This window comes from Nomascus leucogenys, chromosome 16 (assembly GCF_006542625.1).
Source record: "Nomascus leucogenys isolate Asia chromosome 16, Asia_NLE_v1, whole genome shotgun sequence".
NCBI lineage: Eukaryota > Metazoa > Chordata > Mammalia > Primates > Hylobatidae > Nomascus > Nomascus leucogenys.
In genome coordinates, this window is record NC_044396.1 from 22,100,005 (window position 1) to 22,172,093 (window position 72,089).

Here is a 72,089-nt window from a genome sequence, read left to right on the forward strand (position 1 = left end):
ATTGTATCACTGAAGAGATCCATGTCTGTCACAGGAAGAATTAAGTGTATATTTTATACTATTGGCATCCAATTTCCAAAAGAGAAATAATTCCCACTTCCCAACCGCATGCAATACTTTATTGTAGAAAGAGTAGAGCTAAAAGTGATTTCATCATACTTTGTATGAAGGCTTATGTATGACCAAGAAAATGATTTTTCTTCAGTTGTATTTAAGGTCCGCCAGTTATACGTGACACAGGAGGTGAACATCACATGAAGTGGGACTGACTCAGAATAGTAAAATATATGGCATCTAGGTTTGGGGATGTGATTCTTGATGTAAAACTTAAAAGGAGACTTTAAGACTGCATGTGGCTTTATTGATAACAAGAATTGAAAGGAGGAAGGGAAGGAGGGAGGGAGCAAAGGAAATAACCAACAGTTACTGATGAGTCATGTGCCCCAGCACTATGCTAAGTACTTAAAAATGCATTATTCTTTTCAGTCCTCACAAAGTTACTATCTACATTTTTCAAGATGGTAAAATTGAGGCTCAGGGAGGTTAATTCCCTAAGACAACATAGGTGAATTAAAGAGCCAATGCATGGTCTAACTAAATTCTTGTTCTAGCAATTAAATATAACACCATAACACACTAGCAAAAACTTTGTCAATCATCTATGACATATTATGTTATTTCTTGTTCAAGTTTATTTTGAAAAAGAAAAATAATGGCTGGAATTCTTAGAATGCTATTCAACAATATTCCATTCAACCTTAGATGTAATTGCTTGTCATGTGCTGTTCGTGGGAACATGTCACATAAGGGAAGAGATCCTTGTGGAATACTGGAAATCTCCAGCGCAGAGCCCAGCACCTAATAGGTAGTGGGGATGGGAGGAAGGATCTCGGTAAATATTCATGGAAATAATGTGGTCTCTGATTATGCATATGTAGACCCTTTGGATTATTTAAAGGAAATAATAAGTCAGGCCACCTTAAGAGATGGGAGGCTAAGAATTTACATAAACAGACCAGACGGAAACAAAGAGCTGTCAGAGAGACCCAGACAGCTCTGAGGACTAGCTTCTTCATCCTCCCCTCTGAGTTTTGGGGTTTTTGTCTTGAAGGCTCCCTGTGCTGTGTTGTTTTCCCTTCTTTGTTAGACAATCCTCTTTGTAGCCTTCAGGCTGTTTGTAAAGGAAGACCACTTGATAGGCTCACCTATTCATTGTTGTCTCTTCTGGGGAGGGATCTTGATTTCAAGTCACTTCTTGGTCCAAATTTGAGTTAGGTCTCTTCCACAATCCAATAAGCAAGTGGTCAATGGTGCTCAGAGAATAGCAGACCACTGCTTTCCTGAAATTATTAAGAAACAACTTTAGTTGGAAGGGGGCCTGGCAAGGTGATTATGACCAATTGTGGAGGCTAATGCCACTCCATCTTGGATGCTAATCTGCTGTGTTGGCTTCTGATCAACCTCTGTTCCTGGAGGGCCTCTAAGATTTCCAGTTTATCCGTTGCTTCTCATGTAAGCAGAAGTATTTACTGTAAATCCTATCCTTAGGTCAAACAACCTATCATACTTCAGTTATCATACTTCAGATGTCCTACACACCCTTTTGGAATTATCCTTTCCCTGTGGTATATAAGCGCTGGGTTGGTGGGGTAATAGCATGAGGTTCCACCATCTTGTCCCAACACCTCCTGTGATACAGACCAGACATAGCTTCTGATCATAAGTTCCTATTAACTGTTTCTTTCTAAGAAACTGATCTGTCACTCCTCCTTTGGCCTCTCAGCTTCCTCGAATTTTGGGGTTGGTTTGCATAGACCTGCCCAACATGGAACACCACACCATTAGTTTCTATGATCTCTAACCTAATGATCTGATTTAATTTGCATCAACAGCAAGGAGTTTGCCTAACTCTCTGCCCAAAGCCTTTTCAATAGAAGTCTAACTCATTTTTTTCCAGTCTTTGAAGAACAATGGAAAATTATATGAAGTGTTGCTTCAGAATTCTTTAAAAAAAAAAACATAATATTTGAACTCCAGATGTGCCAGAGTAGTAGTTACTGAAGAAAAAAGCTTGAGAGTGAATTGTTTCTCTTATAGAATCGATGAGTTGACACAAAACTCAATTCATGCTTACTTTATACAAAAAGTACTTTTGTCACCTAACAAGACTGTGACAGCTTTATTTTACTAAAGATTAAAGAAATTTGATGCACTGATAACAATGTCATGTTCTGACACGTATGGAAATAGCTTTGCGGCCAGGCGCTGGGGTTCACGCCTGCAATCCCAGCACTTTGGGAGACCGAAGTGGGTGAATCACCTGAGGTCAGGAGTTTGAGACCAGCTTGGCCAACATGGTGAAACCCCGTCTCTACTAAAAATACAAAAATTAGCTGGGTGTGGTGGCAGGCACCTGTAATCCCAGCTACTTGGGAGGCGGAGATAGGAGAGTTGCTTGAACCCAGAAGGTGGAGGTTGCAGTGAGCAAAGATGGCGCCACTGCACTCCAGCCTGGGTGACAAGAGTGAAACTCCTCTCAAAAAAAAAAAAAAAAGAGAAGTAACTTTGCTCTCATTGTAAAAGAACAAGTCTTATAACTATAACTTTATATACATAACAAACTTTATATACTATAACAAACATACAGGTAAAACACAGGACATGAACAAGACACACATTGCTTCCTGAAAAATGAGGTTTGTAACAACATACATTTGAAGACATCAGGGACATGAGTGTAGCTTGATAAGTGTTTAATATTTCTAACCTGGCACCTCCACAAATATTCTGTAAAAAATTTCGCCAATCGTGAAAGATTTGCATATAATATAAACACTTGGTACATTAAAATGTGCTTTTTTCTCCTTTTAAAATTTATATTGATCTGTCACAGTAATTAAAACATGCCATATATATTTTATGAAGTTTTTTTAACAGGAAGCAACAATAAAATAAAGTGTAGGCCCAATTAAGACACGTTTAGGAATTAGTGAAGAATAAAGTTTTCCTTTGTCATGTAACACAAATTTTTGGGCAGAAAGATATTTTGAATGGTGTTAAGGGTTGAATTGTGTCTCTCCCCCTCAAAATAATATAATGTTAGAGTCCTACTCATTGCCGATGGAATTAGTTAAGATGAGCTCATCTTAACTAATGGAGTAGAGTGGGCATTCCGTGGTATAATCCAATATGACTGGTGTCTATAAAAAGAGGAAATTTGGACACAGATACACAGGGAGCATGCCCTGTGGAAACTGGTGGTATGCTGCCACAAATCAAGTAACTGCCAGAAACTAGGAGACAAGTCTCGAACAGAGCCTTCTCTAGCACTTTCACAGGCATGGCCAACACCTTCATCTTGGTCCCAGGGTCCAGAGTTGCAAGACAATAAACTATTGCTTAAGCCACTCAGTTTGTGGTACATGGTTACAGACACTCTAGCAAACTAATACATGGTCAACCACAGTTGGTAAGTGGATATAAGAATCCCCTCTCACTCAGTGAATCCATAAGAAGGTTAAGCTTATATGCTGAGGAGAAGCAGAGTTAGACAATAGCCCAAGTGCCTGTTAGAATGAATTAGTGTATATAAGAGCTGAAAATCTACCTGCCTTTGAAAAAGATACAGGAACACTGACCTCATTGAGATTCCAGTCTGTAAAAATGCATAAACTGGGGTGATATGTGATTGAAACCAGATTGCACCATGAAAGGGAAAGCACCAACAGGGAAGATGATGCCTGGACCCCAAGCTGTCCTCAGTGTGAAGGCCAAATGGGGCCCGTGCTGTGGGAGCCCTCTAGAAACAATGACGTGTGTGTGTGTGTGTGTGTGTGTGTGCATGTGTGTGTGAAAGAATTGTGCCTGCCAGCATTCAGGAGCAAAGACAGTTCTAAGCCAATACATTATAATATAGATAATACAGCAAGAGACAAGAAGGGATTCTACTCACCTCTTTTTCTTTTTCTTTTTTTAGTTCCTTGTGTCTTAAAAAAATTTTTTTTTATTTCTGTAGATTTTTGAGAAACATGTGGTATTTAGTTACATGAGTAAGTTCTTTAGTGGTGATTTGTGAGATTTTTGTGCACGCATCACCAGAACAGTATACACTGAACCTGATTTTTAGTCTTTTATTCCTCATCCTCTTCCCACCCTTTCCCCCTGAGTCCCTAAAGTCTATTGTGTCATTTTTATGCCTTCGCATTCTTATAGCTTAGCTTCCACTTATGAGTGAAAACCATATGCTTGGTTTTCTATTCCTGAGATACTTCACTTAGAATAATAATCTCCTTTTTCCCATCCAGGTTGCTGCAAATGCCATTAATTCATTCGTTTGTATGGATGAGTAGTATTTTATCATATATATATTTATCAGATGCACACACACACACACACACACACCTCAATTTCTTTATCCAGTCGTTGATTGATGGGCATTTGGGTTGGTTCCACATTTTTGCAATTGTGAATTGTGCTCACCCCTTTTTCAAGAGCATCACAAGTTGTGTGAGTTGAAGGAGGTATGCACTAAGCCCATGAAAGTATAAGGCTCAGCTAGAAGCCCTGGCAATGGTGACAGTGCTACCAGAGATGTAAGTGGATCCCCAGCCCCAGGACAATGGCAGATCTCCCTTTCTCTCACTGGTAGCAGGAGTGATGGGAGGAGACAGAATCAGAGACCTTTCAGGGGACCATCACCTGTGGAATTTGCCCACAAGAAATGTCTGTGACTTCCTACTTTATCAGCAGGCAGTAATAGTGAATTATGCCCAATGAATGTTTCTTGAATAGATGTATATACCTCTCAGATCTGAAGAAATCTCTGGAGAGAAAGAATCTTTCGCAGATCACATTTTCTTGTGAGTCTATCAGGTAGGATCAGAGCATCAAAAATGTAAAACTCAATGTAAATATTTTCTGATTTGTATGCAAATTTAGATATAGCAATCTCAGTAGTCTACATGTAAAGTCAATTTCTTGTCTTCTATACAAATATAAAATTAATGATTTCAAGGACAATGGCATTTTTAGAAAACATATATTATGTTCTCATGGCTATAGCCACCATTTTGTAGTTACTCAGTAAATTTACCTGAGAGGTAGGTAAATGATAACTAAGCAAGACATTGAATTGCTTGCTACTGGCACAGTAGAAAAGGCTATGAAAATGCTTGGGAGTGTCCCAAGAAAAGTGCTTTTTGAACTCTACAGGATCAGCTGAAAAAATAAATGGTGGAGCCTATCAGCCCCTGACAGCACTGTCTACCAAGGAAGGAGTCAGATACTTGTGTCTTCACAAACTCATTCTAAGGACTGTCATTCCACAGGGACCATTACCTGCTAAATGACTTCCATTCTGGGGTGGGTGTTCCTTGAGAAATACCCAGAAGAATCAGGCATTCCACTAGGCTTGCAGCATGACCAAAGTTTGTTCTGAAGTAAAAGAAAAATTCAACGTGGTTGTTGGAGGCAGCCATATAGTCACTTATTTGGTTACACATTTCCAGAAGCCTGGAAAAAAACCCCAACTGCCACATCGTGAAGTGAATTTCTGCATGGTTGATTCAATGAACTTTTAATAACCTCAGATAGCATTTACTGGTGTTAAGAGTTTTACCTAAATTATCTTTTTTAAATCCTCAAGGCCGGGCGCGGTGGCTCACGCTTGTAATCCCAGCACTTTGGGAGGCCGAGGCGGGCGGATCACGAGGTCAGGAGATCGAGACCACGGTGAAACCCCGTCTCTACTAAAAATACAAAAAAAAATTAGCCGGGCGTGGTGGCGGGCTCCTGTAGTCCCAGCTACTCGGAGAGGCTGAGGCAGGAGAATGGCGTGAACCCGGGAGGCGGAGCTTGCAGTGAGCCGAGATTGCGCCACTGCACTCCAGCCTGGGTGACAGGGAGAGACTCCATCTTAAAAAAAATAAATAAATAAAATAAAATAAAAATCCTCAAAACAACCCTTAAGAAATAGGTACCTTTATCATTCCCATTGAATGGATGAGGAAACTGGAGCCCAGGAAAGTGATAGTTAAGCCAGTGTTTAATCGTCAGCAGTCTGGCTGACCTCACATCTTACTGTATCTGAGTCAGCCAGAAAGAGGCTGGTGTGATCTTTAAGTAAGACTGTTGTTTGATTGGAAAATATATCTTATTTTGAGTATATTTATAAGAGTAACCATTTATTGAGCACTTACTATGAGCCAGACTATACTGGTGCCCTTTGTGCATAATTCCATTTACTTCTCACATCGACTCTCTGAAATGTATCACTCTCCTCATTTTATACATGAAGGAGCAGATCTGAGTCATTGAGTCATTAAGTAACATAGGTCACATAGTCAAAATACAGGCCTCTCAGTCGGATTCTAAAGACTACATTTCCCACTCCAACTTCCTTCTTTTACTAAAAAAGTTCTCATTTAATCAGTTTCTGATATGTTACCTGTTATCCCTGATTAATAATAATGCTGCATATGAAATATTTTTCCTCAAATATGATATTTGTCTTTTCATATTACATTAGACTAAGATAAGCTGAGAAATTGCTCTCAGTTCATTTCTCCACAGTGGTCAGTAAGTAAAACAAGTTAAAATGCCAATCTGAAATAGATTAATTATCTCCCTTTCAAAAAATAGAAATTAAAGCAAAAATGAGAGAAGGGGGAGAGGGACTCCTGGCAATAGGGAGTTTGTGTCCAGTACCACCTTGCCCAGGAGCAGTGGAATAGTTCTCCAGGTTCCGCTGGGGGAAATCAAGTGTGGCTTACTTGATTCATACAAATTTTTAAAATCTAGTCTGTAATGTGTTTGGGAAGGCAATGCAATAGGAGTTAATTGGATTTTGTTTTCTGATTACATAAAAGCTTTCTACACTTTGAAATAAGTGGAGAACATACTAGATATTTATCCATCTACAATTCACTCGTTCCTATACTCAGCAATATTTCACAGAATGATCAGGAAAGGCATGCATTCTTGAGGCATTATTCAAGAGGGCAGCATAATCTTCTATACCTAGGTAAAAGAGAGGAAAGATGACACATGAAGTCACTCATAGCTGTTTACAAGCAGGAGCCTGGTTTGAGTTAGACAGATACTGAAGGCCCTTCATTTTTAGTCACTTTTGGAGCCTTACTAATCATAGTTGGGATTTTTTGAGTGCTTTTAAAGCATGACAGTTTGTCTCTTACCTGGATTAGTTCACAAAAATCTTATGTGTTAGGTAGTATTATAATCCTCATTTACAGATGAGAAAAAAAAGAGGTTTAAAGAGATTAAATAACTGGCCCCAATTCATACAGCTAAGAGACAAAAAGCCAGGCATTACACCTAGACAATCTAATTCCAGAACTCACTGTGGTCAACCACAGCATTTGTCACCATTAAATCCAGGTCATCTCGATGCTACATCTTATTTAAGGTCTTATCCATCTTTTAAAGTTAGATTTGTATATATCAGTTTGTTTTGTGCAAAATATGACTGCTTTCAATTGGCAGGGAACAAATGAATAATAAAATAGTTGATAATATAAAGTAAATTACTTTATATGGCTTTATATGACTCTCTCCAGTCTCCCCGTGCACATTTGACTTTTTCAAAATTTGTGATAAAATATATTTAACAAACAATTTACCGTATTAACCATTTTTAAACTTACAGTTTGGTGGTATTAAGTACATTCACATTGTTGTACAACCATCACCAACATCCATCTCCAACTTCTCATTACACTTGGATTTAAAACACATTTATCTATTCATTCAGCAGTGCTATTGAAGTCCAACTGAACTTCTGCTCTGAGCCAGGTGCTGGACAAAGTCTGGCCCAATTCACTTTCTCAAATTCCCCTTACAGGGCTGGTTGGCCCCTCCTGATGAGCCTTAATCCTTATAGTTTAGTCACCAAAACCAGTAGCAAATTGAAAGGGTGGGAATGAGGGGATGGTTTGATACAGTTAAAGAACAGGCCCTGGGCCATCAAGTGTCATCCTTCATGTGGTGCCGTAGAGAGGACGTGAACACTAAAGCTTGGGCTTGCATCTCCTTTTTGCCTCATTTGCTGTGGGATTTGGGCATATTTCCTATCCTCTTTGAGCCCCCAAGTCTCTGTTTGTAAAATGGGAATAATGTCAGATGGGTGAAGGGGCTCACGCCTATAATCCCAGCACTTTGGGAGGCCGAGGCGGGCGGATCAGCCGAAGTCAGGATTTCGAGACCAGCCTGGCCAACATGGCAAAACCCTGTCTCTACTACAAATACAAAAAATTAGCTGGGCGTGGTGGCGCTTGCCTGTAATCCCAACTACTCGGGGGGCTGAGGCAGGAGAATCGCTTGAACCCTGGAGGCTGAGGTTGCAGTGAGCCAAGATTGTGCCATTGCACGCCAGCCTGGGCAACAGGAGCAAAATTCCATCTCAAAAAAAAAAAAAAAGGAATAATGTTTATTTTGTTGAGAATATGACAGATAATACAAAAATGATTGCTGACAAGAAAAATAAATATTTGTAATTCTCCTACCACCTTTATGGAGAGACCTTGAAACTGGAGGAAATTACCTTTGCTAGCCTTTGGCATGCTTAAGTGTGGTAAAGTAACAAGAGACAGCTATGTGTATGTGCACGTGTGTGTGTGCGTTCACATGTGCATGAGTTTCTTGGTGTACGTGTGAGAGTGTGTATGTGTGTATTGGGAGCGAAGAGGCAGGGAAAGTGTAACTAAATTGCTCTGTGTTAGAAATAGAGAAGAAAATGAGCCCCAAGGGAGGTTCCAGGGACAGAGAACTGCAGCCAGGGGAGATTCTGAGTCCTTGAAGGGGAAAGAGAGAGGATGGTGAATGGGGATTTGGGTGGCCATGAAATGCTGCACCCTGTGTGATATAAAACCTCATTTCTTTTTCATGGCAACTGTAGTCTTCATTGTTCTGCAATACTTACATTTTCTATGTTTGGGGCTAGATGGCTAGAAGGTGATGCAGGAAGAAATGAATCAGTAAATCTTGCTTCAACATTGGCTCCTGAAGGAACCAGGTGGCTCATCAAGGTAACCATGTATAAAATATCTTACATATCATAAACACCCATATTGCCAGCCTTTATCTCACTCTGTTGCCAGGCTGGAGTGCAGTGGCACTATCTCGGCTCACTGCAACCTCCAATTCCCTGGTTCAAGCGATTCTCCTGCCTCAGCCTCATGAGTAGCTGGGATTACAGGCACGCGCCACTACGCCCAGCTAGTTTTTTTGTATTTGTAGTAGAGATGGGGTTTCGCCATGTTGGCCAGGCTGGTCTCAGACTCCTGACTTCAGGTGATGCACCTGCCTTGGCCTCCCAAAGTGCTGGGATTACAGGCTTGAGGTACTGCGCCCGCCCCCCGTGCGCATTTCTATAGGCTGAAAGGCATCACTGTGCCTGCCAGAACTTTCCAAGCATGCAGACTCGAATTCTTCAGAAAGTAGAAACACAGGTGGAGTGAAAAGAGGAAATAAATGACAGTCCAGTGACTAAGCAGTAGACGGACCCCTTCCGGGAGGGCAGGTTGCCCTCTGCCAAACATGTCAGAATCATTCTTCTAAGAGAAGGTGAAAATACTTCTCTAAAAACATCAGGGACAATCTTTCTTCCAAAGACCAAAGCTATGTGGGAGAAATCTTCAGTGTCTGGGTCCTGGTTTGGAGTATGCAGGGTGCCCAGGACTGTGTTGGACTCACTCTCTCCACTTGCACCTGCAGGCCCCTGTTAGCTGAGGGTTCCTTCTCTTCCTAAACCTCTTTCCGGGCATCTCTACTTGAAAAACAGATCCTTGGTGGTGGGGGGCCATGCTGTTCTACAGAATGTAACTCCATCGGGGTGCTGTGTCCAGCCACAAGCCAATGGTTGAGATTCTCCCACAAGTCCCACAGAGGGACCATCTCTGCCCCATCTCTGTTTCCTACACAAGGAAATTGTGCACTGTTCTGTTTGTGGAACATGAACCTTTCAGTATCAGAGCCTTCAGGGTTCTTTTTTGTTTCATTCCATAAAACAAATTGTTAAAGACACCAGATGAAAAGTAGTAATGTATTTTTTGGATTAAAATGGTGGATAGGAGGCAGGACTAGCTTGCAGCTCCTGCTCAGAAGGACAGAGCAGCATGTGGAGACTCACTGTAGCAGGATGAGCCGCAGACAAAACTCCTCAGACACCAGATTAAAGAAGGAGGAGGTTTTTATTCGGCTGGGAGCCTCAGCAGACTCACATCTTAAGAGCCGAGTTCCCCCAAAAAGAAATTCTTGGCCTTTTTAAAGGCTTACAACTTTAAGGGGTCCACGCAAAAGGGTCGTGATACATCAAGCAAGCGTGGGAAACATGACTGGGGGCTACATGCAACAGCTAACAGAACAAAAAGTTTTACAATGCTTTTTTCATACAGTGTCTGGAATTTACAGATAACACAAGTAGTTTAGGTCAGGGGTTGATGTTATTATTATTACTTTTTTTAACTCCTAGGGCCAGGTGGTGGCACCCAGGTTGTCTGGCTATTTATCTTACTTTTGTTTTTTTCCAACTTTTTGCTTTTTCTCTCCTCCTATCTTGTGAACTAGGCAAGGTGGGGGAAGGAGGGCAGCAGGCATAGTAGTGGTCTCCTTCCTTAACATCATGAACTTTTGCTCCAAGAACTACCACAGGAACATACCAGGAAAGCCAAGAGAATCCACAGACCCTTTGAAGGAACTGGATCACTGCTGCAGGCTCCCTGAGATGCCAAAAAACTGTGAGTCTGCTTTCTTTCTCAACAGGGAGGCCTGTGGTCTGGAGCAAGTTCTCAGCCCTGGTCACTGGCTGCCTGAAAATAGACTCGGTGCTGCTGGGGGGTCACAGTGGGGGTGAGACTGGCCTTTAGGACTGTGGTCTGTGTGGGAGTGGAGTGAGGCCTTTGACTGACAGCTCTCCCCCACTTGCCTGGTGAATTGTATGACTCAGCAGTGGCAGCCATAATCTCTCTGGGAATATGACTCGATTGGCCTGGGAACCACACCCCCATCCCCCATAGCAGCCACAGCAAGCCCCGCCCAAGAAAAGTCTGAGCTCAGACATGCTTATCCCTGCCCCCACCTGGTGGTCTTTCTCTACCCACCCTGTTAACTGAAGACAAAGGTCATAATCTCTTGGGAGTTCTATGGCCCTGCCCATTGCCTAAGAAGCCTGAATACTTAACCACATGTCCCCAGGGCAAGTTTGCATCATCCCTATAGGATTGCAGCTGATGCACTCTTGAAAGTGCCACCTCTTGGCAGAAGGCCAACCAACATAAAACCAGTGCACTAAACAAAAACACAACCAGGGACCCTCGCAGAGCACTCCCTGCTACCTCCACTGGAACAGGTGCTGGTATCCATGGCTGCAAGACCTGAAGACAGATCACATCACAGGACTCTTCACAGACACTCCTCAGTGCCAGTCCAGAACCAGGTAGCTCTGCTGGGTGGCTAAACCCAGAAGAGCAAAAACAATCACTGCAGTTCGGCTCACAAGTAGCCCCATTCCTAGGGGAACAGGGAGAACACCACATCAAGGAAGCACCCATGGGACAAAAGAATCTGAACAGCAGCCCTTGAATCCCAGATCTTCCCTCTGATATAGTCTACCCAAATGAGAAGGAACCAGAAAAACAATTCTGGTAATAGAACAAAAGAACAAAACAAGGACATTTAACACCCCCAAAATATCATAGCAGATTGCCAGCAGTGGATCCAAATCAAGACAAAATCTCCAAATTGCCAGAAAGAGAATTCAGAAGGTTGATTATTAAGTTAATCAAGAAGGCACCAGAGAAAGGTGAAGTCCAACTTAAAGAAATCAAAAACATGATACAGGATATGAAAAGAAAATTCTTCAGTGAAATAGATAGCATAATTAAAAAACAATCACAACTTCTGGAAATAAAGGACACACTTAGAGAAATGCAAAATGCACTGAAAAGTCTCAGCAATAGAATCAAACAAGCAGAAGAAAGAACGTCAGAGCTTGAAGACAAGGCTTTCCAATAAACCCAGTCCATCAAAGACAATGAAAAAAAATTTTTTTAATGACAAAGCCTCCAAGAAGTTTGAGACTATGTTAAACATCCAAAACTAAGAATAATTGGTGTTCCCCAGGAAGAAGAGAAATCTAAAAGTTTGGAAAACATATTTGAGGGAAAAATTAAGGAAACCTTCCCCAGCCTTGCTAGAGATCTAGACATCCAAATACAAGAAGCTCAAAGAACACTTGGGAAATGTATCACAAAAAGATCATCATCTAGGCTCATAATCATCAGGTTACCTAAAGTCAAGACAAAGGAAGGAAACTTAAGAGCTGTGAGATAAAAGTATCAGGTAACCTATAAAGGAAAATGTCTCACGTGTCCGTGTGAAGAGACCACTAAACAGGTTTTGCGTGAGCAACATGACTGTTTATTTCACCTGGGTGCAGGTGGGCTGAGTCCGAAAAAGGAGTCAGCAAACGGTGGTGGATTATCATTAGTTCTTATAGGTTTTGGGATAGACTGTGGAGTTAAGAGCAATGTTTTGAAGGCCGGGGGTGAATCTCACAAAGTACATTCTCAAGGGTCGGGGGAATTACAAAGAACCTTCTTAGGGTGGGGGAGATTACAAAGTACACTGATCAGTTAGGTTGGGGCAGAAATAAATCACAATGGTGGAGTGTCATCAGTTAAGGCTGTTTTCACTTGTTTTGTGGATCTTCAGTTGCTTCAGGCCACCTGGATGTATAAGTGCAGGTCACTGGGGATATGGTGGCCTAGCTTGGGCTCAGAGACCTGACCAAAAACCTTTCAGATTAACAGCAGATCTCTCAGCAGAAACCCTACAAACTAGAAGGGATTCGGTGCTCTTTAGCCTCCTTAAACAAAACAATTATCAGTCAAGAATTTTGTATCCAGCAAAACTAATCTTCATTAATGAAGGAAAGATAGTCTTTTCCAGACAAACAAATGCTGACAGAATTTGCCACTACCAAGCCAGCACTACAAGAACTGCTAAAAGGAGCTCTAAGTCATGAAAAAAATCCTTAAAAATACACAGAAATAGGATCTCCTTAAAGCATAAATCACACAAGACCTATATATCAATAACACCATGAAAAAAAACCAATGAGGGCAATAAATAGCATGATGTCTAGAATAGTACCTCACAACTCAATCCTAACATTGAATGTAAATGTCCTAAATGCTCCACTTAAAAGATACGGAATGGTAGAATGGATGAGAAATCACCAACCAAGTTTCTCTTGTCTTCAGCAAACTTACCTAACACATAAGGAGTCACATAAACTTAAGGTAAAGGGGTAGGAAAAGATATCCCATGTAAATGAATACCAAAAGCGAGCAGGAGTAGCTATTCTTATATCAGATAAAACAAACTTTAAAGCAACAGAGATAAAAAAGACAAAGAAGGACATCATATAATGATAAAAGGACTAGTCCAACAGGAAAACATCACAATTCTAAATATATGGGCACCTAACACTGGAGCTCCAAAATTTATAAAGCAATTACTACTAGACCTAAGGAATGAGTTAGACAGCAACACAATAATAGTGGGGGACTCCACTGACAGCACTGGATAGGTCATCAAGATAGAAAGTCAACAAACAAACAGTGAACTTAAACTATATCCTATACAAAATGGACTTAACAGATATTTAAAGAACATTCTACCCAGCAACTGCAGAATATACGTTCTATCCATCAGCACATGGAACATTCTCCAAGATAGACCATATGATAGGCCACAAAACAAGTCTTAGTAAATTTAAGAAAATTGAAATTCTATCAAGTACTCTCTCAGACTGCAGTGGAATAACAATGGAAATCAACTCCAAAAACAACCATCAAAACCACGCAAATACATGGAAATTAAATAACCTGCTCCTGAATGATTGTTCAGTCAACAATGGAATCAAGAAACTAAAAAATTCTTTGAACTCAACAAAAATAGTGACACAACCTATCAAAATCTCTGGGATGCGGCCAAAACAGTGCTAAAAGGAAAGTTCATAGCATTAAATGCCCAAATCAAAAATCTCAAAGAGCACAAATAGAGAATCTAAAGTCACACGTCATGGAATTGGAGAAACAATCCAAACCCAAACCCAGCAGAGAAAAGAAATAACCAAGATCAGAGCGGAACAAAATGAAATTGAAACAAACAAACAAACAAAATAAAATAACACAAAAGATAAATGAAACAAAAAGTTGGTTCTTTGAAAAGATAAATAAAATTGATAGACCATTAGTGAGATTAACTAAGAAAAGAAGAGAGTAAATCCAAATAGGCTTAATTACAAACAAAATGGCAGATATTACAACTGATACCAAAGAAATACAAAAGATTATTATTCAAGGCTACTATGAACAACTTTGCATGCATAAACTAGAAAACCTAGAGGAGATGGATAAACAACACTCCTAGATTAAACCAGGAAGAAATGCAAACTCTGACCAGACCAATAACAAGCAGCAAGATTGTAATGGTAATAAAAAAATTGCCAACAAAAAAAAAATCCAGGACCAGATGGATTTACAGCTGAATTCTACCAGACATTCATAGAAGAATTGGTACCAATCCTATTGACACTATTCCAAAAGATAAAGAGAGAATCCTCCTTAAATCATTCTATGAAGCAAGAATCATCCTAATATCAAAACCAGGGAAGGACATAACAAAAAAAGAAAACTACAGACCAATATCCCTGATGAACATAGATACAAAAATCCTCCACAGAATACTAACAAACCAAATCCAACAGCATATCAAAAAGATAATCTACCATGATCAAGTGGGTTTCATACCAGAGATGCAGGGATGGCTTAACATACATAAGTCAATAAATGTGATACACCACATAAACAGAATTAAAAACAAAAATCAAATGATCATCTCAATAGATGCAGAAAAAGCATTTGACAAAATCCAGCATTGCTTTATTATTAAAACCCTCAGCAACATCAGAATAGAAGGGACATAAAGGTAATAAAAACCATCTATGATACACCCACAGCCAACATTATACTGAATGAGGAAAAGTTGAAAGCTTTCCCCCTGAGAACTGGAACAAGGCAAGGATGCCCACTTTCACCACTTCTGTTAAAGTTGGTACTGGAAGTCCTCACCAGAGCAATCAGACAAGAGAAAGAAATAAAGTGCATCCTAATCAGTGAAGGGGAAGTCAAACTGTCACTGTTTGCTGATGATATGATCGTATACCTAAAGAACCCTAAAGACACCTCCAAAAAGCTGCTAGAACTGATAAAAGAATTCAGGAAAGTTTCAGAATGCAAGATTAATGTACACAAATCAGTAACTCTGCTATATACCAACAGCGACAAAGCTGAGAATCTAATTGAGATTTCTTAACCCCTTCACAATAGCTGCAAAACAAACAAATAAAAAAACAAAAAAAAAACCTTAGGAATATACCTAACCAAGGACATGAAAGACCTCTACAAAGAAAACTACAAAACACTGCTGAAAGAAATCATAGATGACACAAACAAATGGAAATACATCCCATGCTCATGGATGGGTAGAATCAATAGCGTGAAAATGACCATACTGCCAAAGCAATCTACAAATTCAATGCAATTCCCGTCAAAATACCAGCATCACTCTTCACAAAACTAGAAAAAAAAAAAAGACCTAAAATTCATATGGAACCAAAAAGGAGCCCACATAGCCAAAGCAAGACTAAGCAAAAAGAATAAATCTGGAGGCATCACATTACCTGACTTCAAACTATGCTATAAGGCCATAGTCACCAAAATAGCTAGGTACTGATATAAAAATAGGCCCACAGACCAATGGAAGTGGATAGAGAACCTAGAAATAAAGCCAAATACTTACAGCCAACTGATCTTTGACAAAGCAAACAAAAACATAAAGTGGGGAAATGACACCCTATTCAACAAATGGTGCTGGGATAATTGGCAAGCTACATGTAAAACAATGAAAGGGGAACCTCATCTCTCACCCTATAAAAAATCAACTTGATGGATCAAATACTTAATCTAATACCTGAAACCATAAAGATTCTAGAAGATAACATGAAAAACCCTGCTAGACATTGGCTTAGGCAAAGACTTCATGACCAAGAACCCAAAAGCAAATGCCACAAAAACAAAGATAAATAGGTAGGACTCAAGTAAATTAAAAAGCTTCTGCACAGCAAAAGAAATAATCAGCAGAGTTAACAGACAACCCACAGAGTAGGAGAAAATCTTCAGAATCTGTACAACTGACAAAGGACTAATATCCAGAGTCTACAAAGAACTCAGACAAATCAACAAGAAAAAACCAAATAATCCCATCAAAAAGTGGGCTAAGGACATGAATAGACAATTCTCAAAAGAGGAGTTACAAATGGCCAGTAAGCATATGGAAAAATGCTCAGCATCACTAATTATCAAGGAATACAAATCAAAACCACAATGTAATACTGTCTCACTCCTGCAAGAATGGCCATAATCAAAAGATCAAAAAATAATAGATGTTGGCATGGCTGCAGTGAAAAGAGGACACTTTTATCCTGTTGGTGGGAATGTAAAGTAGTACAATTACTATGGATAACAGTGTGGAGATTCCTTAAAGAACTAAAAGTAGATCTACCGTTTGATCTTGCAATCACACTACTAAGTATCTACCCAGAGAAAAGTTATTACATGAAAAAGATATTTGCACATGCATGTTTATAGCAGCACAATTTGCAATTGCAAAAATATGAAACCAGCCCAAATGCCCATCAATCAACAAGTGGATAAAGAAAATGTGATATATATTCCATGGTATGTGTGTCACAGAGGTTTGTATGGGTATGTGTGTCACAGAGGTATGTATGGGTGTATATATATATGTGAGCTGCAGCAAATAAAGCGGTATATATATATATATATATACACATACATATATATATACATACATACCTCTGTGACACACATACCATGGAAGACTACTCAGCCAAAAAAACGAATGAAATAATGGCATTAGCAGCAAACTGGATGGAATTGGAGACTATTATTCTGAGTGAAGTAACTCAGAAATGGAAAACCAAACATCATATGTTCTCACTCATATGTAGGAGCTAAGCTATGGGGACACAAAGGCATAAGAATGATACAGTGAACTTTGTAGACTCAGGGAAAAGGGCGGGGCAGTGGTGAGGGATAAAATACTAAACATTGGGTACAGTGTACACTGCTCAAGTGATAGATGCACCAAAATCTCAGAAATCACCACTAAAGAACTTATTCATGTCACTACCTGTTCCCCAAAAATCTATTGAAATTAAAAATTGACTTCAAACTATACTGCAAGGCTACAGTAACCAAAGCAGCATGGTACTGGTACCACAACAGAGACATAGATCAATGGAACAGAACAGAGCCCTCAGAAATAATGCCGCATATCTACAACTATCTGATCTTTGACAAACCTGACAAAAACAAGCAATGTGGAAAGGATTCCCTGTTTAATAAATGGTGCTGGGAAAACTGGCTAGCCATATGTAGAAAGCTGAAACTGGATCCCTTCCTTACACCTTATACAAAAACTAATTCAAGGTGGATTAAAGACTTACATGTTAGACCTAAAACCATAAAAACCCTAGAAGAAAGCCTAGGCAATACCATTCAGGACATAGGCATGGGCAAGGACTTCATGTCTAAAACACCAAAAGCAATGGCAACAAAAGCCAAAATTGACAAATGGGATCTAATTAAACTAAAGAGCTTCTGCACAGCAAAAGAAACTACCATCAGAGTGAACAGGCAACCTACAGAATGGGAGAAAATTTTTGCAATCTACTCATCTGACAAAGGGCTAATATCCAGAATCTACAATGAACTTAAACAAATTTACAAGAAAAAAACAAACAACCCCATCAAAAAGTGAGCGAAGGATATGAACAGACACTTCTCAAAAGAAGACATTTATGCAGCCAAAAAACACATGAAAAAATGTTCATCATCACTGGCCATCAGAGAAATGCAAATCAAAACCACAATGAGATACCGTCTCACACCAGTTAGAATGGCCATCATTAAAAAGTCAGGAAACAACAGGTGCTGGAGAGGATGTGGAGAAACAGGAACACTTTTATACTGTTGGTGGGACTGTAAACTAGTTCAACCATTGTGGAAGTCAGTGTGGCCATTCCTCAGGGATCTAGAACTAGAAATACCATTTGACCCAGCCATCCCATTACTGGGTATATACCCAAAGGACTATAAATCATGCTGCTATAAAGACACATGCACACGTATGTTTATTGCGGCACTATTCACAATAGCAAAGAGTTGGAACCAACCCAAATGTCCAACAACGATAGACTGGATTAAGAAAATGTGGCACATATACACCATGGAACACTATGCAGCCATAAAAAATGATGAGTTCATGTCCTTTGTAGGGACATGGATGAAACTGGAAAACATCATTCTCAGCAAACTATCGCAAGGACAAAGAACCAAACACCGCATGTTCTCACTCATAGGTGGGAATTGAACAATGAGAGCACATGGACACAGGAAGGGGAACATCACACACTGGGGCCTGTCGTGGGGTGGGGGTAGGGGGGAGGTATAGCATTAGGAGATATACCTAATGCTAAATGATGAGTTAATGGGTGCAGTACACCAACATGGCACATGTATACATATGTAACAAACCTGCATGTTGTGCACATGTACCCTAAAACTTAAAGTATAATAAAAAAAAAATAACCCAGAATAGAATTCTGAATTTTATTAGAGAATATATCTAAAATACAATATTTATTAAGTTATGATATATTGTCTGAATGGAAATATACTCTGTATCACAACTCTAATTATAATAACTTTTACAGATAATACTTCATTTACATCTCTGTAATTCAAAAGTCACTAAATTACAACAGAATGCATATTTAAGATAACTTCGCTATAAATATATAATAATTTTTAAAGTTTTTCTTTAATATAACATCTTGAAATCATGAACATTTATTTTTTTCTGGTTTACATTACATAGAATCATGACTGCTTTACCTGATTTGCCTTAACTAGCTCAATTTATCATGTGCTATGTACTTGCACTCAACCATTCTACTTTCCTATGTTTTAAAAGCAGCATTTTAGTGAACAATTGTGAGTGCTCATCACCCTACACGCTGTGAACAAAGTCAAGATACTTTATTCTTATTTCTTATCCTATATTCTGTGTTACAGAAAAACTACTATCATAAACAAAGCACCAACCAGTCACAGCAGTTGTGTCAAGCATGACCATTGGTCTAGTCTTCACATTTTATTAGTAAGCCTATCAAGTAAGAGATGAAGGGTCTAGAAAACCAGACACAAAGCAACCAGGGTCCAAATCATCAAGATAGATCTGTGCTTAGCTAAAGGGAAACACCCAAAGATTCATTATTTGGATACAGGCTATGGAACCATCTTATTTGAAAGAAGCTTTGATTTGCCTGTTCTTCAGTGGCTGAGCCGGGCGCCAGTTGTCCACCATCAGTTCTTCGGGTTCACCCTCCCCATTGAAGTTAAGTTTACGGAATTTCAACATCTAAAAGACACAATAAAACATAGATAATTAATGTTTCACAATAGTATTCAGTTATATGCTTGTGTTATGTCTTTAAATACATTCCCCGGCCAGGCGCAGTGGTTCGTGCCTGTAATCCCAGCACTTTGTAAGGCTGAGGCAGGTGGATCACTTGAGGTCAGCAATTCGAGACCAGCCTGGCCAACATGGCGAAACCCTGTCTCTACAAAAAAAAAAAAAAAAAAAAAAATACAAAAAAATTAGGCAGGCGTGGTGGAGCACCTGTAATCTCAGCTACTCAGGAGGCTAAGGCACGAGAATCATTTAAACCCTGGAGGCAGAGATTGCAATGAGCTGAGATTGCGCCACTGCACTCCAGCCTAGGTGACAGAGTGACGTTCTGCCTCAAAAAACAGAAACAAAAACAAATAAAAATTACATTCCCCAACATTCAGTGCTGTGCATCAATGGCCAAAATTCAATTTGATTCCTAATAAATACATAATCACATACAGATTATGTATGTATGCTTTCATATAACAAACCAATTTATACAAAATACACAAATTCATTGGGGTCATTTTTAAAGGAAATTTTCAGTGACCTTCTAATTTTAAAATCTATCATCAAAAGTCTATAAACTCATACCTTTAGATGCAAAATAATAACAATTTTAGTTCCAAATTAAAGCTTTGTTTTCTGCCCCAGGGAAGACAAACTACCACATCTATACAATTAGACCAAGTGATCAGCACCTGTAAGCTCTATGGGCTGAGTGACAAGCTGGCATCTCCAAATACACAAAAACACGGAAATGAATTTGCCCAGGCTGATTTGCCTTAACAAGCTCAATTTATCTCGTGCTATGGATTTGCACTCAACCATTCTACTTTCCTGTTTTAGAAACAGCATTTTAGTGAACAATTGTGAGTGCTCATCACCCTACATAGCCCTACTGGTATTTTGCCAATATCTGCACTTAACATTAGAACCCCTTGTCACTGGTTGATTTTTATTCCCTTATAAACTTGTTTCAGTTTACTGGCTACCATTGAGATACAGGCAGCCGTTAAACAGTCTCCCACTTCTTCAAGGTTCTCAAAAAGTGCTACTTTCCTCCCTCTAATCAAGACTTGATCCAAATGAAAAAGGGTGGTTTCGACAGTAATATAGCAGCCCATGAATCAACAGCCTTTAACCTGATCTCTTTTGTCCAGTAATAGTCCCTCAATCACTCCTGTAAAGCCACCTTCCATGCACATACATTATAACATGCACAGCTATGGTTACTGAATGCAAGAGAGCATTCTAAGGATATATAGGGTTGATTCATTACGACAGAATTCCAGCAATCTGAAAGAGAGTCTGTTCATAAAGTGTAATCAGGTCAAACTTTTGATCAAACCAGTATAACCAATTTCTGCTCCTCACTGCATCAATTAAATTACACTGTCACATTAGTCAACTTGACTCATTGTTTTAGCATCACAGAGACAGAGCCTGGGTATAGAAAATAAAGGTAGCAGAATTAGCAGACCCATTTATACTGCTTACCTAAAATCCACGCCCCCACTCCCCGCCCCCGTACTTCCTTATTAACAGACATCTGCCCTCTCCCTGTAAGCCTCAGTGGGGTAAGCCTGCAGGTCTTAACTAACTGTGATGATCACATTCCCAGGCTAGGGACTGAGCAAGAAACACAATTCTAGCCAGTGAGAAGTGAAAGGTTTGCTAGGGGCCATCAGGGAAAAGCTTCTCTGCTCTTAGGAAGCCAATGGAAGAGGTACTCATTTCCTCCTCAAGAAGTTGTTCCTCCTCTAGATGGGATGCTCAAAATGCTATTACAACCACCTTGAGGATGAAGTCACCAATTGGCAAGGCCAAGTCAAGGGAATCAGATAGAGGAGGACCTGCAGCCCTAGCTTCCTGAGCTGAGCATGACCCTCCCCTCCAGTCTCCATGTTATAGGACAAGAAAAATAGCCCTATTGGTATTTTGCCAATATATGCAATTAACATTATTAGTTTAATACCACTTTCAACTTTAAAGAGCAAACTCAGGGTACAGGGATTAATGCAGTAGGTTCAACTGCCCTTATCTATATGTGTATTTCTGCCTGTGGGTGTGTATACACCATAAATCCATTTATTATAATGGCTGTAAATGTCAGACTGTCGCTTTAAAGTTGGATTGCTCTCAGCGAAAGAAGAAAAAAAATTCCATGTTTTAAATTATAGCGTAAACACTGCATCTACAGAAAGAAGGGCATTATAATCTTTCCTTATGCTACACTTCAAGAAGCTTACTCAAATATGTTATTACTACAAGGTCAATCTTCAAGTGACATACAAGACAAGCATGCTATTTTTTAGGCCCACTTTGATATGCTACAAGTAATTTTCCAGTCAGATACATATTTCCTTTAAAGAAAGATATGAAGTATCTTCAGCATTCATAAGTTCATATTCTAAGGGAGGACACAGGAATAGAATCCTTGCTCCCAGACCTGATTCTGTCCCAAGGTAGCTGAGTGGAAAACCCTTCAATTTTCCTGCATCTCAGACTGTTGATCAATGTGATTCAAGCCAGTGAAATGAGAAAGTTGGACATGATCTCTATTGCACATTGCAACGCTAAACCTCTATTATACAGCATTTTTGTAGGTTTAAATCACACTACCACTACTCACATAGTTACCATTTTCAAGACTGTTGGCTTCTAAAGCTATCCTTAAATTATTCAGAATCCATCCTCTTGTGAATCCTAAGGAATGTTCACTTTCTACATTTCAACTGGGCGCTGAGAGATAAGTCTAGGAAAAAATCATTTGTATCCACTTTTGTGGCTACTCATCAGTGACTTAGAAGCTTCACTAATCACTTGAACATCACACACTACATTGTATTGGAAATGTAAGAATACCTGCTCTAAGCCGCTAAAGCAACCTGGAGTGAGTTTTAATAGATACGTGTTCTCCAAGGGATGACTCTCACCTGTCAGGATTCAGAAATGCATTCTGATATAAATAAAATGGCAGAAAGCCCTTATGCGAGTGAGTAGTAGGCTGGGTATTCACTGATACCTACTTAACCTTGAACATGAACTCTCACTTTTCTAAGCCTTAGTTTCCTCGTAACTGGCAAAAAAAAAAAAAAAAAAGGCATTTATTAGGTGACAGACATCTTTCTCATCGAATCTTTACAATGACTATTCAGTTTTACAGACTAAACAAACTGTCTAAGTTTATAGTTAATAACAACAAAGATTTACTGAATGCTGTTTATTTGCTAAGCACCATCAAAGGCACTATTTCTACAGCAAGAAGTAGCAGGAGAAGGATTAAATCTCAGGTCTCTCTCAATCTGGAGGCCAAGGTCTTCTGCCTTGCCTAAATGCTCCACCTGTAAACAGACCCGTCATTAGAAAACCAACCTGCTCGCTGCTGACACTGATGGGTTCCTTGAGCACAATCCAGGTCACGCATTCCAGAAGAGGAGGGGTGGTCAGTGAGCCTGGGTAGGTCCAGTAATCCAAGGATTCAGGAAGGAGGCCATGAGGATCAAAGTTAGTGAAGTCAGCACTCTTGCCCTAGAACAAGGCAAATATGCAGGTTCAAACTATCACATTGACAGAGTAGGAGGAAGGTAGGAGAGTAGGAGACACAAATAGGTATACTCCTCTCTGATGGTCAAAAACACTTTTTATAAAAGAGGTCCTATATTCACTGGCAAACAAAATAAAAAGAAATTAACAGAAGACATTCAACTTGAAAATATGTGGCAAGTCTTAGCAAAAAAAAAAACTATTTTCACATGTCCATTTTTCATCTTGGCCTTTTATCTAAAATGATCCCTTACATTCTCCATTAAGTCATTAACTGATCACACCCAGTATTTAAGGTGAGACTGCTGCCACTAAAATGAGGTGACTTCAGGTTGCAATAACAGAAATAGGGTATCCTGATGAGGAGGTGATTTTCTTTTTTTTTTTTTTTTTTTTTTTTTTGAGACGGAGTCTTGCTCTGTGCCCCAGGCTGAAGTGCAGTGGCACGATCTCGGCTCACTGCAAGCTCCGCCTCCTGGGTTCACACCATTCTCCTACCTCAGCCTCCCGAGTAGCTGGGACTACAGGCGCCCGCCAGCACACCCGGCTAATTTTTTGTATTTTTAGGAGAGACGGGGTTTCACTGTGTTAGCCAGGATGGTCTCGATCTCCTGACCTCGTGATCCGCCCGCCTCGGCCTCTCAAAGTGCTGGGATTACAGGCTTGAGCCACCGCGCCCGGCAAGGAGGTGATTTTCTTACTCTAGGTCAGAATCAAATAACTACATTCTGTTTTGGACACTACACTTTTCAAGCAAACAGGAATGATTTACTGGAAGAGTGACAAGGTGGTGGCAAAGAGAGAAAACTATGTCATATGAGAATGGTTAAAGGGAACTAAAGATAATTAGCTTGTGGTAGGTGAAAAAAACAAAGTAGAGAGAGAGTAGGGTTATTTGGAAGAGAGATCAGGTTTATTCTATGAATTCAAGGGGCTCAAGCCAGTGAGTGAGCATTTCAGAGGATAGATGCTGCTTCAATGTGAAGGTCAGCTTTGTAAAGCCAGGGCTGCCCCTGGTGATAAGTTCCCCATCACCGGAAGTGACTGTAGTGTTTAAACAGATGCTCAACGACCTCAACACAACTATGCTGTAGAGAGGATTTAAATGCAGGATGGATGAATGCAAAGAGATCATAGAATAGAAATCTCCATGAAACAAGCCTTGTTTATCTTGTTCACCATTGTATCTACTAGTTTGCAAAGCACACAGTACATACTCAACAAATATCTGCTATATGAATGAGTGAATAATTTGACTAGGGGATCTTTGAACCTCCTGGCAGTCATAAGATTCTCTGACTCTTACATATGGATGTTCAAATGATGGGGGAGCAAGATTAAATAAATATAAGTCTTAGAATTATGCTAGCATTAGGATCAACTTTGTTGAAACATTAATTAAAATTTAAGTAATAGTCTACCTTTATTAACTGCTCATCCAAACACCACATGTCATTGAGACTGTGCAATTTGATCAAAAGAAATTTCTAAAACCAATGGAGTATTGAAAATCGGTACCCTAAGGAGGTGGCAGAAAATTCAAATTTACCTTTGTTTTAATGGAATCCAGCACATCAACAACTTTCTGAAGGCCCGGTTTAGTGCTGCCAACCTAAAGAAAAACATAAAGGGCAAGATACTATCACCCAGTTGGTACTGTACCAGTTTTTATTTTTATTTGGGTAGCTCTATTAGAAAATGTCCTAATAGTGAGCCCAAATTCTCCACTTCATACATGACACCAATCAGTACTGGCTTGATGACACTGACACCAGACTTGCCTACTTTCACTGAATTTTCAACCTGCCTGGACTTCCACTCAGATAGCAGTCCTGAAACCACCAGCTCAATTGTCCCCAGTGACCTCTAACTGCCAAAGGATACTCCTCAAGGGCTTGCCTTGATTTCCTTGTAGGACTTTACACTATGGTCTTCCCTTCTTTTTAAAAATTATTTTCTTCTTTGGCTTTCCCTATGCCTTCCAGCATCCAAATCTCTCTTGACTCTTGCCCTTCTTTTTTTTTTTTTTTTTTAGAGTCAGGGTCTCGCTCTGTCACCCTGCCTGTAGTGCACTGGCATGATCATAGCTCACTGCAACCTCAAACCCCTAGGCTCAAGTGATTTTCCTGCCCTGGCCTCCCAAGTAGCTGGGACTACAGGTATACACCACCATGCCCAGCTAATTTTGTGTTTTTGTGTTTGTTTGTTTGTTTGTTTATGACCAGCTAATTTTTAAAAATTTTTGTAGATGTGGAATTGCGCTATGTTGCCCAGGGTGGTCTTGAGCTCCTGGCCTCAAACTATCCTCCTGCCTTGGTGCCCCAAGGTGCTGGGATTACAGGCATAAGCCACGATGCCTGGCCCCTTTTAAGTCGTTTAATTTGCATCTCTCCCTTTGTAAAGGCCTTACATTTTGCAGTTTCTCAGGATTGCTCCGTGGGCAGCTTTCTCATCTCCCTCTTCGTGCTGTTCTTGGATGATTTCAAAGACAACTGTAGCTTCCACCTCAACATATGAATCAGAGCTCATAAATCTCCAGCCCAGACCTCTCTCCAGTCCCCTTTACCACTGTTTAGAGGGCAGCTCAACCGGTTCTGTCCCCCTGTTGCCTGAAATTCACCGTCCTTCCCCTCTTCAGAACCTGATCTTACTTTTATCATGATCTAGTACTGTCTAGCCTCAGGTTAAATGAAAAGAAAACAAACAAACACCTAGCAGTCACCCAAGTTGATCTCTTTATGTTCTTCACATTTACATCCAAACGGTACCGAATAAATACCTCTCCTATTGTCTTTCTGCCCTCCATCTCCACTGCAACTAGCAGATACGAAAGGAGGAGATAAACTTGAAAACATTTCAGGGACAAAGGCATTTCCTAAGCTCTTTTGTAGAATGTCCTGTATGTTACAAATGTTCTGTCTGGTCATTCTTTATTAATAATAGGAAAAAAAAAGAATTGGGCCATCAACTAACCTTCAAAAAAATACCTAGAACGGCCAGTCCATCAGGTTGCTGCACAGCTTTCCCAAAATCCCCATATTTGGTGTTCCAGTGAACCAAGTGAAGCTAAGGCCGAAGAGACAAAGCCACAGTGAGTGATTTACATAATCAAAGCCGACAGATTTTATTCAATGGTCTTTTTCTCACAGTAAAGGTTACTTAGGAAATTGAAAATATGGATGATTTTAAATCAAAACTTTCCTTTCATTTTAATTCTAATTATCCACAGTACTTGGTATAATAGCAAGTGTTTTCATCAATAACTCTAAGACAAAGAAATGAACAGTTTTGACAGAAGGCACACATTTTATTTCCAAATTTATGTTAAAACAGAATCCTCCAATTTTAGTCTGTTTACTTTTTGCAAATGGTGGCCAGTAGAGAAAGTTTTGCAGCATTCAGTATGATGTCACAATTAAAGGTTATAAAAAGCAAATGTGAAGGTCTTTTGTAAAAGAAGTGGTTCACCGGGTGTGAGTTGAATTTACAAATTAAGCTTTTGAAATTAATGCTAAATATCAACTTATAAACATTTTTCCCTGGAAAGAAAAAAAAAAGTATATCTTACCTCTGCAGCATATTTCTTTTTATCCACAGTATGCTCTGAACCTTGTCCATCAAGTGAACCCCAGTGAAAGTGAAACTGAATCAATCTGTAAGTGCCATCCAGGGGTCCTCCCTTGAGCACTAAAATTAAAAACATATATATATATGTAACATATATGTATGTATCTGCATACACATATATACATATGTATACACACATATACACATACATACACACACAAAAAACACATGTCTAAATATCACAATCTTAGTTCTGTTTTACAGTACTAAATGTTTGCCTTTAATCACATTCTACTCTGAAAATTCAATCCAGAGTCCAGTTTAGTCTATGGTGCTGAACAAAATCACTTCACCTGTTTTTATTCCTCCCATGCATTGTCTGGAGAATGGATGCTTTTCACATCTTTCTTTCTGAGCATACTGATTCCTTTTTCTGGGTTTGTTTTAGAGTCATAGATTCAGGTCCAGAGAGAAAAAATTTTAAGTGAAACTAATAATCTGTGAAATATTTAGGAAGTGCCCATGCAGCTACTGGCCAATAAATTGGTCTGCTACACACACTTGCAAATGTGAGACCCTCTCTTCTACCAAGGCCCAATTGCTGCCATACAGCCTGCTTTGCTAACCTCTGATACCAGTTCTTACACACCCGAATTTGTGAAATCAGTATTCCATTGATCTTAACATTGCAAAATCCAATTATCCTTATATAGGCTTCCCAAATTCTTTAGAATTTGGACTGTCACTGCCGCTGGCTAGCTTTGTTCCCTTAATTTTTTTATTATTTATTTATTTATTTATTTATTTATTATTATTATTATTTTGAAACAGAGCTTTGCTCTGTGGCCCAGACTGGAGTGCAGTGGTGCGATCTCGGCTCACTGCAACCTCCGCCTCAAGCAGAGTTCAAGCGATTCTCGTGCCTCAGCCTCCTGAGTAGCTGGGATTACAGGCGTGCACCACCATGTCCAGTTAATTTTTGTATTTTTAGTAGAGGCAGAGTATTGCCTTGTTTCCCAGGCTGGTCTGAAACTCCTGAGCTTGAGTAATCCGTCCACCTTGGCCTCCTAAAGTGCCGGGATTACAGGCATGAGCCACCATGCCCGGCCAAAAATTTTTATTAAACCTCTTTGACCTTAATTTACTCATCTGTAAAGTGGATACACTAAATCATTTACTATTTCACTGATAATTTATGGATCATCTTCTATATGCAGTGTAATGTGCTCTATTATCTCCAAGAACTTAAAATTCTAACTTGATAACTATTCCACGATTCTACTATTCTGGCATTAATGTGAGCAAAATCAGTACTAAAAATCACATCCTTGGGCTACAAACTATCTGTACATAATTAGTAAGTTGGGTCTTGACAGAGGATTAAAATAGTGTGAAATCACTCTTTCTCCCATCCACCAAGAAACTTTGTACCTAACTTTATATGTATTAATGGGATTTAACCAATAAATTCAAAAGCTTTTAAAAGTAGTTTAGTTCTACAATTTAAATTTTATTTTTCTAGTACTGGGAATTAAACATCTGTTGCTATAAGTGTATTTTATTAGCTTTACTTTATAATTCCATAAAATAATGAGCCCAAATTTACTTTGGCATTGCAGAACAAAGGGATAACTTCTGTACAACAAGATTTGTTCATGAGCTTCACCAAAATATGCTTACATGGTAGCAATATCCATTCATCTATTCAAAGTGTAAGACTGCTTTGAAGATATTTAAGCAGTGGGGTCTCTCTATGGTTCCTGATACAACCTCTGGCTGCCAGATCTGCTTTACAATAGGCCAGGAGAAAAAAGGAAGAATGAAAACAGAAAGAATTATAAATGGTGTTATGTTAAAGATCTGCTAAGAAATATGAATTTGGATATATTCTGACAAAGTCACATCTCTTGGAACACAAAAACAACTTATTACAACAGTTTGTTTCCTGATAATTCTATAAGGAAATATTAGCCTCTAATTCTAGACTTTTTTTAAAAGAATGAAAGAATTCCCTTTTTTCACAGTAATATATAAAAATTAAATATATGTTCATGAAATAAATTAATACTGAAAAAATCCTTTATAATAACTCTTTAAAGCTAGCAACCAACTGGCTGATAATAAGAAGCAAATGTCATTTGTCACATCATTAATTCTACCAAGTGGTAAAACTAACTAACTAAAACCATACTAAGCATCTGAGATAACCAATTTTCTAAATGTATCTTCTTTCCTCCTAATGAAGAATCATAGCAGGATCTTACATTTAAAGGAGAATAAAGTTTATTGCTATTTCTTATTCTTTCTCTTACAGATCTTAAAATTTCATCTTAATTTGTTTCTCAGAACATTTAGAATTAGGCAAGAGTGTGTGCAAACCTTTACTAAACAATGCTTGCTAACAGCTAACACTAAAAAAAAAAAAGATAAAGTGCTCTGGGCTCAATGATTAAACACATTCAGTGCTAATCTATTATCACCAGATACCTGTTTTAGCCCCTGTTAAAATAAAACTTGTTGCTATGAAGATTAGAAACCCACTGTAACTAGAAAAAGTTATTAAATCCTTAAAGTTTACTTGCTGCAGAAGGCAGCAATTCTGACAAACTCTTAGTATGGAGTTTAGTCAAAGAAGTCCTTCAAAAACATTGTTGTAATAAATTGCCATAAACTCAAACTTTTTATTGGAGAAACATAAAAGATAATATCTTGGTTTAAGTTAGGGCCTTTATGCTATATTCTGGATCTACTTATTTATTTAAATGACTACATGCCATTTTCTAAACTGTTGCAGTTTAAAATGAAATCTATTTTCCAATGTAAAAATAATTTTTAAAAATAGCAGAAATTGCTAACTGCATATTTTTTCTCTGTAAAATCCAGCCATGGCAGTGGTGCTTTAAAGAGTCAATGATTTATTGTGCCCCAGAAATGTGTTCTGTGAGGGATGGAGACATAAATACAGTTTTCTACTCTAACGTTTTTTTCAAGAATCCCCCCCCCAAATTTAATTTAAATTCAAATCTCAACACCAAGAGCTCCAGCCAATTTTAATTTTCATGATTGTCATCAATTATACGTACTCTGTATATAACACAAAAACAAGCACTAAGTATAATGTTGTAGAATAATCTTTCTTCCTATACATATTATTTGAGGAAATTATATAAATTACTTTTTGAGAAAAATAAGAGATCCAGTAATATTGAAATGAATCACATTACTTATACAAATTAAAAGCCGAATATTTGATATTTTTAAATTTTTTCTCCCTAATCACTTAAACTAAATTAAGATGCACTGGAGTAACAGACTAAAGACCCTAATGAATGTCAACAGTTTCTCCTAAGTCCAAAATATAAATAAACTAGTCCCAGTAATCTTTAGTTTAAAAATAAAATTTAAATAATTTCCTACTAATGAAGCAAATGATTAATTCTACAGAAAACATGTCATTTTCAGGACCATCTTTTCTATAAATAACCTGAAAAATTTTAAATCATGCATTACTGTTTTGCCCATTGGCAGCAGCCAATAATCCTAGGGCTACGTGCCAATATAGACAAATCTGGGGGAAAAAATACACGTATTCCATTTGTTTTAAAGCAATAAGATGTTTAGCTGTCACTTTCGCTAGAGTAAACACAGTTGCAATTCAACAGAAGTTGTGGTTTAAATTATGTGGCAATTATATAGGAGTAAAATAAGAAGCTGTTTTGATGTGAATATAGTAACTACAGTGTTTAGAATACGTTGGTCCATTTTCTAGATATTTAAGGTTCGACTGACACCATTACTGTGTGCATGACAAGCCCTTTCATTTGTTGTTATGCTTTCTTTTAACTTAGGACTGCTGTGGAAGAAAACTTTTGGAGCTTCAAAAACAAGTCCCTAAAAGTCAAGCAGGATCCATGTATGAAGATCCATTATGTCATACAGACAATGGGGTCACTTACAAAGAGCACAGGTAAACTCATCCAGCTTCCTTTACTCTTTTCTTGAAATAACAAACAGATTTTAAAAATTCCGATTTCTAAAAAAACAGAAATGATGTAAGACTTGGATAAGAGTTGGCCAAATAATTCTGGCATTGGCTTTCAATATTTGTCCCTAACTTTGCAATAAAGCAGGAGAGTATTAAACTCATTAATAAAAGTTAATAAGTTAGCAGGAGTTAATAGTTTGACTACTATTCTTTTCTCCCAGATAAGGCCATTAATAAAACATCTCAAGCAGGGTGAGTTATTTTTTAATAAGTTTTTTAAAAACCTAAAGGGATTAGCAATTTTTCATTAACTTAAGGTGAATTTAAGGTGGCTTATTTTCAAAGGAATTTAGAAGATTGATGAGAGCTCTAACCCAAGCTTCTAGTTAAATCCTATTAACTCCACAGTTTAAAAAATTCTCTCAAGCTTAAATCAGCAATAAAGTCAACCCACTCAGTTCCTGATACCCAAGTACTTAAGTTTGGATATAAGAGAACATTTAAAGCATATTGGAAAACCTCAATCTATGAGAAGTTCTAGAAGGCTGAAATCTCATTGAGGCAAAGAAGACAGGTAAATGAACTGTATTTAAATGCAGGAAATAAGAGGTATAGGAAATCTAAAAATGTTACCACCACAAAAATAACTCCTAATATAAAAAGAGATGTTAAACTGTCGATTTTTTAAAATTAAGTGACTAAAATAAATAACTTTTTGACTTAAGTGTACAGAAAAAAAATGCCAGTTTTTAAAAAACATGGTATGTACAAACTAAATGTCAAATATGGTTATCCTTCAAATATTTTTATTCAAATTCTATTTTTAAGTGATTGCTATTTAGTCCCTCCAGCAAACCAGCAAGGAGACAACTTAGCAAGTTATTTAAACTCTTCGGCTTCTGTTTCTTCATGTTTATTAAGGTGAGTTTAACAAGAGTATCTCTACTCTTTGTTTTGGCTTTGAGAGCCTAGGATTGTTTTATTAAAAAAAAAAAGAAAAGTCTAAAGGGAGTTTTTCCACTTTTTCTCTGTGTGTGTGTGTGTGTGTGTGCGTGTGTGTGGTTTTTTGTTTGTTTGTTTGTTTGTTTTGAGATGGAGTCTCGTTCTGTCACCAGGCTGGAGTGCAGTGGTGCGGTCCCGGCTCACTGCAACCTCCGCCTCCCGGGATCTAGCGATTCTCCTGCCTCAGTCTCCTGAGTAGCTGGGATTACAGGCACATGCCACAACACCTAGCTCATTTTTTGTATTTTTAGTACAGATGGGGTTTCACCCTGTTGGCCAGGCTGGTCTTGAACTCCTGACCTCAAGTGATCCACCCACCTCAGTCTTCCAAAGTGCTGGGACTACAGGCGTGAGCCACCGTGCCTGGCCCCCAAATGGTATGATTTTTAAAAATTTATTCTGTAGATGTCTTTTCCCTTAATATTGACATTTTAATATATTCTGCATCCTTGTTTAAACAAAGTAACTGAAAATGTGGAAAAGAGAGGCAAAATTACAAAGGAATCTTTCATATGCAAAGGAGGGCAAGTCCTTCCTGACCTTGCTTTTAGTATACCTTCTTGCCTTTCTGGAGCACATGCTGTGCTCTCTTAAGTCCCCTGGTATTTCCTATCTCCCTTTGCCTGGACTCTCGTCCAAGACATCAAAATCCTTCAAGCCTTCACATAAGCCTTATTTACCCTGGGAAGTCTTTCCTGTCTTATCAGTTAAACTGCTAAGCCTCCTTCACATTTCCATAGTTCCTTGGAATACTTCCTTTCTGCACTTAACAAAATGGCAGTCAGGGTCTACTATTTCTATGTCTTTCTGCTTTAGATATTTCTAGCGGGGGCTCCGGGGAACAGGAGAGGGACCAGGCCTCCGCCCTGCTTTCATGATGCTTAGCTTCCCATGCATTTAAGTGGTGTTAGTAATGACTTTTTTGTAGAACTAGGTGGATAATACACGTGTCTCTAAAGGCATGGGTGGGAGCTCCTACCTAAACCCTGTGGTTTTCATCTGTTTCACAATCTAAACATGGCCAACTTCTTTAAAAATGTAGGCATTGCTCTCCAAAAGAAATAGCTGGGAAAAATGTAGCTAGATCTAATTAGTTACTGCTTATGGAGAAATCTGTCAAAGTTGAACAGATTCATGGTAAAATATATAACTATATAATAACTTCATACATAAAATAAGTACATATTCAGTATGATAAACAGTATGCTTCAGAAAATATAAAAATAAAATTTTGAAATACCATCAAATGATGGGAACTAATCTTAAAGCTGTTAAAGAAAAGTTTATTCAGAAATCTTATCTCAGGTGCAACATCTACAGCAATGGTCTAACAGAGGTGGTCGAAGGGTTCAAGTTGTGACAACAACAGAGGCCATTTATGGAGGAACTTCTGTGCGCCAGGCACTGGGCTAGGGGCTTTACATATACTGTCCCATTTCATCCTTCCACTGTGGCAGACACTATTGTTACTCCAACTTTACAGTTAAAAACCACTAAAACCTAGACAGTATTACTCCCAAAGTCTCTGAGCTAGTTGTTGGCAGCGCTAGAACTCAAATCCAGGTCTCTCTGACCTCAGTCTATGCTGATAGCCACCAGACCATAGGTTCAAATCCACTTTCCAGTAATACATATTACTGGAATAATTTATTTCACTATCCATTTTTTAAGGACTATAAGGAACCTCATCTGCTTTCATTTGTTGGAGATTTGTTTCTTCAGTGTTCCAAAAAAGACTTAAACTATCCAATTTCTATGTAGCATCCAACAAGATACATAATTTGGCAGACATTACATCCATTGAGAACAATGACATCATTGTGGCTCTTTAAAAAAGTACAGATACAGACTAAAGTAGCTCACTTCTTTTGGTTTGTAAACGACTAGACATGAAATGTTACAGTATTCTTTCCGTATGTGTAATACCTTGAGACCTTTGGCTTTGTCATGTTATAAATATACAGTATTCTTTACAAGAAAAAAATTGTTTAATTTAATTATATGAGCACTGTTCCTTTGGAGTGAGAGGAATGCTTGGGAAAGCAATGTAGCAGAATCACTGAACTGTCTTCAATGTATAACCTTTACTTGATTCTGATAAATCATCATACTATGCCAGAATCTGTGACTATGATTGTAAGTGTGTGCGTGTGTGTATGTATGTATGTATGTGTGTACTGGGGAGGGGTGCACACAGGCAGGCACAGGTAGGTTGAAAACATTTCTCAGATGATCTCCACATTATCCCCCATCAAATTATCTTCCAGAATCACCATTTCAGAAAGCCAGGTGTTTGCAAATTTTTTTTAAGTTGAAAGGAGGGAAGAATTCTTTTTTCAAAACCAAGCTGACTATATAGGATAGCTGCTGACAAAGAATAGTCAACCTGACTAAATGGTTATAATTACAGTTATATAATATATTAGTACCGTAGGTCACTACTCCAAAACTTTCCCATTTTGTTCCACCACTCCCCTCACTCCCACACCACCACCAAACAAAATGTGTTTGCAGCACCATTTCGTTCAATGACCTTCAGAGAAAGCACTCAGGAAAATAGGGCACTGGCAATTAAATTAACTGCTTAGCAAAGAAGGCAGCTACTATGTCTGAATGGAATTGTTCTCTTGTTTCAAAAGAGAGAAAGATTTTTAAAAAGCAGCATTTTTTCTTTCTTTCTTTCTTTTTTTTTTTTTACAGTGAGCATCCTGTAAACAGCTCTACTACAAATAAATACGGTAATTGGTTTTGTCAGTAATGGGCCAGGTTGTCCACCAACTCTAAAATATCTTCGTTTGTGAAATGAATTTCTGAGTAGATATCAAAACATGCTGCCATCTTTATCACACTAGCCCAATACTAAGAAATACTCATAAGTAAAACATTTTCCCAGAATTTCAATATTTTAAATTGGCACGTTTTTGTTACTCTTCTCGCTGCTAACTTGAAGATAAGGCTCACTAAGATATAATTTTTAATGGATACGCATCAGCTCTGCAAGACAAAATATTTTACAATCTTAAAAGTTCAATTAGTGCAAATCTCATCGTGACTGATCTTTATTGCGAGAGGACTTTGCGCCTTTTGTGATTTTTCACAGGCATATCACAGTTATTCAATGGCCTACATAGAAGCCAGGGATTTTACAGGGGAGAAACGGCCCTGGGACACTTCAAACTAATTAGCCTGCTTCTCAGAATCTGAGACCTAATGAAAATGATCAGGGTGGCATTCTTGAGTCCTGAGACAAACTGTACTATTAAGAGGGTTCCTGCCACTGTTCCTGGCTCCTTCCATTAAGCTTGGAAAACAGCTACTGGCTAAAAGACACACGTTATTTTCTAAACACTGACCTGCTTTGTCCTGAGAGTCATCAAACTCCACGTTGAAAGAATGACCATTGTTGAGGATCCTCAGGGAAGTTGCTTGATCATAGGAAACAGACAGGGGCTTCAGGGAAGGGTCATACTTGGCTGTATGAGTGTCGATGTCAACAGGGGACTGGCGCTCTCCCTTGGCAATGGGGAAGTCCTTATGCCAGTGCTCAGGTCCTGGGGGAAAGAAGACGTGTGAATCCCCCATTGTGGGGAAAGGTCCACCCAGACCCCTAGAGAAGAGCAATCATTGCGGAGCCAATCTGCTCAGTTTTAATTTTAGAAGCACCACTTAACGATGGGGAAAATTTTGGGAAAACAGGTAATCTGTGCCTCAGTTTCCACATTTGTAATATGGGATCATTAGAAATCTACCTCATAGATGTCGCTGTAAGAATTAGAATCGATATATGTAAAGCTCTTAGATCACTGAGTGCTATATAAATATTAGCTATTTTAAGGTCGTTTTACTGAAATTCAGCAACTGAAATCGAGCAGACACTAATGTCAGGGCTTGTGGTTGCGATTTTGGGATATGCAAGCTCACTTAAGACATTCAAGGAGGTCCGGATCCTTTCCTCACTGCCCGGGCCCGGGCCCACCCCTCCTTTAACCGTCAGGGTCCCCACGACCTCGGAAGCCCCATACCCTCCAAAGATTCGATAAGTGGGCCAGACTCAGGCTTCTCTGCTCCGCTGGTTCGGAAGAACCAGATCTGAGGCCAAGATAAAACTCGATTCCTGGTGTCCGACCCCCTAACATTAGAAGTCGAGAGATGAAGGGAAAACTCGGAAATCAGAGCCATGGATTCAAACCAGCACTGGAAAATGCCCCGGGACAGTTCGTGCTGAGCGCCTTAGCCACAGGTGGTGCTAAAGCTGGAAGGGTGTGGGGGTGGAAGGTGGGGGAGGGGGTAGGGGAGTCTTTTAATTTCTCCGCGATCAACAACTAGAATTTTCCGTTACAACCCTTTCCCGCCTCCTCCTAGGTCCGGTTAAAATGATCCCCAGGTCGGGACCCGGGAGAGACTGTCCTCGGGTCCCGCGGCCATGGCTGCGCCTCCCCTCCCTCGGGCCCTGCGCGCCTCGGGCGGACGCTGGGATTCCTCGACAGTGGCCTCGCAGCTGGGGCAAGGGGGACATCCCCGGGGCCGGGGAGCCGCGAGCAGAGCGAGCGCCCGGGGCGCACCTGAGCCTCCAGCGCTCCCCGCGGCCGCAGTAAACAGCATGTGCGGGCGCTGCGGGCCCCGGGCCGGCATCCGGGCTCGGGGATCGGGGATCAGGGATCGGGGCGCCCCCGCGCCGGCCGCCGCAGGCACTCACCGTTGTGTTTGCCGTACCCCCAGTGATGGGACATGGTCGCGCTGGCGGTCGGGGCAGGGCAGGAATCGGCACCGATCTAGCGGCGGCGGCTCGGGCGCCTGCACTGTGTCCGCGGGTCGCGCTGGCACCAGCTTTTATAGGCTCCCGCCAACTTCGTGCTCGGGGGCGGCCCGGGGGAGGGGGCTTGGGTGGACCTAAGCGACAAGGGGAGGAGGTGACGGGCGGAGGTGATCTCTCTGCGCTCAGGGCGGGCCGGGGCGGGCGAGGCTCCGGGGGCGGGGAAAACGCCCTCTCGGCTGGCCCCCGGCGGGGCTCCGGGGCTCCTCTTCCGCCGCCCGGCTCCCCTCGGCCCGCGGCAGGGCCCCGGTGTCCTGGGCTGACAGCGAAGCTCGGAGCTCTGGGCGTGCGGTGGCTGCGGTGGCTCCTGGGCTCCTGGGTCCAACCGGGGCCGCGGAGCGTCTACGCGCACCCCATCCCCCTCCCGGCCGCGGAGTCTGGCGGCGGCGGGGACTGCTCGGGACCCGGACCCCCGGCGCCTTTCATCCCCTGTCCCCATTGTGATCTGTCTCCTGGCCCCGGAGCCCTCCCGCCCCACCCGCGCCGGGGTCTCCAGCGCGAAGGGCTCTGTCTCTGGTGTCCCCGGCCTGGGGCTGGCAAGCTGGGTTAGGAGCTATGACCTTGGGGCAAATAGGGATACGATCCTAGAGGCGCAGGGGAGCGCGCAGCGCTGAGTGCTGAGAGCCACGCGCCCTCTGCTGCACGGCCGTGGAATAAAACGAGACAGCGGCGCCACAGTCCCCTGCCCGCAGCCCACGCTCGGGCGAGCCTGGAGGATTGCATTTCCTCGTAGGCTGGCAGAGCCTTACATGAAGTGCTCATCTTCTACTTTCCTCCTCTTTAAAAAATTAACGTGGGTGAGGAGACGTCCTAGTTGAGTACATATTGATTCGAAATAACCAAAACTTTTAACAAATCACTTTTCTCAGAAGAATCTAGTAAGAGAAAGATAATTTCTTCCAAAGACATGAGAAGTTCCCTGGCTGGCCAAGAAAACTTGGCATCTGGCATACCTAGGAATCATTCAAAATAGTTTAATAGGAAGGACATTTTGAGGCCAGCCAGCATTATGACATTTGTGTGTCCTACGGCATTTCACCTTGGTGGGTACCTTTTTCATAAACACTCATTTATACCCACACTGACATAAAGATAAATATCTTAATATTATATATTTAAACATTTTCCTTAACCAAAACCTAATTTTTTTCTTTTTTGTTCTTATTTTAAAAGGAAACATTTTTCTCGGAATCTAAAAGTATTGTGGACCTGAGGCACTGTGCTTACAGGGCCTACTGGGTAAGTGAGGCTGTTTTGAGATATAGACAGAATTCATTTCCTACAAGGGACTTTGCCACAGAAAAATCCGGGGGTTTGTGGGAAGGAGTTCGGTTCTGTGGTCTCTGCAATCTCTGAGGGCAATAGTATTAGAGTTACAGTTGGGGACGCAGGACACAGTTTAATGTGATTGTGTCGGCCTTGACATCACATTACTTACATTTGAAAATATACAGATAAATAAAAGGATAAGTTATTGGTGTACATTTTTGCAATATATATCACAAGATCACTCTTTACTATTTATTTCAGTCAATTTCACCCAAACAAATATGATTCATGTTTAGACTTACTTGTTCTTGTTCTAAGATTCTAGAAAATTGTGTACTTCTGCTTATGTGGGTTTTGGGTTGATGTCACAGGGAATTCTTAGGCAAGAAAGCAGCAATAAACTTTTTAAATTTTTAGGACCATTGCAAAATGGAGTTTGTAGCAAAGAAGAACCTTTTATTTGTGTCTCTGTAGGTGCATTGTATCTGTTGGGGCCCATTGATGTAATTTTGTTTCTTTACATAATTTTCAAATATTAACTTAGTTGCTATGAGACTCTTCACTTGGCCCTGGGGATACGGCATTGATAGGTGCCAAGAATTGAGTACAAAGTTTATGAATGTAGAGTGGCTTCCCGGGATTCTGTGGAGGGAGCCAGGCAATTTGATCAGCAGGAATCCTTGTCTTTCATTTTCCGTGAAACTGGATTGTGGCTTTCCTAACAGGGATGAAGTAAGAGCATGTTTGATTCTTAAATATGTGTAAAACTTCAAACACCACCAAACTGCAGTTCACCAAATGGATTATTGTTATGGGAATTTTCCCTTATCTCTCACTTCTGGAAAGTGAATTAATTCTCAGTGGGAGCAGGCCCTCCCTACAGAGCTGCTGTTGGGGAGAGTGTCACATGTTCACCACAGGGTGGAGAGTGGTTCACCTTTGGTTACTCAGAAGCAATCTAAATTTTTTAGTAGCGTTTTTGGTATTACAGCGGTTGGCTTAGCATTGCTTTATTTTCCTGGTCAATTTTTTTTAATGAAGTTAACTTTATGCATTCATGTCTGTCAGTCTCAATCTAACTTTATTTTACTGAAGGCATTCTTCTTAGCAGGCTGTCATGATTCACTGGCTGCAAAAGACTACTCTAATACTGGATTTGTTCAAATAAAAAAAGTGCTTATCTTATTATGTACCTATGTTTCCATTAGAGGGAAGGATGGGTTCATTTCAGCATAATCCTAAGTAAAGGAACTGACAGTAGCTGAAGAAAAGTACTTTTCTTTGCCCCAGAAAAAAAAAATTCATGCAGTATATCAGGAAAATGTAACATAAAAAAACTTAAAATCTGTGTTCCAATTATTGTAATAAAAAGCTTCTAACATATTCGTAGTAAAAATGTAAAAGTATTTGCTTTTTCTCAAAAAATGTAAAGATATTGTTAAAATATTTTACGAAGTGAGATATACATTATTTATTAAATATTTAATTACAAAGCTAATAAAAAGCCAGATATTCTCATATTTGTTACCATTATAGTGTTTAAGTAAATATCTGGGGCTGGACTCAGTGGCTCACGTCTGTAATCCCAGCACTTTGGGAGGCCAAGGTGGGCGGATCTCTTGAGGTCAGGAGCTCAAGACCAGCCTGGGCAACATGGCAAAACCCCATCTCTACAAAAAATAAGAAGTTAGCCAGGCATGGTGGTGTGCCCCTGTAGTCCCAGCTGTTTACAAGGCTAAGGTGGGCAGATCGGAACCCAGGAGGTCGAGGCTGCAGTGAGCCATGATCATGTGACTGCACTCCAGACTGAGAAACAGAGTAAGACACTGTCTCAAACAAAATAAAAATAAATAAATGTCTATGGAGGCCAAGAGCCACTTGTTTCTTTGGGCCCCCATAGGTCTTTGCATACACATCCTTCTATCCTAATATTGGCAATTCTGCATTGTAATCAGACACTCTATTGTAACCATTGGGTTATAATCCAATGCCCCAATAAGCTGTTGACTGCTCATTTGTAAAGCAGGAATAATGACACTCACCTCATTGTTGTAAGAATTCAGTCAGTGAGCATAGGTAAATCACCTGTCATGTGTGGGCACTCAGTAAATGATGGCTATTCAGTCCCTCCTAGACAGTGCTAAACAGTTAGAATATAATTTAAGGAATGCAAAATTAAACACCTGGGCCATGTTCATGGGAAACATTTAAAAGGAATGAGTCTCCACAGCAGGAGGTGTTTTTTTTTTTTTTTTTTTTTTTTTTGAGCGAGTGTGGGTCATGGAGATGTCCATTCTACCATGCTTATGTTTTTCTTCTTAAACTGTGCCCCCTGAAGTTGAGCACTGTATCACATTATTTATCTCTGTATCTTAGGCAGCTAGCACCCTTTACGTAGCCTGAGTCCCAAGATACATATAGTAATTACTCACATAGTACTCCTTGAAATTATAAACTTTGAAAAATCCAAATGGAGACAATGGCAGTTTCACTTTGCAGAAGTTAGTAAATAATTTTGTTACAGATTATAGTTAGCAAATAATATTGTGCTGAAATTAGGTTGGTTTTGAATCTGGGTTAATTTACTAGCTTTGTGACTTTGGGCAAATTGCTTGATTGTGTTAAGATTCAGTTTCCTCGTCTATAAAACTAGGATAATAATAATACCTACCTCACAGAGTTGTGGTGAGGACTAAGATGATACAGTGTGTGTGAAGGATTTAACCTAGTGCCAATAATTAGAGCTTGATCAATGTCAGTTATCATTACTACGGTTACATGTTTCTCAGCTCGTATTTTGTGCTTAATATTTTCTATGTGCTAGGTGAGCTAAACGAGATAACTTGTCCCATCAGCCATTCACTCAACAAATCATTCTGAATGCTATTATGCGTCCGGCATCAGAACAGAGGCTATAGCCATAAACCAGATCAACATGACTCCTGCCCTCGCAGAGTTTATATGGGGATGGATGGGGGTACTATACAATCAATGACTCAAAATAAACAACAAAAGTAAATTTCCAATACTGAAAATTAGTATGAGGAAAGTAAAACAGGAATGAGGTAAAGAATAATGAGCGAGGAAATCCTACTTTAGATGCGGTGGTTATAGAAAACCTATTGAAGGAAGTACATTTGAGGAATCACTGAAAAAAGATCTGGGGGAGGGCGTTTCAGGCAGAGGAGACAGCAAGTATAAAGGCCCTGAGAAAGGAAGTTTCTAGAACAGAAAAGCTTGTGACTGAAGCATGGTGACTGAGGAAGAAAAGACAAGTAGTGGAGTCAGAGACAGTCAGGGGCTACAGCCTGCAGAGCCTTGCAGACAATGATAGCAAGAAGGGATTTTATACTAGTTGCACAGGGAAGCCACTAGGGAGTGGCTTACGCACAGGTGTATTATGCGCTGGGAAGGTATAATACAAACCACAACAAATATCTCATTGTAGAATTAAAAGACGTTTGGAGGTTACCTGGTCCAACTATTTATTTTATAGATGAGGAGACTTGTAGAAGTCCCCAGATACAACACGCTGTTGCCTAGCTCCTTGCTTTTATTCATCTGACAACTTCCTTTACAGAAAGATCCAAACTTCTTCTTCTGACTATAAAACCATTTAATCCTGTCTCTGGCTTCCCTCTTGGACTCTGAGTCTCTCAGTATCCTTCTTTGGTAAGATGGGAGGCAGCATCACACGTGGCCAAGAGCCCAGGTTTTATAGTTTGGATTCAGCTTCTAGGGCTTCTTCACTACATGATCTTATAAACTTATTTCACCTCCTCAAAGCTCAGTTTCCAAAGGTGAGATGTAGTAAGAGTACCCAGGGCTGCTGATCGTGGTAAATGGACTAGTTTGAGTGAATTGGTCACGTGAATGAACGTGATTCCCGGTATGTTGTTAGCTGCTCCATTAGGATTATTGTTATTGTAGTCAAGAACCATAGAATTGTGAAACGGGAATCGACTTTGTAATAAGACAGACCCGAGTTCATACTCTGACTCAAACACTTACTTGCTGCACCACCTTGAGCAAACTAAGCAATCCCTCTGAACTTCACGTGCTTTATTTGTAAATGGGGACTGGGCAGAAACGGGCGAAGGGAATTCTAGCCCCACAACGTGATGAGAATGAATGTCTGGAAGATGCTAGATACAACCCTGGCATATTTTCTTTGTTGAAAAAATGGTATGATTGTCATTACATATAATATTTTCCATTGTCAAATAACAGGTTGACTTTCCTAGTTCTCTAACTTGGATGAAAATTCACATGTATTTAATTAACATTATTTGAGTTCCTGATCTATAAAAATAGCTAACACTTATTGAAAACTGATTACGCACCAACACAGTTCTGAATGCTTCACATAGTCCTACTCTACAGCTGGTGTCATTGAGGCGTAGAGGTAAGTCAGATTACCCCAGGTAACTCAGCTAGGAAGTGATGGGACCAGCTATGAAACCAAACAGTTTGAACTGTTAGCCATCTGCTATGTGGTCTCCTCGAGGGCCAGCGAAATACCTTCGAGGAGCTTATAAAGGCAACTGCCTCGTGGTGATGTAATAGCAATGCATTAAGATTATGTGAGCGGTACTCCTCTATAAAATAGAATGTTCTATCAAAATGCTGGCCATTTTTAGGGCTTCCTGCTAAACTCCTTTTAACTATTTAGGGTAGCAGGGGATAACAGTAACTTTACATATAATAAACAGTTGAATTCAACTTCCCTTAGTAAACAGCTTTTCAGACTTTTAAAAATTTAGTTTCTGAAGTGTCTTTGTTTTTTCATAATAACTAGTAACACTTAACTCTTCTATAAGTAATAGAATCTATTTAGTTTTGAAGAGTAGTGGATAAATTCCAAGCTCATTACCTAGTTTCACTTTCAACCAGAAATGGAAAAAATATTAAGTGGGACAATTACACTAAAAATATGCGAAGTATACATTTTAAGTATTTTATATTCCAGAACAGCTGCCACATGTGATACTATAATCAATCTAATAAAAATAAAAGTCCACCTCTTCTTAGAACATAGGTTCTCCACTGGAGGCAGCTTTGCTCCCCTAGGGGATGTTGACAAGGTCTGGACACATTTTTGGTTTTCACAGCTGGGGGAGAGAGGGACTGTGTTCCATTGGCCTCTAGTGGATAGTGGATAGAGGCCGGGGATGTTGCTAAACATCCTACAATGCAGAGAATCACCCACTGACAACAGTGAATTTTTCTGTCCAAAACGTTAACAGTACCAAGATTTTGGAACCCTACCTTAAGAGCATACATAATGTAATGCTTTTGTAAAAGGTCTGTGTTAGAGTTGCATATGTATCCAGCAACATGTGAGCCCTAGGACAGGGCTTTGCCCATAATACTCCCTCACTCATCTTTTGTTTATTGGGTTGAGTAGAAAAGAACAAACTCCAGCCTCCACACCTTAAGATTATTGTCTATTCACTTTGCTTCAACACATTTCCAATGATGGCTTTGCACCTAAATCATAGTGGTTTGGTTAAGTTAATATTAGCTTCACCACATGATTAAACTTCTCTTTTGCTTATAAATCACCATTTTGTATAGGGGAATTTCTGACTTCCCTTCAGTTATAAGAACAATTTAACATTTTCCATGCAAGGGGAATTGTAGGCATTACAAATACGTTTTTTCCTCCTGTTCAAGGGCAGGAGTCCTCATTCACCGGTGTCACTAACTGACAACAGTCTTAAGAGTATACAAGTGGAAAATCAGCACTTTATAATCCTATAACATATGTGGATAGGCTATAGGAAACAAAGATAATTACATTTTATAACTGTAGTTTTCTCATTTGTGTTTATCCAGGTTGATTCTAAAGAAGAAAGAAAATCTATATGCATGAAAAGATGTCTTAAAAAGTTTTGAACTACTCAAAGTTAAGATTTGGGGAAATCAGAAATAGTATATAACCTAAGAAAACTGCCACTGGCTGTGAACCCCCGTGGCATTTTCTTTGCACTTCTTTGCTTCTCGTTAGATTGTATGTGTTTTTACCATTTCACACAAACTTCTAAAGATTATTCCACACCCTTAGCTCTGTGCTTCTATTAGTGTCTCTATCTCTCTTCCTCTCTCTCTTCCATCTGAGTACAATGGCTAGAAAATAATACACACTTGAATGAATAAATGTCATTTAAATATTTTAATGAACAGAAGGAATAGTACAATATATTTCCCTTGACCAATGTATTGTGATTGCTTTTTTCTTTCTTTTTTTTTTTATCTTTTGCTGTCTTTGACCAAGCCGAAAGAGTTACAACCAAATTCAAAAAGCCACCCAACCCAAGATCAAAACTGATGAGTCAAAAATGTGTGCTATTCCTCCAAGAACTCATTGACATGCCAGTCTCTGACCTTCCTAGGATGAGGCCACAGCTCCCAGTAGCTCATGAACCTAGACTGGCATTCAGTATTTTAGGAGTTTCATTGCACCATCTGTCTGTTCATCCATCCATCCCTCCATTCCTTCAACCATGCAACAATTCACAGCAGTCTTAATGGCTCTTTTTTAAAAGATTTGTTATAGAATTATCTCCTTCTACTTCCACTCTCAGTTAATCCCCACTCCGGGAGTCAGTGAATAAGACAGTAAGCCAGCATGGCTGGTGAGAAACCACAGGACAGAACAAAGTGGCCCAGTTGGCAGGAGACACTGTAGCCTGTTTTGTTAGCATTCAACTCTGCATCAGCTGCCCCCCACATGACCCTGCACACACTTCAGGGGTGCACATGATGACTGCTCCATGACAGGAAGAAAATATGAGAAATTCTATTTATAGTTAATTTTTTAGCCTCTAAAATTTTCTACTTTGTTTATATTTTATAATATATAAAATAATAAAATACTGTGAATATATACTTTATTTTTTAAAAATGCAATGTTGTGGGAACATGTGGAAGAACTGTGTCCCAAGGGCCTTACATCATTCAAAAAGAGTCTGGAGTCCAATGGTGACGCAAAGACCCAGGTGACCCAGAGCCGTGTTTTGCAGGTCGCCTGTACCCTCAGTCCTGCTATCTGTTCCTCCTTTCCTATGGCACTGATATCACTGTTTGACATGTATTTCATGCCCAGTGTGTTGGCACTGTGCTTGTGCCCGATAAGCCCTTTCCTTAGTATTCATAGCCATGTCTAGTATCATTTCTCTTGAGCAATGTTTGGAAGTCGCCTTTATCTTTCAATTTTTTTCTTCTCCTTGATGCTTCTAGGTAGTTCCTTAACCTGCTTTTATCTCTTCCGTGTTTGACACATAAACACTTTTGAAAAGCATGAAACCTTTTCAAAAAGAACCTTTCTTATGGCCGGGCATGGTGGCTCACACCTGTAATCCCAGCACTCTGGGAGGCCAAGGTGGGCAGATAACTTGAGGTCAGAAGTTTGAGACTAGCCTGGCCAACCTGCTGAAATCCCATCTCTACTAAAAATACAAAAATTAGCCAGGCATGGTGGAACGTGTCTGTAATCCCAGCCAAAACCCCACCATTGATTGCACTCCAGCCTGGGTGACAGCAGAGTGATACTGTGTCTCAAAAAAAAAAAAAAAAAAAAAAAAAAAGCCTTTCTTTAGTCATCTGTGTATATTTTTAAAATTATTTACCAAATAGTGAATACTTTTGCCCAGCTGAAAGCATTACCCTGAAGCTATAAACTTTCTTCTTTATACCTTGTGGTTATTTCATAATTCCTCTGCAACTCTCCACTCCTCTTGGGGCCTAATCAATGTTTCATATCAATTAAGCTCCCAAGAATAAGAGACTTAGTACACCTCACAATCTTGACAACAGGCCCTTTGTTAGAGAAAACAAATTGAAAGGAATGAATTAGACCTTCTCAGATAAGGTGTCATTAAAATACTCTTTTAATTAAGAAATATTTGTAATGGGCTCTCTGAAATTTACATATCAAGTTACAAGTTAAGCCACAAAGTACTTACTGTTCCACCCTGCCACTCCCCAACCCACCACCATCATAATTGACCGTGACTTCTAGTAATTTGCTGTCTGAGGTAAAGCTTTTTTTAAAAAAATTCTCAGCTATCCTGTAAAGCTCAAGGTAGTAATTATCAGTACCTGAACATTCATGGGGTGTATATGCCTATATTGTTTGTGGAGGAAATTTACCTGAAGTTGCCATCTATTTGGCTGGTGTGGAGTGGAATGTGTCAGTTGGAAATGCTTTTTGGATTTTCAAGAGCATCGTACTTTGCTAATCATGACTGTGAAACAAAGATTTGTGTTAGGAAGAGGTATCTGTATTATGTATGTGAACTTGCCATAAGCATCTCTACACAAAACTGAATGAAATGGAGAACTAAAGTCACTAATGAGAAAATTAAGGCAAACTTAGAGAAAAGAGAGAGTGGGTAAGTTCAAGTACCAGCATGAATCATGCCAATTAGTGTCATCGGAGTCTAATGCCACAGACTCATTGCTAATCTACCTCTTCAACTTGCACTTTAGAAGCATGAGTGCTGAAAGAGATAAATATGTGAGGAGAGACTCTGCTGTTATATCTCCTAAAACATGTTTCTTTTATACTAAGTGAAATTAGTTATTAAAATTAAAATTTGCAAATGATAAGCTTTGGATATATGTAAAGCTGCTTCTCTTCTTCCATGCACACTCTTTTTATAAAGAAGCCTGGGTTGCAGCAACAGACATCTGTATATTTCTGCAAGAACTCTTTGAGAAGCCAGTCTCTGGCCTTCCTAAGATGAGGCCACAGCTCCCAGTAGCTCATGGACCTAGACTGGCATTCAGTATTTTAGGAATTTCATTGCACCATCTGTCTGTTCATCCATCCATCCCTCTATCAATTTATCCATCCATCTATTCATTCCTTCAACCACGCAACAAATATCTTTGAGCTCCATTCTAGGTTCCAGATACTGTGTTAAGTGCTGGGGCTTCAATAGTGTAATGAAACCAATAAAGTCTTTACCTTCATAAAACCTCCCTGTCACCACTACTTATCACACACACACACACACACACCCCAACTCTTATATTACAAACATAATTTAAAAGTGTTGTTGTTACTCCTAAAGTTCCCAGTGTGATAATCTGAGCTCCTATATATTCACTGATGTGCAGTCTTTTCAGTTCTTAGTTCTTCCCAGCACTTGGCCTTGCCCTTACATCTGCTGTGCTTGGCTTGTACAATTTTCCTACCCTTAATAGGCCCCCTTCTTTGGGCTCCTGATCCATCCACGTGCCCCTTGTGATGCCTTAGATCTTGCTGTAAACTGATCTCACAAGAGCAGAAGTGTAAATTCTGTGAGTGCAGTATTTTCAAACACTTCCATTTGTATTACAGTTCCATGGGAGCCAGGTTCCTTTCAGGGTAAGAATTCCCTTGAACAAATGCGTTTGGAATCATCCAAATTTCAAATGAGCTGAGTACATATTATAGAAATGTATGTACATGTTGGAACAGAGAATATGTACACTTAATGGCCAAAATATTTCCCTGGAATTCCAGTCTCCTCTACCTGAGAAAGATTTAAATACAAGGGAGGATCTGATTCCTGTTGACTGCGCAGAGTCAATTCTAACCTGGCTAAAATTAGCTTTTAAATCACTGGGTTTTATGCTGCTGCAGCGCACATGGTCCCCTGTGATTACACCATTAGATTCGCTCTTAACTCCTGCTGATTACCTGTGATTACTTACGTGGTCAAGTTGTCAAGTGGCAGAGCCTACTAAACACCTTCACGTCTAAAGTAGTTCTTTAACTCTCTACTTTATTCCTTTATGCTAGATTTTATGCCTAGACTGTTTTATCTCCTTTTTTGTAGTCGAATCACCCCCAAAGTACAAGCTCTTCCCTCAGGTGTGACTTGCGCATCTCATTTAGCATTCTGAGTTTATGGCATGCTCAGACAAGTCCAAAATTAATTTCATGGCAGGAAACTTTCTGTATTTACTATTAAGATAGATTTTTCCACTTCGCGCTGCACTCCAAGGGATTCTATCTTGCCAACATTTGAAAATCAATATTGAACTAAATGAATGCTATAGTTCTTCCAACTGTCCTCTGGTTTATTTTCTGGATGTTTTGCTAACTCTGTATGCTTCTCAGGAGAGGGGCAGAACTCCTGGAGCAGAAGCTTCCTCAGGAAAAGTTATTTGGTCCTCCTCTGAATCGCTGCTTCTAGTGATGTGCTGGTTTCCAATGTGACCACGTCTTGTTCTGCCTGCTATATATATGGGACAAAAGTTATTCTTGTTTAAAATACCATTTTCCCCAATAATAAGCAGAGGTGAGCCTGTTATAGAAACTCTTTTAATATTACCTGTTGTTGAGGTGTGGATTCACGATGTTGCTAATAGATACCTAAAGAAAGAAACATGATTTTAGGTATTGAATAAGGCATCCGATTTTTTCTTTGTTGATGTAAAATTAATTAATAAAAGATCATCATTAACTCTTATTGCGAGTTATGTCAGAAGGACTATTCTAAGTGGTTTACAAGTAATTCTTAAAATCTCCCTGGAGGCAGGTATTACTCTCATTCCTGTTTATAGATGAGGAAACTGAGGCATAGAGAAATTAACTTGCCTGATGCCACACGTTCAGCAAGTGTTGTGTGACTTCAATCTAGTCCTCCTGAAAACTGAAGAGGGCTTTCAAATGTTAATTTCCCATTATTTAAGTTTCAGTTCAATATCTACTATTCTTTTATCCCTCAGGCCTTATTTTTAGCTATAAAGACTCAAAAATATGTAAGAATCCTTCACTGTCTTTTCTTTTGCATAGATATTAATGGCTAATAGTAAACATTTGAAAAACAGAAATAGGCTGTCAAAAACAATTTTTAAAACTTATTGCTCTGCAATTAGTGTGAATAAAGAACAGCATGGCTTTTAATGTCATAGCCATTTTTGTAATTATTTTGCTGCCATCTAGTGACTCACAGGAAAGTTTTAAATGTTTTGCTGCCATCTAATGACCTAAGTGAAAATAATATTCAAACATGATTTTGCTTTCCCATTTGCATTTTAAGACTTTAAGAACTACTTTAGGGGTAGGTTTTAAACAAATCATTAAATTTGTATACCTCAAATATGAAATTTTAAAAATCTGACATTCACAGTTATCATTCATTTTTCTTACCTCTTCTCACTTATTCTTCTTCTGCTAAAATAATATATTTTGCTCATAACTGGAGCTTGTCTTTAATATCACATAAGAAGGCATTAGAAAAGAACCTAGAATCTAATTAATTTTCTTTATGTGTGGTCTTTGATGTGGGTTTAGACCGTATGTATTTCTCTTAGGCCAATTTTATTTGTGCCAATTCTCATCTTAATAACTGTCATATTAATTTTTCCACGTGTATCCAAGCTTGTTAATAGCTGATCAATTTCAACTATATTTAATTACATAAATGATTATGGTTAAACACTGAGAGCTCCAGTTTTGCATGTTCTATGTAGAATACTTCTCACTCATCTACATAAATATTCACTGACTGTACAGTTTAAAGAATTTCGGATCAATATTCCTGAAATTATTTGCCTTTTCATAAATATGTCCTGTCTGCTCATTTAAAAGGCAGGTATTATATTAACAATATATTTGCACCCTTAGTCTTGACCGGGCACGGTGGCTCATGCCTGTAATCCTAGCACTTTGGGAGGCCGAGGTAAGCAGATCACCTGAGGTCAGGAGTTTGAGACCAGCTTGGACAACATGGTGAAACCCCATCTGTACTAAAAATACAAAAATTAGCATGGCATTGTGGTGCATGCCTGTAATCCCAGCTACGTGGGAGGCTGAGGAACAAGAATCACTTGAACCCAGGAGGCGGAAGTGGCAGTGAGCCAAGATCACACCACTGCACTCCAACCTGGGCAATAGAGTGAGACTCCATCTCAAAAAAATATATATATATGTAAATATATTTATAAATATACATGTATATATGTAAATATATGTAAATATATATTTGCATACTTCTAACAATACCCTATGTTAGATAAATTCTTGTTAATTCTGCTCTATCCATAGGCTTTTAATGATATGATCATTGGAACATTATGAAACACAAATTCAAATTAGTTTCTGGCCTATTTTGAAATTTTAAAATACCTACAATGATTCTACCCTGAAGAATAAAAGTTGGCAGATGCTGAAATCTTTTTACCACAGCGGTTCTTGGCCATGCCCCTTTGTAAGGCTGTGTGTATCTGAAATGCAATTGTTTGGGGGCCTGTTTATGATCAGGAAAATGATCCCCCTGCTGAATAAGGACACAGTATGTCTTTAATATTCTAATGGACATATATAATATCACATATCACAGAACTTTGAGTTCAGCACTTTGAGAAGCTGTGAGGAAATTTTAAGATGGGCGATAACTGTGAGCATTGACAATGACTCAGACTGGAGGGAGGGGGAGAAGTATGTTCTACTGGAAAGCTCCCACCTGAAGCTAGTGAGATCATTTTCCAAGGAGATCTAAAAAGATAAACAAAAAACAATATTCCTATTAACCATGTGATGTGTTGTTCAAGAAGGTAAGTATTTTACCCAGATCCATCTATATTCATGACATCACTTATTCAACAAATATTGAGTAATTATTATGTGCCAGACACAGTATCAGACAACAAGGTGAATGTCAGCATGCAAGACGCATATTTGTGCCCTCATAGAGCATATGGTCTATGAAGATAGCCTCTTTTGATGGGGCATTTTCCCTCAAAACAGTTCTAACCTTGTTCAGCTTGTGTACTGGAATAAGGACCATTTGTAGCTGGCATTAAGTCATATGTTCCTCCCCCACATAGAGTCAATACTGGATACATCTTTTACAGTGCATAAGCATTACTAAGTAAGTACCTTGAGAGAATCAGCCTGTGTATTTTCATTAATGATCAAAGGTCCACACCTCCTAATTTCAAGGGATTTAATTAACACTTCCAGTTCACACTGACCAACCTGGCTTGACTTCACCTGGGTGGTAATCTATTAAATAACTTTAGCCTCATACAACTCTGTCACGTGATTTGACTTCTGGCATCTCAGGACTCTCCTGACCCAATATTATTTCATTCCTTAGGGTAATGAACTTATTCCTGTCACTTTCTAAAGTAAGTTAACATATTGGCCAGTGAGGTGATGAAAGACGTATCAAAGCCACTAACTGCAAAATTAGACTTTATGTCTAAAGATATTATATTAAATGGTTTAAAGGTCTAAATATATGGATTTTTGCAATGTTAGGCCAGCATCATCCTAAAGGCACAATTTTTAAAAATATGGATGTAAAAGCTACAGTCTGACTTGATTTCATGCCCCTAAAACCCATTGCACTAGTCTGAACCGCAGAATCCTAAACCAATTTTGAGGCCTCTGGAAAGTATTTCCCACTATCAGATATATGGTCATACATTCCTCTTCTGGTCTGCAGTTTCCTCAGAAGGCCCTCACTAATTGCTTTTTTATTTTTTTTTCTGGCCCTCCTTGAGGAATGTAGCATCCAAACTCAGAATTTCAGCCCTTAGTGCCATCCTTCAGCTATAAAAACAAACTTACAAAGTTTGTTGCTCTTAGTTAAACTCCATTTTTGTCACTTATGATGCCTTTCCATTTAAAAAAACACAACACTCAACATTTTCCATTCATGTCTTTATTGGTTCTGGTGATCAGTACAACTGCTTTGACTTCAAGTGTCATCATTCACTCTTTTGTGTTCTAGTGATCATTCATTCCAGCCTCCAGTGAGAAAGACAACAGAGGCAGTTTTTATTTTAATAATCATGCAAAGAAAATGTAGTGAAATTAAAAATAAATGTCCCTTCTTCAGGTAAAGAAAAATACTAGGATAAATTCAACTACATTTATGAGAAGAAATTCAAATACTGAATCAAAAATTTGAAAACTCCTGACTGTATTGTGTTCTCTTTTCACTGGTAATCAAAACCAAGTAATCTTAGTAGCTAAAACTTCAATAAATGACTGACTTCTTGCTGCTGTTAAGAGTTAAAACATATTATTAGCTCAATTCTTGCTGTCCATAGTCATTTTAATTTCTGGCTTATGTTTAATTGTTATATGATCTTCATACACCTCTACTACATGTAGAATTACTCATATTTCTTTAAGATGGACAACTCATAATATAAAAATAAAAACAATGAAGTTCTGTGAAATTTTAGATAACAGAAAAACTGGTGCCCAATAGCTAGCCATTTTTAAAATATCTTTACTCTTCCATCTCTGTTTCTTCTTCTTTGAAACTTTACTAAAAATGCTACTTTTATAGGAAAGATGATTATTACAGAGATCAAATGTGAAATCTATGCTTTCATATTAGATCTTGTCAAAAGTAACTTTGGTTTCTTGGTGACCACATCTCTCACATTTCATTGCTCAGTGTGGAAAAATGAAATAGACTTGGGGTAAGGAGCTCCAGAAGGAGGCAAGGAACCAAACTCTCCAATGGCAGGTTTCCTTTTCTGAAGAGGGCAAGCTCCAGCAACCTCATTTGAAGGAAGCTCTCACCACCCTGTTATTGATAGGCTGTGGAGGTCGCCAGTTGCCCACAAGGGGCACTGGGGGCTCGTTTTCAGCGCTGGAGAGGAGGCTCCGCAGCTTGGCCATCTGCAAAGGGCAGGGGCAGACTGTTAACAAGACATTCGGATCAACTGGACACACTATGTGACAAAAAGGTGTAAATACTGGTGGGGTTTTTTTTGTTGTTGGTTTTTTTTGTTTTGTTTTGTTTTGTTTTTGAGACGGAGTCTCACTCTGTAGCCAGGCTGGAGTGCAGTGGTGTGATCTTGGCTCACTGCAACCTCCACCTCGCAGAACTCAAGCGATTCTCCTGCCTCAGCCTCCCGAATAGCTGGGATTACAGGTGTTCGCCACCTTGCCCAGCTAATTTTTTGTATTTTTAGTAGAGATGGGGTTTCACCATGTTGGCCAGGCTGGTCTCAAACTCCTGACCTCAGGTCATCCACCCACCTCGGACCCCCAAAGTACTGGGATTACAGGCATAAGCCACCGTGCCTGGCCAATACTGGTGTTTTAAACATGACAAGCAAACCACACAACCTGTCCCCAGTGTCCGGTCCAGAGCTATTTAGCTAGCAGCTCTAGAGTGACACACATTTTTTCTTTATTTGTAAAGCCCTTTTCTTCATTCTATACAGGATCACTATGCCCTCTGGTCACAACCTTTTCCTCTTGAATCGGAAATATTTATTTTTTATTTGAGGGGTCAGTATGAACTATATACTTTGTTGGAGTGGATGACCACATCCACATATCAATGTAAATAAAACGTAATAGACCTTTATTGTATAAGTTTATGGAGTCAATTATTTTAAGAGCAAAAAGAAATCAAACTCATGCTACATTTTCAATTTTAAATTGACTTTTCTTTCTTAAAGGATAAGAAAATAAGAAATTCTCATTGATAGCACTATGATTCTATATTAAAATATTTTTAGATTTCTCCTGGAAAAAATTTCATTCTTTCAAAATAGTTATATCACTGAACCAGGTTGTTATATCTGATCTTTTAATAAAAATGTCTTTATAAACTTGAGTTTACAACTGACATAAATATGAAAGCTGTTGCCTTATGCAAGAGACACACACTGGGAAACTGATTCTACTATTAGAGTACATGCATGCTCTAGGTTGTCAGTCCCTGTGTTGTTTACTTGCTTCAATCTGTTTTTCTGCATGTTCTTGCCCACTTATTTTCTCCTACACAGCTTTTCCTTGATAGTGTCTTTAATGAATGTTACTAGGACACTCTTTAGATCGAACAGTAAGAAGGGAACCTTGAGAAGAGATGCCAAAAAGTACTGGAAACAGTTTGGAGGTGGGATTAGAATCCCGCACCTGGCTGTGTGATCATGGACAAATTACTGAACTTTTGGGCCTTGAATTATGTATCTGTAAAACTGTGGAAATAATATATAATATACAAAATTGTTAAAGTTGTTAAATCCTTTCCATTAGCACCATTCTCTTCTCCAGGTCTGTATTTATCATCCCGTCTCCTTACCAGTGCTCAGTATTTGGCAACATCCAAATTAACAAAGACTCATATTAATCTAAACCCTTTATTGTGTTTATAGAGCATAAACTCAGTCATGTTCGGTATCAAAACTACTTTTAAATGAGTTGCATTTATCCTGGTACCCTTTGGGGGCCAAGTTTTAGAAAGCTGAACAGGCTGGTTGTAATTAACCAGGGCAGACCATGAAATCGCTAGCCATAGAGCTGTTCAGTGAGTATCCAGTTAGTAGCTATGTATTTTTGATTTAGCATCTGTATCTTACATAGGCAGACAGCAACATAAGCCCACATGTTCACAAGGCTGCTCACCTGGTCAGAGCTCACGGTCATGGGCTCCTTCAGCAGCAGCCACACAATGCATTCCTCGCAGGGCGGCGTGGTGAATGAGCCCTGGTAGGTCCAGTAGTCCCGGCATGCCGGGAACAGGCAGGATGGGTCAAACTTTGTGAAGGGCGTCTCCTTGCCCTGGGTAAGAGCAGGTTGCAGGTGCAGTGAGTGCGTGCATGCACATGCCCGCCTACCCCAATGCCATCACCACTTTATTTGTGAGAATGGATTTCAAATGCAATAGAGAAAATAGAACTTTTAAACAAAGTATAAGCCTTTCAGAAATAAAGATCGAAGCAGGGAAGCTGGTTTGCACATTATTACTTGATCTGACACAATCACTGTCATACTGTGTTCCTTATTGTTTTAACTGTGAATAGAACTATAATTCTATCACTCAAGAAAAAGGAGAAACTGGTATCTCAAGTGTAATTGAATTATTTCATATAAGTTAATGTTTTGTTTTTGATGATACCAGAAAATGTCAAGCTTGCATTTTTATTGAGTGATCTATTTGGAATACTTACTTTCTCTGTTAATAAAACTCAATAATATTTGATTAGAATGGTCACAAAAAAAAACAATTAAAATGTTTCTGTTACTTACATGAGTCTATTGTGAAGATTTTAAATTTCTAAGTGCTTCCCAGAAAGCTCATCACCAAGACTCAAAAGACCAGCACTGGCTGACATTTAGTAGCTCCGTGATGGTATGCATGCATATATGCAGTGTGTGTGTGTGTGTGTGTGTCTGTGTGTGTGTGTTGGGTGAGGATGCGGTGACCACTCAACTTCTCTGACTCTCACTTGCTCCCTTGAGAAAGTGATTATCTGATATCTGACAGGATGACTATGACCATTAAAAAAACTGATATATGTGAAATTGCTCTAAAAACTGTATGCCATACAAATATAATAGCATTTATTTTTATGTGTACGCTTAGCATATCCATCAAAATTAGTAACAGATTTTAGGTGAAAGAAATACTTGAAAATATGTAAAGAAAATCTGCATAATCTGCTTTATGTTTTAGGAGGGAAAATGATTTTTGTTTACCTTTGTCTTAATCTTGTCCAATGCATCAAGGAAAATCTGGAACTCGCCCTTCTCACGTCCTATCTGTAAGAAAATAGAAATCCAAGTATAGTTCTTTTACTTCTCCATAGTTTAGGATTGTCTTCAAAGCTGATTTTGATCCATCCATCTGCAACTAGTGTTTATAAATCTGCCAGAATATCTCGTACTAAGCAAAAACATAAGTTTATTTTTCCTCAAGATTTTAGAGTATATATTTTCTGATCTAAATTTGGACTCCAGGCCTCTGAAGTACAGGACCACAAAATTACACGTTGATCTAGTTCTGTGTCTTTGACCTTCTCTGCAAAGTCACTCCACTTTTCTAAAAAACAGATTTAGAACCAAAATGGACCCTATGTATCCCAAACTAAACTCATTGTCTTTCTTCTCAGACCTACTCCACCTCCTGCCGTGCTGTGTTCAGGCAACAAAAATGACCCAGTGAATTAAGAACCTAAAACAAATTATGTCATTCAAAGAGAAAGAAGCCAGATTTTCACCTCTGGCTTGAAATCTAGATTATATTACCACTAACCTCATGTGTTAATGACACTAAGTCCTCTTTAAAGCAAGGCTGGCTCAACAACACACACATTCCATGTGCTATCTTAGCCTGGGATCATGTGAGTGGTGACCACCTCAAGCCGAGGGGATGTCCAGCCAGGGACTTGGAATCATATGGTTCCCAACACTGACTTATCTGGTTTCCAGTGCAATTGAAGTTGAACAGTGAGAAAGGAAAATAAATATATGCCACCTTTACCCTTACCACCACTGTAATAAGCTCACTCTAAGGCTCTGTCCCCAACACCTACACACACACACACACACACACACACACATCCCACATCTGGGGAAAATTTAGAAGTGCTAGGGGTCCTGGAGTGTGGTAAAAGATACACCTTTAGAGAAAAGCAAGACATTTTGAGCTGATCTTAGCAGAAATATCTTGATTAGTTGAATGAATAATAAAATGCATATAGAAGGAGGAAGGTAAAAATGAGGAAATGAAACTCAAACTATGCTAAACATTGGTAGGGAAATACATTTTGGAAGAAAATATATTGTCAATTTTTACTTTACCTTCAGAAAAATGCCAATCACAGCGATCCCATCGCGCTGCTTCAGGGCTTCTTTAAAACTGTTATACTTCGGGTTCCAGTGAACCAAATGAAGCTGAAACCATAGAAGATAGATTAGCAGGTAAATTCCTGGAATATGGAAATAAATACAACATTATCCACAATAAACCCAATCATTGTACAGGCTAAGGTTGCTGAGCACTCTCATAAAAGCTGAGAAAATTTGAAAGAGTAGCATGTAATATTTTAACATTTCTAGTGGCTCAAATAAAAAGCATATAAAATTATTGATTTATCTCCTTTTATTAACCAGAGCTCTGAAACCTGGTGGCAAACTGATCTTAATTTAGAACATGGGCACCAGTTAGGTTAATCAAACTTTCTATGCTGAGTTACAGAGAATGGCAAGAGGATACAATCATTTGCAGCAGTTAAAAAATCTTTTATTCAAGACCAAAAGTATGAAATAATCCCATGTGCAAAGGTCAAACTGAAAGCCTTGCCTGCATCTGTAAGAAATATACTCAACTTTCCCCATTTGGTTGGGGAAGATGTCTAGAAGCCATTCTCAATACTTAATTTATCTTGCCATGGCTCTCTAGATTGGCTGTAAAGAAACAGAAAGATCACAGTGAAGTACTTTCGGCTTCCCAGAGTTTAATTTAACCAAGAACTAAGGTGCCTAATGATTCTGCTTAAGAACATGTTCATAGTGTGTTTCTGGGCTTCTGTCACAGCCCCTATGTTAACCAGAGCCTATCTTTGGAAAAGAGTAAAGCAGGAAAAATGAATTGGTCCTCACCTCCAAGGCAATTGCCACCACTTACTGGTTTGGCTTTATAAAGAGAACATGTCAGAGGCCTGTCTTAAACCCTTGTAATTTGATGGGTTGATCTGAGTTACAATTCATGCTTTTCTTTAATGGGTTAACTGAGGACAGAGAGTAGTATGTGCTCAGATTAAATGGTATGTGTGTACACACATCTCTATGTGTGTGTAAATATGTGTGAGTGTGTATATATAGATATACACACACATATATATATGCACACGGTTCATTAAGAGATTGGAAGGTAAGCATTATTCAGAATTTCTAAATGCTATTTTTAGAGCACTATATTCTTATAAAATAGGCAGCATAGGGCACTGGATAAGATGACGAACTCTGAAGCCAGTCTGTATCAGGTAGAGCACTAGCACTCACCAGCCGTGTGACTTTATTATGTGTCTTTTCTATGCCTTCTGTTTCCTCATCTGTAACCTGTCTCATAAGGTAGCTAAGAGGATCTAATGAGTCAATACACGTAAGCATTTAATAAGTATTAGCTATCCTTTTTCCAGTTCCATTGAGGACCCTGGGCTTTCTTATTAAGTAGCTATCCAATTTCTAACTTTTAGGGTTTTTTTTTTCTAGACAGGGTCTTACTCTGTTGCTCAGGCTGGAATGAAGTGGTGAAATCACGGCTCACTGCAGCCTCGACCTCCCAGGCTCAAGTGATCTTCCCACCTCAGCCTCCTGAGTAGCTGGGACCACAGGTGCATGCCACCATGCCAGGCTAATTTTTGTATTTTTTGTAGAGACAGGGTTTCACCATATTGCCCAGGCTGGTCTAGAACTTCTGGGCTCAAGCAATCTACCTGCCTCAGCCTCCCAAAGTGTTGAGATTACAGGTGTGAGCCACTGCACTCGCCCCAGTTTCTTAACGTAACCTTGGAAATCTTCATGTTTGATACCAATTCACCTATACCCTTTTACCTGTCTAGCCTAGAATGTTCGGCAGCTTCAGTTTAGCTAAAACTAGTACAGCTCTTTTCATAACTATAGACTTGAAACAAAAGCAGTGGATGATGCTTTGTTGCTGTGGTTCTTATTTTTAATTTTGCAATTTTCACTGTATGAGACTGAGAATGGGTTATGGCAGTTCCTCCTACCTCCGCTGCATACTTGACTCCATCCACGGTGTGCTCAGAGCCATGATCATCTGAAGAGCCCCAGTGAAGATGAAACTGGCGAAGTCGGTAGGGTCCAGGGAGAGGACCCCCTCTCAGCACTGTGATTCAGATAAGCTTGGTCAACAGTGAATTCATCCTTCTTTTACAGAGCTCTACTTTAATCAAGTGCTCTTAGAGCCAAGGCGTAATGGACAAAATGTGGTCAGTTTGCTGGGTGGATGGTGCCACTCCCAGGACACTGGACTTCTCACAAAATGAAGTCTGGGGATATGTCAAGCTAAATGATTGTTCTTTTCTGTCTTTCTTATTTTGTTTGCTTGTTTCATTATTATTGAAACATCATTTTAACATTTAGGAAAGTAAAATTGAAACAACAGATGGACAATGAGGATGCATACACCCAAAGAACAGGTCAGTAGTGTGGTGCAGTGGGAAGAACTGGACAGTTGAGAACCAGGTGGATGTAGGTTTCCAATGCTGGCTTCACCCCTTGCTAGTTCTGTGATCTCAGGTAAGTTGCTAAACTTCTCTGAACCCACTTTCACATCTCTAAGAAGGTGATAATAATACCAAACTTTCAGAGCTGCTGTGAAGATTAACTGAGATTAAGCACCTTAAAGTGCTCACCATAGTGCCTGCATGATGATCACTGAGCAAATGTGAACTCCTTCTCCACGTGTTGCTTCCAACTACACTTTTCTTTAAGACAACGAGCAAGAACTTTCATCTATGTCTAATTTAGACTGTGTCTATTCAAATGAGATGAAATGGAAAATTCAGAAATTTCCCAGAAAACCAGTCAATGTGGATGATTAAACTAGATAATTCTCAGCAGCATTAATTTGGGCTTGTTGATAAACATCTCAACCCATTGCAGAGTGATTTAGAGGTTCAAATGTCTTCCAAAGTATATTGGTAACTATGCAGAAACCCTAAGATCAAGATTTGGCAATATAAGCTAGATCAAAATAGAATGCAGAGCATAGCTATTTTAGAAGAGGTTGCCCACACTAAGTGGCCCAGGGAAAGCCATAAACGTAGACCTCAAACAATGAGGCTAGGCCTATATGAGTTTGTTCATGTAGAAATGGAGTGGTTCAATTCATTGCATTTTTCCTGTCCAACCACTCAGAACAGTTATTATGACATGTGAGTCCAATTTATTAGAATAAACTATATGAAATTGACAATATTCAACTATTTTTGCTCACAAAAATGGCATTTTCATATGGTTCAACCTAATAAATATGTTTAATTTTGTTATGTTGCTTTCAAAATGGTACTTGATATATAAGGAGAAGGGGAAAAAAAGAAACAATAGCAATACAAAACCACTGTTTAAGAAAATTTAAATTTCTGTAACTTGGAACCTCCTAGTAGGTAGGAATTATGAATACCATTCTTCATTACAACATCATTAAGAATGTTCATTTATGTATATCAATAAATATAACTTTATTAGAAATAGGGCTATAAGGAATTATTTTGCTATATATCAAGCACCAAAATATTAAAGGAAGATTCTTTCTTACCTCATTTATCGTGAAATAAAGTATTTCTGACTAGCCTTCTTTTATTTTACTGATTTCCTTACTAGTGTAGGTGAAATAAAGAGATTTGTTTTTTCTAAACATGTATTTTTCAGTTGCTGTCTCACACACAACTACTACTCAAGAAGAAATTGTCAGATATTTCAAAAATACTCACCAAAATGATTAATCGGATGAACCCCACTGAAAGGTTTGAAGGAAAGTCACCTTCAATGGCCCTGTTCTCTCCCCTAGATTGGTCACCTCCCAGGCACCAGGGGAAGAAAGTGCCTGTTTAGGGTTTCTATTGTATATCTGGCTTTGTAGAATGGAATCTACGCAATTGAGAGTGGAAGCCTGGCTCTCCAGACCATGGACAAGAAGCACAAGAACCCTCGGAGTCTGAAGAATACTTATTTGAGTTTATTGTCATCTCTGTCCTATCATGTTCCATTTCAGGAATGCATTGCCAACTTTTAGCTTGGACATGGGGCCGTTTCCACAGAGACCAAGTTTGGAGGGTGAGACATTCCTCTTTAATGCATAAATATAATTATTCATGACTAAAGCAAAGTCAAATGTGATCTCCATTTTAAGAGATAAAGTGCTCCCTCTCCCCATTAATTCTGGTACTGTGTTATACACCATATTTTGTCAACATGGACATTGAAAACATCCATGTGATTCTACCTCATTGTCGTACTTACTTGACCTATCATAAGTATCATCAAATACAACTCGGCAGGTCTTCCCGTTATTCAGGATGGTCTTGGCAGAGCCGCCATCATAAGACACTGACCATGGCTGCAGAGAAGGGTCATGCCTGATGTCTTTAGTATGCAGCTCAATGGGCGACTGGTTTTCCCCCTTGGCATTTGGGAAAAGTTCATGCCAGTGGTCAGGACCTAGGAAATAAAGTCGAGGGGACGTATTTATTTGGTGGCACAACCCAAGGCCTCTTTCTAATTGACTAAACCAGCAAAATACAGAGAGGCTATACAGTGATTTCAAAAAGGTCTTAGGTTTCAGACTGGGCAATAAGAGACTTAGCATTCATTTCAGGCCTGTTGGCAGTTTTGTGAATAGCACACATGGAGACTATTTAACTCAGTGTGTTCACTCTGCTTGCTCAAAGGCTTATTTTTGAGATAAACTTTATCACATTTTTTTTAACCAATGCCACCTTCCATCACACAGTTGGAATAAAATAATATTGACCCCTACATTTGAGCATTATGTTGCGGGTTTCAGAGCACACCCATATTCCTTTGCCTTGGATTAGGGAGAAGCTTAGGCAGGGCAGAGATTCTCACACCAGCACTAAGCTCAGGTTAGTTGCTTGTCCAGTGTAACAGAATAAGGGCCAGTCACACCTGACCTCGGGCTGTCTGATCTCAGAGGCAATGGGATCTTAGGCAAGTGATCTGACTTCTCTGTACTTCAGTTTTCTCCAAGGGAAATAAAAACTCCATACTAGGGAGAACTAAATGAGATGAAGGAAAAAAAGCAGCAGCAGCATTTGGCAGTTGAAAAGCCTCAGTAAATGTTAGGTCTTATCCTACTCCTACATTTTCCACTGCAGTCTCTAAAGTTGCCCATTTCTGTGCAATGGCAGGGCTCTCCTGGACTGGCATCCCTTCCTGGCCGGGTCGCGGCTGCCTGCACTCACCGTTGTGACTGGCGTAGCCCCACTCCTTGGCCATGGTCGCCTTCCTCCGCGCTGGACGGCTCCTGCTTTCTCTTCCCCTGCGTGGTGCAGAGTCTCCGCGAGCCCGCGCTTTTATGGAGCTCCCCCGCACGCTGCATGGCCTTATTAGGTCAGCGAGGGTGGGGCGGGGGGCTAAACTAGATTGGGGTGGTATTTGGAAGGCCGGGTAGAGGAAGCCAATGAATTCCAAGAGCGGGACAGCTGTCGAGGTGACGGGGGCGGAGGTGAGCGAAGGGGCACCCACGCCCCTCCCTGCGCTCTCCCGGGACTCGTGGCTCCTGGCCCCTCCATCTCCTCTTCTTCTCTCTCAAAACTGCAGGGCTTTCTAATCGGCGCCGACGTGCTTCTAGAAATGCAGGCAGCCCTCACCTCGTCCTTTCTCCTTCTGCATGCATTCTTGGGGATGGGGTGGGGGCAGGGACAGGGTGTCGCAGTTGTGCTTGGCGATGAACTAAAATCTACATCCCGGCAGCTCTTGCAGCCTCACTTAAAAGTTGCTTCAAGCGCAGGCTGGCGGTCTGGCTACGATCTCTGGACACTTCTGCGAGTTTATTTCGCTCTAGCGATCTGGTTACGGAGGCTGGAAAGAACTCGTTTGTTTGCCTGCCCCCTAAGTTTGACTCCCTTTGCAGGCAACATGTAAAATCCTAGGAGCAAAGGATGGGAAGAAAGAGTCCGGAGCAGGGTGGGAGGGTGAAGAGGCCCTCCAAGTCCGCTGCTATCCTTAAAGAGATGGCCCTCTCTGGAATCGCACCAGGCGGCGTTTCCCAACCTAGCGGATCCTTTTGGTTTGCAGGAAGCCGAGGGCTGGATCTCAGAGAGCGCCCGGCATCCAGGAGATGTCTGGATCCCAGGTTCACGCGGAGCTGGAGACTGGGACTGATTTAGCCACACTCCCTGCGCTGTACCTCTGTTCATGAAAAATCAAGAATATTCTGAAGTATTGGAAGGCCACTAACATAAAATGAGTCATGTTTCTTAAAACCTGTGGTCTTGCTCTCCAAGATACAATGAGAGATTGCAAGAAAAGAAAGAGGGAAAGATTTACAGAATGGCTTTTAATTTTTTTCTCCCCCTCCTAAGTTGTTTTCTTATACATTGAACCATGCAAAGGAGAATAAAAGTGGCATATCTAGTGCGTCTACATGACAAAAGTACATTTTTAAATGTCTGGTTATGGTTCATATCAAAGAAGTCAGTAGTAGATATTTACAATTTTAAGAGTATATTGTAAAATTTCTCCTGTTTTAATTCAGTAATAATTTTTAAAGACAGTGAGGAAAGATAAACCTAATTTCAGTGCTATCTTGAACAATATTTCAATATACATTTCCTTAATTAACTTTTATTGATAATAGTATTTAGTATTTGGGGATTACAAAACTCGAAAAGGAAATCGCTCGTCATGGCAAAGATAGCTCATCCCTAAGGCATGTGGAATGACTGACCACACTCATAACCTGGACGCCAGGGGAGTCATTCCCCAGGGTATTTTTGTGACAAGGGATTATTTGATCCACACAATAGCAGTGTGGAATCAGGAACTAAGGCAGTTCGGAAAATCCAAGCAAACATAGTAAACAAACGCCCTTAAACTCTGAGCTCCTGTCTGTCACTGTTTGATCAGAAAGACTGCAGTGGTTAATGGAGGTGTTTTATAGTTCTTATAAAATGTATAATTATTTGTGTGAGTAAACCAATCCACGCAATCATTACAAGATTCTTTTTCTGGTATGAGTGGTTAGAAGATTGGCAACTAAATTTCATGTTATTTGATATAGTAGTCATACAGAGAAGACACTTAATAACATTTATACCAAGAACGATCTAGAAATTCATCATGTTGTTATTATTTATGCATAGACGGATACTGTTTTTTTTTAAGTGCTATTTATGATTAATTTTAAACCTGCACAAGAGCACGTAATTTCAAATAAATGCTAGGTAAACTTTGCAAAGTGAAATATTTAATAGCTTTAGATGTGTGGCCTTTAAAATGACGATTTGTATTTCATTATACTTTCTCATAAGAAGCTAATAGAAATTGGAATTTCAAGACAATTTATATTAAATCATGTAATTTTAGGCCATAATAAGTTTTTCAGAAATTTTATCTAAATTTTTCTGCAAATACATTTTTCAAAAACCTCATCGGCAAATTTACTATCTGCATCTTAGTTGATTTACTCCAGCATGTTTGCCTATACATTTCAAAATTCTCTGTCAACAAACAGATAATTCTAAACTGTGTGTTCGAGACTTTGAGATTTCTGGAGTTCACTTGAAAGAGAAAACTGTTAGGTATACACAGAGATAAATAATGCCAGAAAAAAAAAGAGTGAGCAATGATTAACTACAAATTATCTCCTAGCATATTGGCAGCATTTCTTACAGTGCTATTATTGAAAAGTTGATATATTGGGCAATTTGTAGGAAATGACTGTACACATATAGAGAAAGAGAGAGTAAGAGAGAGGAAAATATTTAAATAAACAAAAGTTATTGGTGGGGAAATAGTGTCCAATACAGAAGTTTCATCTAGGATTGTACATTAATGTTATAAACTTAAAAGAGCTAAGGATATAAAATTTAACTATGTTTTACTCATGACTTGGCATTTTGTTTTGCAAGCTATCAGGTAATATAACTAACTCAAATCTTCTACAAGTTACCATTTGGCATTTCTATTGCACTACAAAAAAATAAATAAATAAATAAATAAATAGTGAGAAATTGCCCACAAAGGAGTAACTGCAAAATTTTGCCTAGATATTTTACATATTATAGAGGCATGCACTTTCTCTTACATTTTCATTTTTATAAAACAAGTTCTGGCATAGGAAGGTGAAAATGGCTGATAAAAATTAAAATTGTTGTTTAATCTACTGAACTGTCACAAATAACGTAACTTTTACGTTCCTCCCTGACAATGTTATTTTCCAAAGCTTGACTCACTAGGTTGTATAAGAACATGATAGGCCCAGCCCCTGAGTGTGTCACCAGTGACAGCTGGGCCACTTGAATCAGGTCTTAGAGTTTGGCTCCTGTTCATGGCAAATTTGTAGGAGAGCAGCCTGGGCCTTGTCCCAACTGGTCTCCCTCACTGGAATGTATCAACCTAAGGTAGTCACTTTATTTGAGAGTAGGAGCATGAATCCAAAGACGAAGTCCTCCCAAATCTGTGCAGCAAGGTTTCATCATCAGGGTCAGCAAATGCAAACTATTTTCTTTCAAAAACAAATTCTTCTCTTAAAATATAGTAATAACACCTTAAATGGAGGAAAGTTCCTTAAACTTTATGATTTTTTTAGGATCAAATTTAAATGCTCAAGTTTAGTTTTCAATAACTTGATGGCATTTGCTTATAGAAATAACAAGTGAAATTTTGCTTTGACATTTCAGAAGCATTTAGGTGGCCATTTGCTTAAATTTTTCTTTGACCTCAGTCACCTCATCTTTAAAATGGAGAAAATAACGCCCCTTGCAGGGTTCTCGTGAGGCTTAAACGAGATGCTACATGTAAGGCAACTGACTAGGCCAATGTAGTTAGCACTCAGCAAAGTTAGTGCCCTTCTCTGGCCTTATTCATTTCATCTAATTTCTCTCTGGGCAACCAGCTACCCTAAATAATTCTTGTTTCTTGTTGGCCATAAACAGTGCCTCTTTGCATGTCATAAAGCATAGGTGCTAACCTGCAGACATCACTTAAATGAAGGACACACCTTGCTTATGTAGGATAAAAATTAATGCTCACAGCATTCACCCTTTTCTTCAGCTGTTTGAGCTGTGTAATCTAATCACCGTTTACTCTTCCCATAGTGGGAGTCAAAGTAAACGTTTTCAACCATATGTGACCAGTTATGCACAAAATGCATTCATCTAACATAATTAATGGAAGCTAATAGAATCTAAACAATAAAAATCATATAATTCTGACAAAGCTTAAAACTCCTTTGGCATATTATTTGAATAACAAGTTTTTAAAAGTGAAATTCAAACTCCTCTAAATGGCATGCAGGAGTTTTCAGAAGCCTCGTAGGCTACTTACTTTTCAGCCTTATCCCAGCCTTTCTTCCCAAATTTGCCCACCTTCTGCTTCAGCTGCAGAGCATCCTTTACTCTTCCCGTAGCACACTTTATTCTTTCCCACCACTGTGCCTTCTCACACATGATTCCCTTTGGCTCAGTTGTCCTTTCCTTCATTTATACCTGACAAATTTCAGCTGTTTATACCTATAGTTATTCAGACTGTGTAGGTAGTGAGTATTTACGTAATATTTTATGTGGAAAAAGTTATTGTCTTTTTAAAATATGCACCCTTTATAAAATTTCTCATAGATTCAGAGGGTACATATGCAGATTTGCTACATGAATATATTACGTAGTGGTGAAGTTTATCACCTGTCTAATGAACATAGTGCCCAATAGGTAATTTTTCAACCCTCACTGCCCCTCTCACCCTCCCCTCTTTTGGAGTCCCCATTACCTATTGTTTTCCTCTGTATGTCCATGTGCACCCATTGTTTAGTTCCCACTTATAAGTGAGAACATGTGGCATTTCATTTTCTGTTTCTGGGTTATTTCATTCAGGATAATCGCCTTCAGCTCCATCCATGTTGCTCTGAAAGATACGATTTCATTTTTTTTGTGACTGCATAGTATTCCATGATATATATGTGCCACGTTTTCTTCATCAAATCCACCATTGGTGGACACCTGGGTTCATTCCATGTCTTTGCTAATGTAAATAGTGCTGCAATAAACATACAAATGCAGGTGTCTTTTTGATGTAACATTTTTTTTTCCTTTGGGTATATACCTAGTGGCAGGTATTGCTGGGTCCAATCATAATTCTGGTTTTATTTCTTTGAGAAATGTCTATATTATTTTCCATAGAGGTTGTACTAATTTACATACCCACCAGCAGTGTATAAGCATTCCCTTTTCTCCATAACCTCACTAACATCTGTTTTTTGACTTTCTATTAGTAGCCATTCTTACTGGTGTGAAACAGTATCTTTCTTTTTTCTTTTTTATTTTACTTTAAGTTCTGGGATACATGTGCTGAACATGCAGGTTTGTTACATAAGTATACATGTGCCATGGTGGCTTGCTGCACCTATCAACCCGTCATCTAGGTTTTAAGCCCCGCATGCATCAGCTATTTGTCCTAATGCTCTCGCTCCACTTTCCTCCCACTCCCTGGTAGGCCCCAGTGTGTGATGTTTGCCTCCCTGTGTCCATGTGTGTGAGACAGTATCATTGTTGTTTTAATTTGCATTTCTCTAATGATTGGTGACGTTGAACTTTTTTTGTGTTTGTTAGCCACTTGTGTATTTTCTTCTGACAAATGTCTGCTCATGTTCTTTGCTCACTTTTTAATGGGGTTGTTTTTCTAGACCCTATCTCTCACTATATACAAAAATTTACTCGAGATGAATTAAAAGACTTATATCTAAGACCTGAAACTATAAAAATCCTAGAAGAAAACCTAGGAAAAACTCTTCAGGAGATTGGCCTATGTAAAGAATTTATGATTAAGACCTCAAAAGCAAATGCAACAAAAACAAAAATAAACAAATGAGACTTAATTAAACTAAAAAGCTTCTAGACAGCAAAATAAATAATCAATAAAGAGACAACCTACAGAATGGGAGAATATGTTTATACACTATGCATCTGCCAAAGAACTAATATCCAGAATATATAAGGAACTCAAACAACTCAACATGAATAGTTATTGTCTTCAACCTGCTTTCCTTGGCTCCCTGCAGCCATACTAATTCAAGGCCAAGCCACTGTTGGAGTTGCATTGACTCATATTTGGAGGGTGGAGGTGGGAGGGTTCTATTTTCACTGTAATATAAATTATTTTCCTTCCTTGGAAAAAATCAAGCATCTGCCTCATGTCTATAGCAGCTAGGAAAACAAAACAAAACAAACAAATAAACTACAAAAAAACCTTCAATTTTACATCTGGAGCTTCCTTTAAAGTATTATTACCCTAGGCTGGTTGGCTAACTTCTCACAATAATAATTGCCCTGGATACTTCACTTGGTTTTTAGCACTAAATGAAGAAATACATGTCAAGCACTTGAAAACTAACATTTTGCATTTATTATTCTCATTTTATAAGTTTAATTAAATAAATACTTAAGATCTGGGAAGTTTTCATGCAGGAAGCACGATTTTTTTAAATTACGTCACTTAAAAAATAAAGCATCATTTAAAAAATTGCAAGTGCCATTTTGCAAGGCGAAAGCTGGCGAACTGAAGATCATAACATCTTAAAGACATTAACAGACATTAGAGATTGCCTTTCATCAAATTTCCAAATAACAGTGCAGAAAAATATCTTCACTGATTGCTTGAATTTTATAGCCCTTTAATGTTAGTTATTTCTTTATTTTTCTAAAATTAAGTAATGAAGACTAATAGAAATCTTTCAGTTAGTATAATGCCCCACAAGCTATTTTATCTCATTTACTCCAAATAAGTAATAAAATTTAAACAATATATTCTTAAAATTTTTTAAGTACTGATATAATGAGGCATGCAATTTTCAGTACTTTAAGGGTAAACATGTCTGCTATAAAAATGCTACTCAAAGCAGGACCAGAGTATATGATTGGTCTGTCATACATATTTTTAAGAAACATGGCATTGGTTAAAGGCATGATGAAGAGCACAATAAAACAAAATGAACAGATAAAATACTGTTAGATAAATTTGAATCTCACATTAAAAAAATCAAGATTCCAATCAATTAGCAGCAATTAACTCTTTTCATAATTCATTACTTATGGTTTTCAGAGGTTAATTTTAAAATCAATTATCTGTATCTATATATCTACCTGTCTAGCAATATATGCATGTTGCCATGGATGTATATCTGTAAAGTATTCTGGAGAGTAAGCAAGCCTCATAATCATGGATAAAGTATGTTCTTTATGTTACTGGAAATGGTTCCTGATCCAGACCCCAAGAGAGGTCTTGGATCTCATGCAAGAGAGAATTCAGGGTGAGTCCACAGAGTAAAGTGAAAGCGAGTTTATTAAGAAAGCAAAGGAATAAAAGAATGGCTACTCCATAGACAAAGCAGCCCTGAGGGCTGCTAGTTGCCCATTTTTATGGTTACTTCTTGATTATATGCCAAATAAGGGGTTGATTCTTCACGCCTCCCTTTTTTAGATCATATAGGGTAATTTCCTGGTGTTGCCATGGCATTTGTAAACTGTCATGGCATTGGTGGGAGTGTAGCAGTGAGAACCACCAGAGGTCACTGTTGTTGCTGCCATCTTCCTTTTGGTGGGGTTTAGCCAGCTTCTTTACTGCAACCTGTTTTATCAGCAAGGTCTTTATGACCTGTATCTTGTGCCAACCTCCTATCTCATCCTGTGACTTAGAATCCCTAACCGTCTGGGAATGCAGCCCAGTAATCTCAGCCTTATTTTACCGAGCCCTTATTCAAGATGGAGTTGCTCTGGTTCAAATGCCTCTGACATTTATACGAAAATAAATTAACCACCCCATACCCTACATTACAATGGGAACAAAAAGAAAACGCTACTCAGTATTTCTACTTTCTCCACTGATCCTAAGATGAACTTATTTTATACTCATCTACAAAAAAAAAGCTGTCAATTAAACCATAACACCCTGCTTTTTAAAAATCTCACCAATAGTTCTTAGCACTAAGACTAAGATATGATTAGTTTTTATCTGTTGGCTTTAGAAAGTTATTTGGACACTTTTGATTTTGCCTCTAAATGATGAGGAGCACCTTGTCATTGTAAAAATAAATGTGTATTTTCTCTTTAGATATGGCTCTATAACGTTTGTTACTTTGCTTTACTTAACCTAATCCATCTTCTTGACTTGTGATGTTTTTTATAAAAGTAATTACCGTGATATAAAATGAATTACTCTTATAAGTTACAGTCAACTGAAATCCTACAAATATATATTGGCATATGGTTTGGTATTTGGTATTTAAATAATTTCAAACTGGTAGGAAATCCCTAAGTAAATTTTTTCAAGCCAGAGACATCCATTTTTCAAGCCAGAGACACCCGCTGATACTAGTTAACAAGTATCAATGTAAACAAAAATGCAATTATGGAATATAATATGATAAGCTACATAGTCTTTGAGATGGTTATAACACATACTCATTTATATGGAACGTAAAATTGAGAAAGAGAATTTCCAATTTGAGCGTGAATAGCTACATGAAGCTAATTGCTTCTATGTGCTCTGGTACATAAACTATTTACTTTGTTTTAGCACAGGAATGTTTTTAATGAAACAGGAATGTTTTTAACTATATCTTAGAAAAAGATAGAGAATTCTCTTTCTATGACCTTGAAAAGCATAATGCAAAATGAATACCTAATGATTTGAAATTCTGCGATACGAAAAGTGTTGAAAGAGATCAGTATAAATATTGATGTCAAAAACAAATGTGTTTTGTTACATGCTAGAATAAATGCTTTTTCTGGAGCCAATTCAGTATGTAAATAGAATTGAGATCTTTGGAATTATGGTTTCTTATCTGTATATCTATACTTTCTTAGCTATAGTAAGATGTGTTTTTCTTTGTACATCAGAAGTATCAGATGAATTCAAAAGACTGAGAAATTTAGATTCAACACTAAATAAATTCCTTTGTAGGACCCAGTATAGTTTAACCTTGAAACACACTATTACTTACTAGAAGCAAGAGTTAGTCTTTGTAGTTTTAATTTCTCAGAATATCCTATTGAAAAAGGAATATAACTGAATGAAAAGCGCTTGCATAACATGTAAAAGTGAATTGCAATGCTTGGAGCAGCCAGAGAACCTTTCTCAGGGCAATGAAGAGACTCCATGTGTAATTCTTTAAACTAGAGCACCTAATTATCATTAGTTAATATTTATAAATGTCAACAAGATGGAAAAATTGGAAAGCTTATCCACAATTTAGGAGCCAAAAAAGTTTCAATCTAGACTTAATACTTAATGTGGACAGACAAGAACCAGTGGGGAAATGGTGGTCGTATGGGGAATAATATGATGTAGAGACATGAGTTGTCTTGCTCCTGCTTGAAGATCTATCCTGCTGCCTCCCCACTGCTAATCCTTCACTAAATTCTCAGGTTCTATTGACGTTAACCCTCAGGACAGTTGATCCTTCTGTAAGGTCAGAACTTGAATCCTCAAGGGAGGCTATCCTGACCAGATTTTTGGTTTTTAGTTTCATACACAGAAGTAATCATTTATTATTGATGTTAAAGACATTCTTCTTTTCAGAAGGCGCCAGGGTAGAGAAGACAAACAATTCACACAGAGAAATCACCATTCAAATGAGAGGGGTGAACCATGCTGTCCCTCTGGGGCAGAAGCACACATACAAATACATTGCTTACAGCCAGATTGATGCACACATCTCTTCCAAAATAAACAGGTCTAGATTTTTTGTTTGGCAACCATTGTATTAGGTCTCACAGTTACTTTTCTAAGGTATTCTTTTTTACCCACAAGGATCAGAACTGAGCCTGAAAGGAACAGCTGTTCAGATCTTTTTATCTTTGGCCTAAGTCACAAACTTCCCACGTTGATATTTGATTGAAAGAATGAGTAATGGGTATTGTTGACTAGGGTTCAGTACTCAGATTGCAACCAAAGACACTGCCTCAACTGGGACAAGGCGGCAAGAGGAATAAATGGCAGCCCAGTGTGTCTGATGTTGCACATACTTTCCCCTTAGCATAATTAAAAGGTGGCATAATCCCCAAACTGAACTTTTTGAAAATGAGTCCATTTGTTCTGATTTAGGAACACCCATTTCTTCATACTTTCATGTTGCTGAAATGTTGTGTTTCAGCAACAAAAACTGAAGTTTATGTTGTTTTTTTTTAACGTTGCCTTATTTAAATAAATTAAGGAAGATCTCTCTTTGGCAGTGGTAAACTAGAAACAGTTGTTCATTACTTCTTATCCTGTAAAAATTTCAGGGAGGGGAACAAGACAGGGGGTGGGGGGCAAGGGGAGGGAGAGCATTAGGACAAATACCTAATGCATGTGGGGCTTAAAACCTAGATGACGGGTTGATAGGTGCAGCAAACCATCATGGCATATGTATACCTATGTAATAAACCTGCACATTCTGCACATGTATCCCAGAACTTAAAATAAAATAAAACAAGAATTTATTGTTCTTTCCACAAGAATAGAGAAAAGAAATTCAGAAATGTAAGCATTTAATCACATGGCAAATATAAATTATAATTTATTTCATAAATTTAATATGCTTTGACTTGAGTATATATTTTAAATTTAAATTTTCCTGCAGATATAGTAAATGGCATGCATAAATCTTAGTGCAAATCTTCAATCTCTCAGAAGTGGTTTCTTTACCAACAAACAAACAGAAACTTATGAGGCACTACATCCCATTCTACAATTTTTAACTCATTACAGTATAAGAGTATATTACTTTGTTCAATGACTAGACCAACACTTTTCTACAGTCTGTGATACTGGTGACTAAT

General features: G+C 38.9%; 2 protein-coding genes and 1 long non-coding RNA gene across 3 annotated transcripts; 1 reads left to right on the forward strand and 2 right to left on the reverse strand.

The window, feature by feature from the left end:
* Positions 1-18,762: 18,762 nt before the first annotated feature.
* On the reverse strand, positions 18,763-36,678 carry CA2 (carbonic anhydrase 2). Its single transcript, XM_003269520.4, has 7 exons — positions 36,420-36,678; positions 35,077-35,274; positions 26,738-26,856; positions 26,143-26,235; positions 24,719-24,781; positions 22,999-23,154; positions 18,763-19,587 (listed from the first exon to the last, which is right to left on the reverse strand). The coding sequence occupies exons 1-7, from the start codon at positions 36,451-36,453 to the stop codon at positions 19,468-19,470; spliced, it is 783 nt and encodes a 260-aa protein (XP_003269568.1). The 5' UTR covers positions 36,454-36,678; the 3' UTR covers positions 18,763-19,467.
* A 778-nt stretch (positions 36,679-37,456) lies between these two features.
* Positions 37,457-44,021, forward strand: LOC101176485. Its single transcript, XR_179515.3, has 3 exons — positions 37,457-37,579; positions 37,710-37,775; positions 43,644-44,021. It is a non-coding gene; the product is annotated as an uncharacterized LOC101176485 (long non-coding RNA).
* Positions 44,022-51,459: 7,438 nt separating this feature from the next.
* Positions 51,460-62,236, reverse strand: CA3 (carbonic anhydrase 3). The gene is made up of 7 exons (XM_003269514.4): positions 61,518-62,236; positions 60,556-60,753; positions 58,299-58,417; positions 56,368-56,460; positions 55,264-55,326; positions 54,190-54,345; positions 51,460-52,449 (listed from the first exon to the last, which is right to left on the reverse strand). The coding sequence occupies exons 1-7, from the start codon at positions 61,549-61,551 to the stop codon at positions 52,330-52,332; spliced, it is 783 nt and encodes a 260-aa protein (XP_003269562.1). The 5' UTR covers positions 61,552-62,236; the 3' UTR covers positions 51,460-52,329.
* Positions 62,237-72,089: the final 9,853 nt, after the last annotated feature.

What these genes read in the sequence shown, in the direction of transcription:
- CA2 (XM_003269520.4), bottom strand. Translation starts at nt 36,453, where the DNA reads ATGTCCCATCACTGGGGGTACGGCAAACACAACG. An exon ending in TTCTAGGTATTTTTTTGAAG is followed by an intron (nt 24,782 to 26,142) that starts GTTAGTTGATGG and finishes GTTTTTCTTTAG; the next exon opens with GTTGGCAGCACTAAACCGGG. An exon ending in TCAGTGTCAGCAGCGAGCAG is followed by an intron (nt 19,588 to 22,998) that starts GTTGGTTTTCTA and finishes TGTGTCTTTTAG; the next exon opens with ATGTTGAAATTCCGTAAACT.
- CA3 (XM_003269514.4), bottom strand. Translation starts at nt 61,551, where the DNA reads ATGGCCAAGGAGTGGGGCTACGCCAGTCACAACG. An exon ending in TGGACAAGATTAAGACAAAG is followed by an intron (nt 54,346 to 55,263) that starts GTAAACAAAAAT and finishes GCTCTTACCCAG; the next exon opens with GGCAAGGAGACGCCCTTCAC. An exon ending in TGACCGTGAGCTCTGACCAG is followed by an intron (nt 52,450 to 54,189) that starts GTGAGCAGCCTT and finishes TGCCCTTTGCAG; the next exon opens with ATGGCCAAGCTGCGGAGCCT.